The sequence below is a fragment of the Camellia sinensis genome, chromosome 2 (assembly GCF_055761805.1).
Source record: "Camellia sinensis isolate YWXY chromosome 2, ASM5576180v1, whole genome shotgun sequence".
NCBI classification, from domain to species: Eukaryota; Viridiplantae; Streptophyta; class Magnoliopsida; order Ericales; family Theaceae; genus Camellia; species Camellia sinensis.
Window position 1 is genome coordinate 19,023,382 of NC_138962.1, and position 72,089 is coordinate 19,095,470.

General features: G+C 31.9%; 2 long non-coding RNA genes and 2 pseudogenes across 5 annotated transcripts; 2 read left to right on the forward strand and 2 right to left on the reverse strand.

Annotated features, from left to right (window-relative positions):
* Positions 1 to 8,691: 8,691 nt before the first annotated feature.
* On the reverse strand, positions 8,692 to 11,228 carry LOC114322235 (plasma membrane ATPase 3-like; annotated as a pseudogene). Its single transcript, XR_014354601.1, has 5 exons — positions 11,127 to 11,228; positions 9,840 to 9,977; positions 9,555 to 9,689; positions 9,276 to 9,455; positions 8,692 to 8,962 (listed from the first exon to the last, which is right to left on the reverse strand). The product of XR_014354601.1 is annotated as a plasma membrane ATPase 3-like (transcript).
* Positions 11,229 to 41,261: 30,033 nt separating this feature from the next.
* On the reverse strand, positions 41,262 to 43,133 carry LOC114320356 (dirigent protein 23 pseudogene; annotated as a pseudogene).
* A 994-nt stretch (positions 43,134 to 44,127) lies between these two features.
* Positions 44,128 to 49,961, forward strand: LOC114320367 (uncharacterized). 2 transcript variants are annotated; one of them, XR_003649806.2, is made up of 4 exons: positions 44,128 to 44,387; positions 47,307 to 47,420; positions 48,983 to 49,066; positions 49,826 to 49,961. It is a non-coding gene; the product is annotated as an uncharacterized LOC114320367 (long non-coding RNA). The 2 variants fall into 2 exon arrangements; XR_014360636.1 differs by having other exon boundaries at positions 48,988 to 49,066.
* Positions 49,962 to 50,256: 295 nt separating this feature from the next.
* LOC145819895 (uncharacterized) lies at positions 50,257 to 51,681 on the forward strand. Of its 2 annotated transcripts, none has more exons than XR_014360638.1 (4): positions 50,257 to 50,340; positions 50,462 to 50,530; positions 50,832 to 51,044; positions 51,366 to 51,681. It is a non-coding gene; the product is annotated as an uncharacterized LOC145819895 (long non-coding RNA). The 2 variants fall into 2 exon arrangements; XR_014360637.1 differs by having other exon boundaries at positions 51,500 to 51,681.
* Positions 51,682 to 72,089: the final 20,408 nt, after the last annotated feature.

The window sequence follows — 72,089 nt, forward strand, 5'->3', positions numbered from 1 at the left end:
CGGAGAGAAAATGCAACAACATGATCTAATTACAGAGAGTATTGAAATTGGAAATATTCTACAAAGGATAGGTAGTTTTTGGCTTTGAACCTTCCCTTGTGAGACACTATAGGATTTACTAGCTAACCAGTGAACATGGTGTCTTGAACTGTTCAGCCGTTTGTGTAAACCAAGACAATATAACTCACACAATATATTCCCAGACACAATTTAGTTCTCACTATTGTGTTCATTTTGGCCTTGAACAACCTGGTCTTTCATGAGTGCTCTAAAGACTTGTAGCCCTTCGCAAATCTTATAGAACCGGCCTAGTTCACACTCACATAGGTGATTCTTATGAAGAGTATCATGCCATACTCCACTAGGTTTACCTAGTTATAAGAATCATTAAAATTTTACTTAACCTCAAATGCTGCAGACATCACTATTTCATCAAAGAAATAGGTAGGAGTTAGACTCCCCAGTGATCCTTCTAAGTCAATCACAACTCGGTTGTCCCTTTGAACCTAGATCTTGGGATCTCCAGTCAACTAGGTTGGGTTGCCATTGTGGTAACTCTTATTTAATAGGCTTAAGTCCCATTTCCCTCGATGAATTCTTAACTAACTCTCTTGCTAACCCTTTGGTTAGTGGATCAGCTATGTTGTCTTTAGACTTAACATATTCTATGGACATAATTCCATTAGAGAGTAGTTGTCTTACGGTATTATGTCGACGACGAATGTGTCGAGACTTACCGTTATACATATGACTCTGTGCTCTACCAATTGCTGATTGACTGTCACAATGTATGCATATAGTAGGCACCTGTTTTGGCCATATTGGAATATCTTCAAGGAAGTAGCGAAGCCATTCTGCCTATTCCCTTGCTTTGTCTAAAGCTATAAATTCTGATTCCATAGTAGACCTAGCAATGCAAGTCTGTTTGGAAGATTTTCAAGATACAGCCGCCCCACCAAGAGTAAAGACATACCCACTAGTGGACTTTGTGTCTCTTGTATCCGATATCCAATTTGCATCACAGTATCCTTCAAGTACTGCTGGATATCTAGTATAATTGAGCCTAATGTTACGAGTAAATCGGAGATATTTAAGAACCCTTATAATTACTTTTCAGTGTTCTACTCCCGAATTACTCGTATATCTACTTAATTTACTTACTGCATAAGCTATTTCTGGGCGAGTGCAGTTCATCAAGTACATTAAGCTTCCAATAATTTAGGCATACTCTAATTGAGAAATACTTTCCTGTACATTCTTAGAAAGATACAAATTAACATCTACAGGTGTTCTAGCAAGATGATCATCATCTTTGCTAAATTTGTCAAGTATTTTCTCAATGTAATGAGATTGTGACAAAGCATATCCTTCTGATGTTTTGGTAATTTTCATACCAAGAATTACATCAGAAATGCCCATGTCCTTCATGTCAAAATGTTTATTCAACATTTTCTTAGTAGTTTTAATCATGTCATTATTACTACCTATGATGAGCATATCATCTACATAAAGACATACAATGACATAACCTTTGTCAGTGTTTTTAATATAAACACATTTGTCACACTCATTAATTTTAAATCCATTTGACATCATTGCCTTGTCAAATTTCTCATGCCATTGCTTTGGGGCTTGTTTTAAACCATATAATGATTTAACCAATTTACACACTTTCTTTTCTTTTCCTGGAACAGAAAACCCTTCTGGTTGTTCCATGTAAATTTCTTCATTTAACTCACCATTTAAGAAAGCGGTTTTCACAACCATTTGATGAATTTCTAGATTGTATAGAGATGCAATGGCAATTAGCATTCTAATGGATGTTATTCTAGTAACTGGTGAGTATGTGTCAAAGTAATCAAGACCTTCTTTTTGTCTAAATCCTTTGACCACAAATCCTGCCTTGTATTTGTCAATTGATCCATCCGCTTTCAATTTTCTTTTGAAAATACACTTGTACCCAAGAGGTTTACAACCTGGTGGCAAATCCACCAATTCCCAAGTGTAATTTTGCAAGATAGATTCAACTTCACTGTTGACAGTTTCTTTCCATAAAGGAGCTTCAGGACTGCATATAGCCTCTTTAAAAGTTAAAAGCTCATTTTCTAACAAAAAAGTTAGGAAATCTAGACCAAAAGATTTTGAGGTTCTAGCACGTTTACTACGCCTAGGTTCCTCTTCCTCATTTTGATCTAACTCTTGTTCTTGATCATTTTCTTGATCCTGACTAGTAATAGCATCATGAGATCTTTTATTGTTACTAGTTTCCTGTCCAGTCTTATTTGGAAATACATGTTCAAAGAATGATGCATTCTTTGACTCAATAATAGTATTTATATGCATTTCGGTATGTTCTGATTTATGAATCAAAAATCGATATGCACTACTATTCTTAGCATAACCAATGAAAATGCAATCAATGGTCTTAGGATCTATCTTAGTCTTTTTAGGACTAGAAATAGCCACTTTAGCCAAACACCCCCACACTTTTAAGTATTTGTAGGATGGTACTCTATCATGCCACATTTCATAAGGTGTTTGATTCACTTTCTTTCGTGGTACTTTATTAAGTATATGATTAGCAAAAAGTATTGTTTCCCTCCACAAGTTCTGAGGTAATCCAGAACTTATTAACATGGCATTCATCATTTCTTTTAAAGTCTTATTTTTCCTTTCAGCAATTCCATTTTGCTGAGGTGAGTAACGAGCGGTGGTTTGATGAATTATTCCATATTCTTTACAAAATTCACCAAAAGGTGATTCATATTCACCACCTCTATCACTTCTAAGTTTCTTGATTTTCTTACCAAGTTGATTTTCAACTTCATTGTTATATTGAATGAAAGTTTCCAAAGCTTCATCCTTGGTTCGAATTAAATAAACATAACTATATCTAGTATAGTCATCTATAAAAGTGATAACATACTTTTTCCCACCTTTGGTTTGAATTGATTTAAAATCACAAATGTCACTATGAATTAATTCAAGTGGTTCCGTACTTCTTTTAATTGAATGAAAAGGAGTTTTAGATAATTTTGCCTCAACACAAATTTCACATTTATGATTTGAATCAATGTCAAATTTAGGTAAACATTCTATATTAATTAATCTACGTAAAGATCCATAATTAACATGTCCTAATCTACCATGCCATAAATTTGAAGACTCAAGCAAGTAAGAAGAAAATGTATTATTAATAACTGAGGGTACAATGGTCATTAAATTTAATTTGAAAAGGCCATCAGACATGTAACCTTTTCCTACATACATCCCGTTTTTGGTAAGTACAAACTTGTCACTTTCAAAAACTAGCCTAAACCCATTCTTACTCAACAAAGATCCAGAAACAAGATTCTTGCGAATGTCCCGTACATGCAGCACATTATTGAGAGTGAGTTCCTTTCCAGATGTCATCTTGAGTACAATCTTTCCTTATCCTTCAACTTTGGAAGTTGAGGAGTTGTCCATAAAAATTTGTTCACCATTGTCCACTGTAGAATAAGATGTGAACATCTTTTTGTCGGCACAGATATAGCGAGTAGCACCAGTGTCCATCCATCATTCTTTAGGATTTTCGACAAGATTTGCCTCGGAAACAACTGCAGAAAGATTGATATCATCTATACCATTGGAAATATTGTCCACTTCAGTCATGTGGGCTTGAGCAGGCTTCTTGCTTGTTCTTCTTTTGCTTTTGCCTTTGCTACGACAATCTTTGGCCCGATGTCCCTCTTTGTCATAAATGTAACATTTGCCATTAAACTTGTACTTCTTATTTCCCTCCCTTTAGAGCCTTGTGATGAACTTTCTCCAGAAGACTTTCGTTTCTTGGTTTTTGAAGCATGTTCCACCACATTTGCCTTAGACTCCATAGGATGCTTACCAGCCCGCTTTTCAGAATTGCGGTTGTCCTCCTCAATCCTCAAACGCACAATTAATTCGTCCATAGAAATTTCTTTGCGCTTGTGTTTGAGGTAGTTCTTGAATTCCTTCCAGCATTTTGGTAATTTTTCAATTAAGGCTGCAACTTGGAAGGATTCACTGAGAGACATGCCTTCTGTGTGAATATCATGCAGAATGAGTTGTAAATCTTGAGCTTGGCTGATCACAGTTTTTTAATCAACCATTACAAAATCCAAGAATCTGCCAACCACAAATTTCTTTTAGCCGGCATCTTCCGTTTTGTACCTTTTCTCCAATGATTCCCAAAGTTCCTTTGCTGTCTTGATTGGACTATAGACGTTGTATAATGTGTTGTCAAGTCTGTTCAAGATGTAGTTCCGGCAAAGGAAATCGGCATGTTTCCAAGCATCAACCACAGCAACCACTAGTCGGTCGGTTTCATCCTCATTCAGGATAGGAGCATCTTCACGGAGGAAACGAGCCAGGCTCAGAGTTGTAAGATAGAACAACATTTTCTGTTGCCATCTTTTAAAGTCAGTTCCTGAGAACTTCTTTGACTTTTCACCATGATTTACCGGTACTGTTACAACAGGAGAGGGGGTTAGCATCATTGCAGCCACTACAGTAGTACTTGTTTGGGCATTTGTTTTAGTAGCCATCAATTCTAAATTATAACACAAAATTATAATTAGAATTTATACTACACAGAAAATTAAACCAAATTCACAGAATTAAATTCTGTAAAAAATAAAAGAAACAAGAATGTAACTTTTATTTTCCAATTAATTTGGAAATAAAATAAAATTTTATTCAACCAAATTAATTCCACACAAGAAATTAAATTCTGTAAAATAAAAGAAATAAGAATATAACTTTTATTTTTCAATTAATTTGGAAATAAAATAAAATTTTATTCAACCAAATTAATTCCACACAGGAAATTAAATTCTGTAAAATAAAAGAAATAAGAATATAACTTTTATTTTTTTTCAATTAATTTGGAAATAAAATAAAATTTTATTCAGCCAAATTAATTCCACATAGAAAATTAATTTCTGTAGCACTTCAATAATTAAAATACTAAAACAGAATTTTAAGTAATGAAAACTTAGAAAATAATTTCTAAAACCCAAAATTAATTTCTGAAAAAATTTCACAAAAATATATTCTGAATTGTTAATGACACCAGTATCGTACTACTAGTTGTTGTCAAAGAAAAGAGACAGTATATTACTACTATCTTTCAAATAGCATATAATCACTATTTGTTTTTCCAACTAGAATATTATTTTGTAAATCCACAGAAAATAATTTTCTTAAAAGAAGAAAGAGAAAATGAAACAAACGAAAAATTCTGTAAACAAAATAATTCGGATCTGTCTTAAGATTGTTGGAACAATCTTCTGTCTAAATAAAATAAATTGAAATAAAGCCAAACAAATAAATAAATAACGTACCGTATTTATTTATCGAACTGAAAAAATTCAAAGACCAAGTCAAGTGTGTGACACTCTGTCCTTAAGATAGATTCGCCTCGCTACGGTGCTTACGATTGAGTTGCGTCTATCTCCCAGGATACAATGATCTTCAAAAACATGTAGTAGCACTCCACACAAATTTTTACGGCGAACCAAACCTTGTGTTCTATACTCTCTTAATATTATTCTAAAACTAATAAATGGAGAATAAATGCAGTAGAGCAAATGGACAACAAAGAGACCAAATTCAGACTGATTTTCGGATATCAAACAATGCTGGACAGTGCTGGTATATATAGAGCCGAACAGGTGTGTTTTGAATTGAATAGATATAAGTTTAAATTCAAATAGATTTGAAACTATTTCAACAGATGCAGCAGTTAAAAACCTATTCCGAAACTGCCAGGACAGTTTGGAATTCAAATCTATCCGAAATTAAACCTGTTCAGGTTCAACAGAAAAAACCTGTTTTGGACTGTTATAAAAGTTGTGGAATTTATCTGAAAGATATGAACAAAAAATTTTGAATTTCAAATTCAAAATTCGGAATTTAAATTCCTGCAAATTATTTTTTGAAAAAATTCAAATGAATTTTGTCCAAAAAATTAATACAAGAACCGACCCGACCCACAACCCACACCCGCGCTCGGCTGGACGGCGACAGCATGCGGGCGTGTGGTGGTTTGGGCTAAGGTTCACTTTGTCCATAACCCCCCCTTTCTACAAACTTGGGGTGCCCCTTGGGGCCCAACCCAAGTATTGTAGGCTAGAACTTATAAACTCAACAAAACTCTTTTCAAGTTTCAATGTGGGACAAGCCTCACAAGGAAATCCACATTCAAAACTTAAATGTTCAATTCCACGAACTCGAAAACGACGTCATGTTCCCATTCACTCATAAATGGTTTTGACGAACCGTCTTCACCATGTGACTTGCTACGCGGCAAGGAACACTTCACCTCTTCGGACCCGCCCCAAAAGACGTTCGCGGCCCACTCAATTTTGGGCTCAAAGTAGGCCCAAAATATGCCTATATTAACCATTTTTTCCAACACAAACAACCTGCATACTAGCTCCCATCCTCAACTTCTATCATATCAAGCTAATAACAACCTCACAAACGTACAAACTAAGAAAAGTATTCAAATCATATGGGTCACTAATTTCCAAAATATGACTTTAAATATACAACTCCACCTACTAATTTCTTTTTGGGGGGCGGGGACACACAACCTACATAAATAAACAAATAGAAATAAATCAAAGAATATATCATTGGTATTTTACATGGTTCAAAAACTTATATATCACAAGACCAAGTAAAATAAAAAGTAGCATCCTTTAAAGAAAACATGCATTATTCCAGAAAATTTGAATGGGAAACAAAAAAGAGTACAGAAGAAAAGAAGAGAAAAGCAAAGCAGATAGATGCATCAGATTGTTAAAAAAAAGAAACAAAACTACAACCAAAACTACATCCCAAGAATCAACCTTTGGCACACTGATTCTAAGAGCTAGAAGAAGGAAGACTACAAAACTGCAACCAAAACTACATCCCAAGAATCAACATTTGGCACACTGATTCTAAGAGCTAGAAGAAGGAAGACTCCCACTCCCAATCCAGCAATCCTATTCCAGAATAAAAGATATCACCAAAAAACAAAAAAACTCCATTAACGAATAGAAAATCAATAGCTTGAACAACATATATATGTATATACCTCAAAAGGCGATAGATTGAGTAAGGATCAAGGCAAAGAATAGTAGCAGATCCTGCAAATCGCACAGCACATTGTTATACGTCATACAAGCAATAGAGAGAGAATGAGAACTATGGCAATTCGAAAGCAAACAGAACATTTAGCAGGGAAAAAAAATACCTGAAAGAGATGGATTGTGTATTGTTATATAGCGAGAGAGACGAATTATTTTGAACCATCAAAAAGGCGATTTGACTTAAAATGAATGGAAAAACAGAGACAGTGAGAGATCGAAGAGAGAGAATGAGAAGAAGATTGAAGTGCGTAACTGATATTTCAAATGAATATTACATCAGATGTTGCTATAATATGATAGTGTATGGTGTATTGTACTCCATGATTTATATCAATATTATAGAATAGAAACTGAAGATCCAAAATAAAAACTGTCCACCATTTATCAAAACAAGGAAAGAAAAAAAAATGAAAGTAAAGACCTACCCATTAAAAGCAATCAGTAAAGACCTACCCATCAAAACAAAGGATTGATATTGCATGACCCAATTCTATGCTGACATTGACCCCAAGGTTGATAAGGAGCCAACCTCAACAAGTAAGACTAGATAAATAATATAAATATGGGCATGAATCACCAAGAAATGTAGAAAAAAATAATATATAAAAGGAAACAAACAACGAAACAATCATCATTACTCATGAGAAAATCATTAAGGCCAGTTAGACAACAATGTCAGCTTCATTAATGCACTATCAGCAAATACCTGAATTAACCCAAACACATTTGAACATTTCCACACTTGGGTGGAGTTTGGTGTTTTTGCTTTTTGGCTTATTTAGTAAAAAAAAAAAAAAAAAAAAAAAAAAAAAAAAAAAAAAAAAAAAAAAACAGCTTTTTAAGCCCAAGCCAAATGGGGACTCCTATTTTGTTGAGATCATGAAATGTGCCAACATATTGAAAATCCTTAATCTTTTGTGCATTTTAGATAGGTAAGTTTTGATGATAGTGCCCTCTTTTTTTGGTTTTACTTTTGATGATACTACCCTCTATTTATTGATTTTATTTTAAATTGAACTATCTGCTGCTCAATACCTCATAAGCTCCTGTCTCTCTATGAATTCTACTGAGTAATAGCTAATTCAAAAAGACATCTGTGTTGAGTATAGTAGTATAGAGAATGGCCAACAAATAATGACAATAATATAGTACCTGGTAAGCTACTGCACGAGATCATAACCCTTGCTCTGCAAACTTATCAATCACAGCATGAACTCTACGCTCTATTTCCGATTTATTGTGTGCGAGATTCAGTATCTAACAACCATATCCAATGCATAATTAGGCACAAAAAAAGATAAAAAGGAAAAAGAAAGAAGCAATATCAGATGCAAGATATAATAGAAACAGTTACTAATTAATATACATGTTCTGGTGCACCTTTGCTGCCTCAATGCATTTTACCTTCACTGTCAATATACGTCAGAGATGTTCGTTTATCAGTGAGGTTAAATGAAGGAAGTGAACCTCTTGAATGCTAGCTCGTGCCTTAGTTTTTAGTAGAAGTCAAAGAAGAAAAATAGAAACACACATATTAAATGGAGAATTGATAACAAAAGTCATTCAAAAGGAAAATCTCACTCAATATTATGGTGCATTTGTTTCAGCGATTCAGAATCAGAAGCATAAATTTTTTTTGCACCCCCATCCTATGTAGTAGAAAGTTTGTATACTAATTAACACACCTCTTTTGGATCAGCCAATGTCCCGACAATAGCAGCGTCAATTGCATCTTGGTTTTCTACTCGGGAGGCTCTAACAGCCATCAAAACCACAGCCTCTCCATCTACTCCTCTAGCAAAGACCTATGAGAATACATCCAGACAAAAGGTTGGAACATGAACTACATTACAAAATTTAGAAATTCAATCTGAAGCAAACAATCCCCCAAACAACCTCAATAACACTTTTGTCAACAGTCAGTCAGTGGATTTTGAATATACATATTATGAATATCTGGGAGCCATATGTTGATGTAAAAAGGAATGAATTAAGTGTACTTGAGGAACAAATTAGACATATTTCTCTTATCATCTCCTGAATACCTTAATTCTTTTATTTCATATTTTTCATGACTATGATCTTGAACAAAACAGATTTATATTTGAATGTCCATACCTTCTGAAAATGGCCCACTTGATTTGTGTTATCCACAAGGTGAGCAACCTTGCCAAAGAAGGTGTGGACACCGGTGGCAATGACCACTGCTTCAATCTCTCCCTGTTTGCAAGTGGATCCTGAATAAACCCCATCCCTAGGGCTTTTTGTCACAGGAAGGGACTCACTTGTCAGTGCAAACTGCAAAACCCAAATAGAAGTATTCCAGTTAGACAGCTTGACTATTAGACGATGAAATCAATCTACTTCAATCAACAGAATAATGATAGTCACAAGCACCTGGTTTATTTTCAACGGGTCACCCTCAAAGAGACGAACATCTGCAGGGATTGTGTCACCAAGTTTAATACTAACTACGTCACCTGGAATAAGAACAACTACATCTTACCCACTCCATTTTCCATCATGAAGAACCTATGATTTTTTGTTTTAGATTAATCAATTTAGGATAGAAGATACAAATTGTAAGTCATAATCCAGCCTTAAAAAAATTGGAAAAGCAAGTTACATATATGTGTGAAGGCATAATTTTTTTGAATTCATCTAAAGACCAAATTCTATTACCTTTGCTTTTGGAGCAAGGCAGCCCATGAGAGCCGCAACAGCATTACGAGCATTGTTCTCCTCAATAAAACTTATAGTAGAATTGATAAAAAACAGAGTAATGATCCCAACAAAATCCTGCCAATCAGGTGGATTTCTCTGCAGAAAATAGGGTAATATGAAGTTTCTATAAACAGTATCATCCACAGATAATTGAAACTAGTGGGAATAAGAAAAACACAGCTATGCTGTGGGTTCATGAGCATTTGCACAACATAAGAAATTAAACTATAAATACCATGTGGACACAGCTGTCAGATACATCATTGGCACCTATCTTGGAGTGTCAGCGCTTCTTCACTCATTTCATCCTGAATAATACTAGGTATCATGAAATGTTACATGAATTTTTTTTATCATTTGATTAGTGTGTGCTTTTATTGTGTGTGTAATCCAAAGATAGAGAATTTTCATGAAAATTGTCATGATATTTCTTTCATGATGCCTAGCGTTACTTAAGATTAAGGTTTTAAAAAGCGGCTGCAACCGTTACGTAACGCCGTTACGTAACGGTTGTGGTAGTTACCGCCACCCGTTACAGTCGCTTTTGCAGTGTGAGTGTGATTCACAGGTGTATCGGCCGTAGCGGCTGCTATAGCGGCCATAACGGTGTTGTAACGGCCGTAACGGCCTGTTACGCACCATTACGTAACGGTTCCAAATTGCTTCTTTCAAAAAAATGCAAAAAAAAAAAAAAAGAAAGAAAGTTGAAAATAAGGGAAGAGAGATAGAGAGAGAAGAGAGAAGAAGGAGGAACAAGAGATAAATAGAGAGAATAGGGAAGATGAAGAACATGTTACTGATTTGTTGAAGTTGTAAAACCTATGTTATTCTATTCCGCTGCTATCACTCAACCATTTTGTTTGTGTGTGTCTATCTATATATTGTTTGAAAATAATAATAATAAGTGTGCTTATTATCTATTTGGCTTGATTACTATATATATATATATATAGGCTTTTATTTATTCTCTTACTTTTGTCATTGTTTATCTTATATATAATAGTTAGTGATTGATTTTTTTATATAATATAAAATAATTAATTATTAAAATAAAATGTAAAAAACTCAGTTTATAGTGATTTAAAAATATGAAATATATTGGATCAAACTTTAAAATTTATAAAAATTGATCAATATTTATTTAAAAACCCAATAAATATGATCATGGGAAAAAATGTGCGTATTGGTAAGTTTTTTTTCAAATTGTGCAAAAAAAAAAAAAAAAAATTTCACAATTTCGATTACCGCAACTGTTACGCTACGACATTTACACCCCGCACCCGCAACCGCAATCGCGCCATCGCCACCGTTACAGTGACTGCAACCGCTTTTCAGAACCTTACTCATGATCCTAGCAAAACTTGACTTACCCAAAGGAAGTTTAAAAGTTTTCAAAGACAGAAATGTACATATGTTTGGTATTGTTTTCATTTTGTATGTTTCTGTTTGTCATTTAGTTTTCTAGTCTTTTCGAAAACCAAAAAAAATAAAAAATTGAAAAGTTCAAAATACCCACTGTTTTCATTTTTATGCAAAAACAATTTTTATAAATTAATTCAGAAAATTGTTTTCAGAAATTTCTCCAAAAAAAATTTCCCAACTAATTTCCAATTTTTTTTTCCTAGAAAACAATACAAAACCTGTCTAAACTTTTCTTGCGTCTTCTGGAAATCTTCATTTCCTTTTAGTCAATCTACTATCTTTCTAATATATATTTAAATATACAATAATAATCATATGTGTAATTATTACAGTATTAGTTGATTCTAATTGTCCTCACAAAAAAGTCAGTGGCTTGGCTTGGCTTGGCTTGGCATTCTCTCTCTATGTTTAAAAAGGACTAGACTAGACTAGACTATATACATGTATGTATCTATAGAGAGGTGTGTGGAGAGAGAGAGACAAAGGAAGGTAAATATAGAGAGACCTCTGATAGTGTACTGCAGTTTGTAGGGAGTGCCCAGCTCTTGGTCTGTTCAACTTCTTAATCAATGCCAATCCCAAAATTGAATCCATAAATCAATCAAAACAAGACAATCAATAGCTCAATCAATGCAAAGGTAATTCTGCAGAGCTAGGGCATGAACCCTTCAAATTCAAACTTTAAGAAGAAGTAAAATCAAATACAAATGTCAATCAAACCAAAAATAAAAATCAAATACAAAAGCAGATCAGATCAAAAATGAAAATCAGATTCGGATCTTAGATAGAGAGGGCATCGCTTGTGCGATAAGCTCCCGAAAGAGAAGTCATCTACAATAGCATCATCATCCATCTTCAACGCAATGTGAGAGGCGGGGATAGCCTTGGAATTTCAAAGAGCTCGGCGAGAAAGATTGAGAGCGAGAGCTAGGGCTTTTGTTTTCGACAATGAAGATCAGGACTCTCACGTCCTTTTAACTAAATGAATAAATACCTAGCAAATATGAAGTGTGGAAAATAAGAAACAATTATGAGTTAAAATGACAAGCATTTTGAGTTATAGAGATTGTTTGGGAATTGTCAATTTTTAATTTTTTATAAAAAAAAAAAATGTAAAATGGTTGTTGAGATTAAAGTGATTTGATAAAAAAAAATGATGTGTTCTAAATAAAATAATGTGCTAAAATAGCACATGTCAAACAACACCTGAAATGCCCTATCATTTTGAATAAATGCTAAATTTTTTAATTTACCTATAAGTCAGTTTGGTTTTGAAATCCAAAACTGTGGAGTTTTTTTTTTTTTTTTTTCTTCTTCTTCTTCTTCTTCTTCTTCTTCTTCTTATGTTTTAGTAAATGTTTTCATATTTAAATTAATTTTTTTTTTACTTTCTAAATTTACTTAATACACATCAATTTAAGAAGTAAAATATTTTTGATGAAATCTATTTTTTTAACTAAATACAAATATATATTTGTTCTTTTTCATATTTACTATTTTTTTTTTTTGCAAAAAAAAAGTATTTTTTTATTTTTCATTTTTAGTGAATTTTGTTAGATTTTTTTTAAAATATTTTACTTTTTAAGTATATTTAAAAAGTAAAAAAATAATTAAAATAAAAAATATCAATATAGATAAAAAAAATCGAAAAGAAAAAAATTTAAAAATAATTTTCTGAGTTTGAGGATACTCTATTTTGCAAAAGCGAGTTGTTATTATTTGGCGTTAAATGTTATTTGATATGGTGTTAAATTTAAATTTTATTAGTAGAAGTTTTCTTGACATGCTAACGTGTGCCGTATAAAGTTATGATATATTATGGCATAAAATGCATGTCGCTATAAGTATAAATATTTCAAGACAAATTTTTGCAAGTCGTAAAAATATAATTTTTTTACGGCATATTTTGAATGCCGTAAATATATGAATTAACGACTTATATGGTATGTATGCCGTTTTTGACAAAGTATTAACAGCTTACATAAAAGAAAATGTCATAAAATACATTAATTACGACATGCATTTAATGCATGCCGTAAACATAAAGCCGTAGAAGAATGTGATGAGCTCATAAATTACGACATGCTTTTTCTGCACTTTTTGTATACCGTGACGAGATACATTTTTTACAGCATACTTTTGCATCCTATAATGCATTTTTTTTTTTTTGGTACAAATTTTCACGACATTCATTAGCATGTCGTGTAAAGTTATGACATTTTACAACATGAAATGTATGTCGTCTTAAGTACAAATATTTTACGACATATTTTTGTAAGTCATAAAAACATATATTTTTTACGGCATACTTTTTGCATGCCATAAATATATGAATTAACGACTGACATGGTATGTATGTTGTTATTAACAAAACATTAACGACTTGTAAAAAAAAATATTGTAGAATGTACTAATTACGACATGCATTTAATAGATGTCGTAAACATAATGTCGTAAATAGTTAGTTTTGTTGTAGTGTGAGACATATCAATCCCAACTAAGTTGGCACCAATATAACCCACCCAATCCCTTGCTAGCACACCAATATGACCACACTTGTTGCGGTGATGCTCTGACGTGAACTTGGTGGAATTTGGCGTGAAACACTCAAGAAAATAAACAATTGTGACTAGTGGTTGAGGACTCTCCAATGATTAAGTTAGTAAGTTTGAAAGTTATAGAGTAAGGGAGTCTTAGAGTAAAATATTTCATGTAATTAGTTGCCTACATTTCTCTTTAATTTGCATTTTTGAATTATTTTCCAAATTTATTGTTTGGTCCAAACAATTTTCGTTAAATTATGGTATTGAAGAAGGATGATTCACGTAACCTATGTTTGATGGAGAGCTAATCAGTGTGTTTGGTTTCCTAAATCAGAATTCATTATTCAAAAATTTGATATATTTTATTTTCTATGTTTTTTTTTACTAAATTTTTTAATATTTTAAGCAAATTTTTTTTAAAAATTTTTTAGATACACCTAACATAAATATACTTAAAAAGTATAATATTTGTGAAAAAAATCTATAAAAAAATTCCTAAATACCAAAAAAAAAAAATACATTTTTCGTATTCTTGTGTTTTTATTGATTTTTTAAAATATTTTTTTTTTACAAATTTTTACTTTTTAGATACACCTAAAGTCCGAAATAATTTAATCTTAGGTGCAAAAATGACTAGACCATGACTTTTAATAGTGTAAAAGAATGCATTTAAATGTTTCTAATTTTTACTAATGGATTTGGAAAAAATTAATATGTCATCGATGTAAACAATAGAAAAATGACTAAATGGATTAAAAATATCATTCATTATATTTTGAAATTCATTAGGAGCATTTTTTAATCTAAAGAGCATTACATTCCATTCATAATGGCCAAAGAGTGTAGTAAAAGCAGATTTATATCGATTTGTAGCATGAATTTGAATTTGTCAAAAATCCCTTTTTAAATCAAATTTACTAAAAATAACAGCTTGACTGAAAATTTATTTAAAATTATTCAAACTGATACTTCTGATATTGGTTATGGTGGCATTCTTCTTCAGCAGCTCCCTCCTCAGTCTTCCAAACAAATTGTTCGTTATCACTCTGGTGTCTAGAATAAAGCACAATTAAATTATAGTACTATTAAAAAAGAAATTTTATCTACTGTTTTATGTATTAGTAAATTTCAAGATGATATTTTAAATCAAAATTTTTTACTTCGTATTGATTGCAAATCTGCTAAATATGTTTTAGAAAAAGATGTTTAAAATCTTGTTAGTAAGTAAATTTTTTCCCGCTGGCAATCTTACTGTATTAAATAAACCAAATCCTTTAGATCATACTTCCAGTCAATCTGAAACTGATACAACTGATACTGAAATTAATCAATTAGCCCAACAATTTCAATCCCTAAATTACATTGCTGAATTTTACAAAGACCTTAGGAAAACTTGTCAGCCCTTGTTTGTTAGGTTAAAGGATAATCCTCCTCCCTGGTCTTCTGTTCATACTTCCATTGTTAAACAGGTTAAACACTATGTCAAGTCTCTTCCTTGTCTTGGTATTCCTACTGAAAATTCATTTAAAATTATTCAAACTGATGCTTCTGATATTAGTTATGGTGGCATTCTTCTTTAGCAGCTCACTCCTACAGTCAATATTGGAAACCCCTCATTTAGGGGCTCCAAGCCCAAGTCAAAGAATAATTCAAAGGATAAAGCCTAGTCCACAATTGATAAATCCAAGTCCAAGGCTAAATCCAAGGTTCCTGCAGTACCTGCTCAGCCCAAGGATAAATCCAAGTCAGCTCAGTCAAAGCCCAAGGTTAAACCCGGTTCAACCAGTGATGATCTGTTAAAAATGGCCCGTCTCTTGAGGGATCAGGCCCAGGCCCAATTAAAAGATGAACCGTCTGATGATGAACCTCCTGTACCGGCCCAACAGTCCAGTTCAGAAGAAGATTCAGACAGTTCAAACTCTTCTGAAGGTTCAACTACTCAAAACCCATATGGACCCGAGTTTCAAGATGCTCAGGATCCATATGCTTAGTCAACTTGGTTAACATTGGATTCCATATAAGTACAAATTTGCTTCAATCAATACTCTTTTGAGAAAAGCTGCCAATTTGTATTTATATTGATTCCCAGATAACATGCCTCCACCGAAAGTGATGAATAGTAAAAGTTACTGTTCACTTTCACTGTTCACTCAATCAATTTGTTCAATAAAGGTTAAAAGCTGCTTCAACTTTTGTCAATCAGCCGAAAGCATTTGACAGCCTGCTTTTGTCCATGTGCTGCCATCTGCACTCCTGCTCAATTCATATGCTGAATAGTTAGATTAAATTTCTATAAATTGTAATGTTAGTTTCAGTTTTAATTAGAGGTTAAGAAAAAACAGAGACAAAAAGAAGTTCTCTGCTATTAAACACCCAGTCTAATAGTTATAATAATGTATTTGGAAGCAACCCAGTGTTTCTTCTTCTACTTCTGTTAAACAATTGTAAGTTATTTTGATTAAAAGTATTTCAATTATGTGTATTTTGTGTGCATAATATTCCAATCTTGATTATCTTTATTTCATTCTTCTTCCTCTGCACATCGCTTCCCCTTTTGGTATCAGAGCCAAGTTATGTTGCTCGCTATTGCTTACTGCTCAGAATTAAATCAATTAAAAGATTGTTCTATTTCTCACACTATTAATAGATTAACTCGTCATATAAAATATCTCGAAGAAGAAATTAATTACAAAAGAATCGATCAACAATTTACTAATCCAATTATTATTTCTCAAATTAATGAATTTAAATTAAAATTAGAATCAAATGTTTGTTCTACCTTACCTACTGCATTTTGGCATAGGAAAAAACATGTATTTACTTTACCATATATTAAAAATTTTAATGAAAGACAAATTCCTACTAAATCCCGACCTTTTCAAATGAATCATGACTTACTTGAAATGTATAAAAAAGAAATTAATGAATTATTAAAAAATAGAATTATTAGTCCTAGTAAGTCACCATGGTCTTGTCCTGCTTTTTATGTTAATAAAAATACTGAATTAGAACGAGGTGTCCCTCGCTTAGCTATTAATTATAAACCATTGAATAAAGTCTTAGAATGGATTCGATATCCGATTCCTAATAAAAAAAATCTAATTAAAAGACTTAGTCAAGCTGTTATTTTTAGTAAATTTGATTTAAAAAGTGGTTTTTGGCAAATTCAAATTCATTCTACAGATCGATATAAAACTGCTTTTACTACACCCTTTGGCCATTATGAATGGAATGTAATGCCCTTTGGATTAAAAAATGCTCCTAGTGAATTTCAAAATATAATGAATGATATTTTTAACCCATTTAGCCATTTTTCTATTGTTTACATCGATGACATATTAATTTTTTCCAAATCCATTAGTGAACATTGGAAACATTTAAATGCATTCTTAGAATTATTATCAATTTGGAGTTGATTTACTTTATCTTTTTATTTTTATTTTTCTTTACATTTATTAGAAAAATGACCTTTTTGACCACAATTATAACAGGTAATATCTTTATTAAATTTAGATTTCGGATGTGATTTTTTATAATATTTCTTTTTTGGTTTAGTATAGAATTTATCAGTGGATTTGGAAGGTGAAAAATTTTGTTTGTATTTATTAGAATATTTATGTTTATGTTTAAAGTATTTATGTGATTTTCTTCGAGAATGTGCTATAGGAGGTAAACCATATTGTTCACAAAAATTTCCAGAACAGATTAGTAGTGGTGGATTTAACATAATCAGAACAGGCTTGTTTAATAGGATTAGGAGGATATGGAGTGATTGCTTGGTTGGATGAAGCAAAAGGATCAGTAGCCAAAGCAGATGTGTAGCTGGATTTAGGAATGTTACCAAGAACTTGGTAACAGTTTATCATTTCAATAGGATGATATTGGGTTACCAGCTCCAAAGGAGGAGGAACAAAAGGTTGACTAGATGGGACCAAGGCTCTTAGAGGAGGCCTGGGACGAGACACCTGTTTAATAGAAACAAAGGTTAGCAATAAGGATTAACAACCACTAAGCAAATCTAAGTAAGCTTGATGGTAATCCAAACAGTTGCAGTAATCAGCAAGTAAATGGTGACGCGCTTGAATCTTGTGGTAGTTAATATACTGAGCACGTTTAGTAGTTGGTTTGGCTAATTTTAGTCGGGCAATGCAGTAGGTAAGTTATTTCATAAGAGCACGGTAGTGGGTTATCTATATTTCATTCTAACATGAAAGAGAAAACTCATAATATTGTTTTAATATATCGTGTTCATTATAAATGTATTAAAAAAATTTGAATGTTCAAGCTTTACATAAAAGTCCCAAAGATAAAACTCTGCTAATTCAAAGTAGTAACACTGATACTAATATCAACATTCCTCAAATGATTGAATGGAAAAATATTACTTTCCCTGATCAATGGGTTACTGTTAATCAAAATTATAAACATAATCAACAAGAATTTACTAGTCAAGATATCCAGGATATTCAACAATTTACGGATGGATCGGTTAGGATTAAATTTAATCGTAGTCAATCTTCTAGACACAGTACGTCTAGTGTACCCACTGAAATTGAATCTGAAGATGAGATATTTAACACCCTTTTATTTCGTAAATATAGTCAAATCCATCTTGGTCAAACTTCCCATAATAAAATGAAAGGCGTAGATAACTCTACTACATCTCAAATTAGTAAACCTGTTTATTCTACTCATACACATTTACCTGAAGAAGAAACTGAATCAAATAATTCCCCAACTCAAACTGATTTCGAAATTATACCTCCAATCAATCCTCAACTAATGACAATTAGTAAACCCTTTGCTCCTAACCTTGATAAGCTTCTTATTGACTTTCGATCTAAAGAAAATAAAACTAAAAGACATGCTTATCGTGCTAAATATGATTCTGCTCAACAATCCCGACTAACTCGCAAATGGTATGAATTTATGATTGAATATAGTATTGAAATTTCTTTCTTCGAATATTTTGAAAATTATTATCAAAAGGTGAATACAATCAAAAAACATAAATGGAAAACTTCTCCGAATGCTGCTGTTAGTTCTAGTCATCCTTCTTTAGTTAATATTATTATTGATCATCAAGGGTCCGAAGTCCCAGCCTCTCTTTTTAAGTTGCCTGGTACTGAACCTGAAATTAAAAAAGTTATTGAACAAAATAATTATACTAATCAATATCTCCAAACAATTGGTAAACAATTAGATAAAATAGAAACTAATCTAAACGATTATTCTGCCAATACTACATCTACTAAACAACCCCTAGATCAACCTTTGCTCAATTTACCCAGTAATCATTCTAAAAGAAATAGTTTAGTCACAAACGATCATTCTACTATTAAAGCCATTGAAAAACTAATGAATAAACTTACTATTACCAACTCAGCTTCTCCATCTGATGAAATAGGTCTCCCAGAGAGGGTATGTGTGAACACATGGTATGTGAAAACATGATAACTTTAGGCAATGTATTAAGATTCCTGTAAACCAGATTAATAATAGAAAAACGAGTAGATTATTTAGAAGTAACTCTTTAGTCAATTCTAGGTCTTCAATAACTTTGCCATCTATACCTAATCAAGGATTAATAATTAATGAAGAAGAAGTAGAAATACAGAATGATAAAATTGATTTAAGTTGGAATATACCAAAATTATCAATTAAAGAAATTTATAAAACTACTTTTGTACAAGATACTTTTAAAATTAATCTCCATGTTAAAACTTTAGAACAAGTTTATGCTTTAGAAAAGCCTCGTGAAACTTGTTGATTATTTGATGCTAATACAATTAAAAGACATTGAAAATCTGGTCACAATTTTATTCATTTAGGATTAATTCAAGTTGGAATAAAACCATTAACCCCTCAAGGAAAAAACACTTCTGTTTTATTATGTTTAAGAGATGCTCGTTTTATTAATTATAATGATAGCTTAATAGAAATGGTAGAAACTGGTCTCCACAACGGACTAATTCATTTTAATTGTTTTCCTGATTTTACTTTAAGTCTTAGAGATCCTCACATCTTAGATGCTTTAACATTAAATATTCAACTGCATGGGTCATTTACTAACATGAAAGAGAAAGCTCATAATATTGCTTTAATTTATCGTGTTCATTATAAATGTATTAAAACAAATCTGAATGTTCAAGCTTTACATAAAAGTCCCAAAGATAAAACTCTGCTAATTCAAAGTAGTAACAATGATACTAATATCAACATTTCTCAAATGATTGAATGGAAAGATATTACTCTCTCTGATCAATGGGTTACTGTTAATGAAAATTATAAACATAATGAACAAGAATCTACTAGTCAAGATATCCAGGATATTCAACAATTTACGGATGGATCAGTTAGGATTAAATTTAATCGTAGCCAATCTTCTAGACATAGTACATATAGTGTACTCACTGAAATTGAATCTGAAGATGAGATATTTAGCACCCCTTTATTTCATAAAAATAGTCAAATCCATCTTGGTCAAACTTCCCATAATAAAATGAAAGGCGTAGATAACTCTACTACATCTCAAATTAGTAAACCTGTTTATTCTACTCATACACATTTACCTGAAGAAGAAACTGAATCAAATAATTCCCCAACTCAAACTGATTTCGAAGTTATACCTCCAATCAATCCTCAACTAATGACAATTAGTAAACCCTTTACTCCTGACCTTGATAAACTTCTTATTGACTTTCGATCTAAAGAAAATAGAACTAAAAGACATGCTTATCGTGCTAAATATGATTCTGCTCAACAATCCCGAATAACTCGCAAATGGTATGATTTTATGATTGAATATAGTATTGAAATTTCTTTCTTCGAATATTTTGAAAATTATTATCAAAAAGTGAATACAATCACAAAACATAAATGGAAAACTTCTCCAAATACTACTGTTAGTTCTAGTCATCCTCCTTTAGTTAATATTATTATTGATCATCAAGGATCTGAAGTCCTAGCCTCTCTTTTTAAGTTGCCTGGTACTGAACCTGAAATTAAAAAAGTTATTGAACAAAATAATTATACTAATCAATATCTCCAAACAATTGGTAAGGAATTAGATAAAATAGAAACTAATCTAGACGATTATTTAGCCAATACTAAATCTACTAAACAACCCCTAGATCAACCTTTGCTCAATTTACCCAATAATCATTCTAAAAGAAATAGTTTAGTCACAAACGATCATTCTACTGTTAAAGCCATTGAAAACTAATGAATGAACTTACTATTACCAACTCAGCTTCTCCATCTGATAAAAAGGTCTTACTGTATTAAATCAACCAAATCCTTTAGATCATACTTCCAGTCAATCTGAAACTGATACAACTGATACTGAAATTAGTCAATTAGCCCAACAATTTCAATCCCTTAATAAAATCCATTATCCAAAAGTCAATCCCCAAACTACCAAAAATTGGTATTCTTGACCTAGTCCACCTGATCTCCAGTATGAAGAACCTATTCTTAATAATCAATTTTTTGTATCTGCTAAGAAACTTTACGAATGGAATATTGATGGTCTTAGTGAAGATCAAATACTTACCAAATTAAATCATTTATCTATGGTTGCCAATAGTTATCTTAGCAATTATCCTGATTACACTCAACCTGAAATTGTCTCTTTAATAACTTCTGGTTTTACTGGTATGCTCAAATCTTGGTGGGAAAAATATCTTAATGAAGATCAATGTGAATTTGTCCTTCATGCTAATCAAAAAAATGAAAATGGTCTACCTATATTTGATGAACATATTGGTTACCATATACCTGATGGTATTAATACATTAATCTATACCATAGTTCGACACTTCATAGGTACCCCTACTAATATATATTCTCGCATACATGATCAACTTAGTAATCTTAGTTGCCCTACATTAAGTGATTTTCAATGGTATAAAGATGTTTTTACTTCAAGAGTAATGTTAAGAGAAGACTGCACTAAATCTTTTTGGAAAGACAAATTTGTTAATGGATTACCTAGCCTTTTTGCTCATAAAAGTAGAGATGTTCTTAGTCAACCTATTGGTGTTATTGAATATGATAATCTAACTTATGGTGATATCATTAGTACTATTCAAAAAGAAGGGTTAAAAATGTGTATTGATCTTAAACTTAGTCAAAAAGCTACTAAAGATAAACAGAAACCTAAATATGAATTAGGAAATTTCTGTGAACAATATGGTTTACCTCCTATAGCACCTTCTCGAAGAAAATCACATAAATACTCTAAACATAAACATAAATATTCTAATAAATATAAACAAAATTCTTCACCTTCCAAATCCATTGATAAATTCTATACTAAACCAAAAAAGAAATATTATAAGAAATCACATCCGAAATCTAAATTTAATAAAGATATTACCTGTTATAATTGTGGTCAAAAAGGTCATTTTTCTAATAAATGTAAAGAAAAACAAAAATTAAAAGATAAAGTAAATCAACTCTAAATTGATAATAATTCTAAGAATCAATTATATGAAATCTTTCAATTAAATCAATCTGTTAGTAATTCCTCTTCTGAAAATCCTACCCTTTCATCTGATTCTGAATCTCCTTCATCTAGTGATCATTCTGATAATAATATTAAATTAGGCTGTAATGATGTTTGTTGTAAATCAGTTAAACAAATTACTGTTCTTACTAAACAAAATCAAGAAGAAGTTGCTCTTATTAATCTTATTAGTCAATTAGAAGATCCAGAATTAAAACAAAAATATACTGCTAAATTAAAATCTTTATTAATCAATAATGATCCAAAACCTAAGTTTGATAAACCTATTATTAGTTTATCCAAAACTTTAGATAGATTTAAAAATAAATAAAAAGAAATCACTTTACAGGATCTACAACATGAAATCAATCAAATTAAACAAACTATTAAGGAATTACAGAATAAAGATAAAACTTTAGAAGATGAAATTATTACATTAAAACTTAATAAAAGTTTAGATAATTTTCAGGAAAATAATAATGAATCTCCTCATGAATCTGAACATGATTCTGATCCTACTAATCCTGAGAATCTCCTATTTGATAATCGATCTCAGCATTCTGAAACTAAACGATTAAATCTTATCAATAAAATTCATATTAAAAAATGGTATTCAAAAGTTAAGCTCGTTGTTAACAATTCTGAAGTAAATGTTATTGCTTTAATTGATACTGGTGCTAATCTTAATTGTATTCAAGAAGGATTATTCCCTACTAAATATTATGAAAAATGTCATGAAAAGTTAACTTCTGCTAATGGTAGTAAAATGCATATTAAATATAAATTACCTAAAGTCCATGTCTGTCAAGATAATGTTTGTTTTAAAACATCATTTGTTTTAGTTAAAAATATTACTGATAAAGTTATTTTAGGCACACCATTTATATTTTTATTATATCCATTTACTACTTCTAGTGAAGGAATAACTACCAATGTTTTAGGACAACCTGTTACTTTTAAGTTTATCTCTCCACCAGAAATGTTAGAATTAAATCAAATTAAAAGATTGTTCTATTTCTCACACTATTAATAGATTAACTCGTCATATAAAATATCTCAAAGAAGAAATTAATTACAAAAGAATCAATCAACAATTAACTGATCCAATTATTATTTCTCAAATTAATGAATTTAAATTAAAATTAGAATCAAATGTTTGTTCTACCTTACCTACTGCATTTTGGCATAGGAAAAAACATGTAGTTACTTTACCATATATTAAAAATTTTAATGAAAGACAAATTCCTACTAAATCCTGACCTATTCAAATGAATCATGACCTACTTGAAATGAGTAAAAAAGAAATTAATGAATTATTAAAAAAATAAAATTATTAGTCAAAATAGATTACAATTGTTTAACAGAAGTAGAAGAAGAAACACTAGGTTGCTTCCAAATGCATTATTATAACTATTTGACTGGGTGTTTAATAATAGAGAACTTCTTTTTGTCTCTGTTTTTTCTTAACCTCCAAATACAACTGAAACTAACATTACAATTTATAGAAATTTAATCTAACTATGCAGCATGTGAATTGAGTAGGAGAGCAGCTGGCAGCACATGGACAAAAGCAGGCTGTCAGATGCTTTCGGCTGATTGACAAAAGTTGAAGCAGCTTTTAACCTTTATTGAACAAATTGATTGAGTGAACAGTGAAAGTGAACAGTAACTTTTACTATTTATGACTTTCGATGGAGGCATGTTATCCGGGAATCAATATAAATACAAATTGGTAGCTTTTCTCAAAAGAGTATTGATTAAAGCAAATTTGGACTTATATGGAATCCAATGTTAACCAAGTTGACTAGGCATATGGATCATGAACATCTTGAAACTCGGGTCCATATGGGTTTTGAATAGTTAAACCTTTAGAAGAGTTTGAACTATCTGAATCTTCTTCTGAACTAGACTGTTGGGTCGGTACAGAAGGTTCATCATCAGACGGTTCATCTTTTAATTGGGTCTGGGCCTGATCCATCAGGAGATGGGCCATTTTTAACAGATCATCACTGGTTGAACCGGGTTTAACCTTGGGCTTTGACTGAGCTGACTTGGATTTATCCTTGGGCTGAGCAGGTACTGCAGGAACCTTGGATTTAGCCTTAGACTTGGATTTGTCAATTATGGACTGGGCTTTATCCTTTGAATTATTCTTTGACTTGGGCTTGGAGCCACTAGATGAGGGGCTTCCAAGATTGACTGTAGGAAGTTGGCTTTCTTGAGTTAATGAAGCAGTTGGGTTCTGCTAAGCTTTAACCATGGCAGGTGTAGGAGCATGAACATTAATCGGGAACTCAGATTGAACAATTTCAACAATGCGGGAGATCTTGTAATTATCCCACCATTTAACAATGTGTATCCTTTGAACAACATTATCAGAAATGCCATTGTGCCATTTAAATATCCAAGGGACTTTGTATTTGGATATAAAAATGAGAAATTTGGGGAATTTCTTCTGTTGAGTTGAGATTGAGAAAACAGATGAAAAATAGTTAACATGTTCCAGTACAATGGTTGGGAAGATATATGAAATGGCGTCGTAATGAGTCCACCGTCTCAAAAACCATGAAGGAAATTCAAATTTAAACTTTTTATCAAATTGGATGAACCAGGAGTGACTAAATGTATCCGTTTGGTAGAGGAATATTTTGAACCAGGCATCAATATAGTCATAATAACTATATTGAAGGGAGTGATTAGGTAAATCTCGAAGCTGATAAGGAGAACCCCATTCAGCTAAGGAAATAATGTTATGAATGTAGAGTGAATAGTAAACAACTTTACTAGTGTAAGTACGATCATAAATAGGTTTAATCACAATGGACTGGTGGTTGAATAGGATGTCTTTATAGAAGGTAATTGTTTTTGCTGGATGCATGGGAACAAAATGTCATCTATGAGGAAAATAAGATTTAGCGAAATCATTAATCAATAGACTCTTAGAGTGACTAAGTTCTTTGAAGAACAAATTAGTAGTGGTGGATTTAACATAATCAGAATGGGCTTGTTTAATAGGATTAGGAGGATATGGAGTGACTGCATGGCTGGATGAAGCAAAAGGATCAGTAGCCAAAGCAGATGTGTAGCTGGGTTTAGGAATGTTACCAAAAACTTGGTAACGGTTTATCATTTCAATAGGATGATATTGGGTTACCAGCTCCAAAGGAGGAGGAACAAAAGGTTGACTAGATGGGACCAAGGCTCTTGGAGGAGGCCTAGGACGAGACACCTGTTTAATAGAAACAAAGGTTAGCAATAAGGATTAACAACCACTAAGCAAATCTAAGTAAGCTTGATGGTAATCCAAACAGTTGTAGTAATCAGCAAGTAAATGGTGACGCGCTTGAATCTGGTGGTAGTTAATCTACTAAGCACGTTTAGTAGTTGGTTTGGCTAATTTTAGTCGGGCAATGCGGTAGGCAAGTTGTTTAATAAGAGCACGGTAGTGGGTTATCTGGGTTTTATGGTAAGAGGTAAAAGGAGTGGCCATCCCTAGCCCTCCTGTAAAAATTCCCGGGTAAGAAAATTAATCTCCATGTTAAAACTTTAGAACAAGTTTATGCTTTAGAAAAGCCTCGTGAAACTTGTCGATTATTTGATGCTAATACAATTAAAAGACATTTAAAATCTAGTCACAATTTTATTCATTTAGGATTAATTCAAGTTGGAATAAAACCATTAACCCCTCAAGGAAAAAACACTTCTATTTTATTATGTTTAAGAGATGCTCGCTTTATTAATTATAATGATAGTTTAATGGAAATGGTAGAAACTGGTCTCCACAACGGACCAATTCATTTTAATTGTTTTCCTGATTTTACTTTAAGTCTTAGAGATCCTCATATCTTAGATGCTTTAACATTAAATATTCAACTGCATGGGTCATTTACTAACATGAAAGAGAAAGCTCATAATATTGCTTTAATTTATCGTGTTCATTTTAAATGTATTAAAACAAATTTGAATGTTCAAGCTTTACATAAAAGTCCCAAAGATAAAACTCTGCTAATTCAAATTAGTAACAATTGTAAGGCCCCGGTGTCCCACATCGGGAATGGAAGGGGAGTTCCTGGGCTATAAAAGTAAAAACTTGGACCCTTATATAGTATCGAAGTCTTTTCCCAAGTGGTGAAATCCCTATTAGAACTCCCCAGTTAAGTGTGCTTTGGCTGGAGTAGTTCTAAGATGGGTGACCCACTGGGAAGAACAAATCCGTGCGGGCGTGGCCTAAGCGAACAATATCGATGACGTGTAAAGGGTCGGGGCGTTACAAATGGTATCAGAGCCGACTCTCTGGAGTACCGAGTGGGGGCCCCTGGCGTCTCTCGGTGTATGTGGGCGGGCTTGCGAGCTGGCAGGCTACTGCATGGGGACGTGCAGCTTTATGGGGGGTGGATTGTAAGGCCCCGGTGTCCCACATCGGGAATGGAGGGAGAGTTCCTGGGCTATAAAAGTAAAAGCTTGGACCCTTATATAGCATCGAGGCCTTTTCCCAAGTGGTGAAATTCCTATTAGAACTCCCCAGTTAAGCGTGCTTTGGCTGGAGTAGTTCTAGGATGGGTGACCCACTGGGAATAACAAATCCGTGCGGCGCGTGGCCTAAAGCGGACAATATCGATGACGTGTAAAGGGTTGGGGCGTTACAACAATGATACTAATCTCAACATTCCTCAAATGATTGAATGGAAAAATATTGCTCTCCCTGATCAATGGGTTACTGTTAATCAAAATTATAAACATAATCAACAAGAATCTACTAGTCAAGATATCCAGGATATTCAACAATTTACGGATGGATCGGTTAGGATTAAATTTAATCGTAGTCAATCTTCTAGACATATTACATATAGTGTACCCACTGAAATTGAATCTGAAGATGAGATATTTAACATCCTTTTATTTCGTAAAAATAGTCAAATCCATCTTGGTCAAACTTCCCATAATAAAATGAAAGGCGTAGATAACTCTACTACATCTCAAATTAGTAAACCTGTTTATTCTACTCATACACATTTACCTAAAGAAGAAACTGAATCAAATAATTCCCCAACTCAAACTGATTTCGAAGTTATACCTCCAATCAATCCTCAACTAATGACAATTAGTAAACCCTTTACTCCTGACCTTGATAAACTTCTTATTGACTTTCGATCTAAAGAAAATAGAACTAAAAGACATGCTTATCGTGCTGAATATGATTCTGCTCAACAATCCCAGATAACACGTATATGGTATGATTTTATGATTGAATACAGTATTGAAATTTTCCATTTATGTTTTGTGATTATATTCACTTTTTGATAATAATTTTCAAAATATTCGAACACACATAATTGAAATACTTTTAATCAAAATAACTAACAATTGTTTATCAGAAGTAGAAGAAGAAACACTGGGTTGCTTCCAAATACATTATTATAACTATTTGACTGGGTGTTTAATAGCGGAGAACTTCTTTTTGTCTCTGTTTTTTCTTAACCTTTAATTACAACTGAAACTAACATTACAATTTATAGAAATTTAATCTAAGCTATCAAACATAAATGAAAAATTTTTACTTTTTAGATACACCTAAGTAAGGTGTATCTAAAAAGTAAAAAACATGCTTAAAATTTTAAAAATATTCAGTAAAATAAAAAAACACAAAAAAAAAAGCTCAATTTTTAGAAAATTAAATTCAAAAAATTGAAACCAAACACACTAAATAATGTCCTGCCAAATCACTAAAAATTAAAAGAGGATGATTATTTCGGCTGCAAACATTTTAAATTGGAGATCGCTCTTTAGGTACACATTTTATTTTAATAATTCGAATTATTTATTTTGTTAGATATTTCATATATTTCATGCACAAAAAATAAATACATTGATCTAATAATAATAATTTATTCAATTTATCGCGTTTATTACGAAAAAAAATAAATCTATCTAGTCATCATAATCTATTCAATTTATCATATTTATCACAAAAAAATAAATTATTTATTTTTAAAATATAATTATCATCTTTTTTTTTTCTTTTTTCTTTTTTAAATGCAAATTTAGCGTGACTTTTACCATGATCAATCAATATTCACATCTCAAATGGACCACCAAGATTCCATGACGACGTGAATCATCCCAAAGGGACAGTGAGGACGGCCTGGAAAATAGAAACTGATGAGCCAGTCAACCACATCCTTCTTCACTGCTTTAGATCTTGGAAAATAGAAATACGTTATTCACCATGAAAATTTATTTTGAATTTTATCCTTAAAAATAAGTTGTATAATTTAGATTTAAAATTACGAAAATATGGGCCATATCTTAAATAATTGTCATTTATAAATAATTTGTAAAAAAAATATAATAATAATTTATCTGAGTGTATTAGATGATGGACATTTTGTTGATTATGTCATCCAGGAGGAGAGGAAATATGGTAATAATTTATATATATGTATATATATATATATATATAATTACAACATAATTTTCTACTATAGAAAAAAAAATGTTAAATAACATGCTTTTTATTTTTTATTTAGCCGATCCTATTTTATAAGACTTAAGACTTGACTTAAGCCTGGTTTGGGATGATGAAAAAAGTCAAAAAGTAAAAAAATTATTTAAAAAATTAAAAAATTATCACTATTCACTAAAAAAAATATTAAAAAAAATTAATTTTACACAAAATTAATTTTCAAACAACTCTGACGTCCCACAAGCGCAACTCACTTTTTTGAAAAATTGCACTGATTTAGGTGCACAAATAACACTATGTTGTTTGGCCTATGGGGCCCATCACGGGTCCCGTTTTAATAATCTGAACTGTTTAATATATAGAACCCGTCGAGTACTATATATTTGTAAACAATCACGTTGATCGGATATCAGTAACTATATGATCAAATAAGTTAAAATTCATAAAATGGATGGTGTTATAGTTAACGGTTGAAAACAAACTAATCCGATTAGATAGCTATCAATATCCGATCAACGTGATTTTTGACAAACATATAGCACTCGACGAGTTCTACACATTGAACGACTTTGATTATCAAAACGGGACCCGTGGTAAACCCCCACGGGCCGAACAGCACCTACAATTACTGCTTGAAAAGTAGGGAAGCATCCCCCCATACTCCACGCACACGCTGTCCCTTAATTAATCCCAACAGCATATTTCATCTCAATTTTCTCCTATACAATAATTTATATAATTTTTTAATATACATTTTTTTCGTAAAAAGTCAAAAAATTATCTCAAACAACTTTTTTTTTCCCTCAACTTTTTAGTTCAAAAAATAAAAAAAATACACTTATTTAAGAGATCCCAAATAATCTCTTAATTTGATTTGATTTGATTTATTTTTTATTTTATATCCCAACAAAGGCTAGACCAGAATGAATTTCCAAGGAAACATAACATATAGAAGACACATAAGGGTTCAGAGAACCGCATGTGTGGGAACATCCCTCGCTCTCTCTCTCTCTCTCTGTGAAAAAGACATTAAAATTATTTGCAAGAAGCACATTTCAAAATAAAAAAAACGAAACCCTTCAAAGACAACCTTATTAATAATGAATAGCTATAACATGGTAGTGTACAACACCATAACCTGAGGTAGCATTGATGGAATAAGTCTTGGCAGTGGCAATTCCTCGCGCAAGTCGAAACAAACCCGAACCACCGACGATGGACATCTCACGGTACTCCTCAAGTATTGGGTTGCGGCCGAGAAGAGCCAGAGTGCTTCCATTGTACTTTCCATCCGTGAAGGCCAAGTTCACCAATGTAAGAAGACTCATTTCCTCCATTGAAGATGCACCGTAGATTCCCTGAGCTCGGCCCAACTGCTTGGAACTGAGCTCAGGCCCTACTGTCAATGGATTATCGACCATGTTGATTCCCCCGAAGAGAGTGGGTGAGGTATTGGTGGTGTTGGCTCCAGCCACCTGAATGGAAGTTGGGTTCTTCCCACCTCGCATGTCCTGGAAGTAGAATTCAAGCTTTGTTACCTTTTGTTTTGAATTGGTTAGGTTGTCGAACCACTTTTCGACCGATATTGGATCTTCGGCTATGCCGTGAACCGCGGTTATGGATATCACCATTGAACAAAGAATCAGAATTGCGCAAAGTTGCTTCCCCATCTCTCTATTGTGTGACAAATAGAGGTATAACGAAGATGAACCTTATTTATATATATATATAGAGAGAGAGAGAGGAATAGTTGAAATGATATGAGTTGGTGGCGTCGATCAATTAATGTGCAAAATAATTATGGAAAAATCGTAATTCAGTGTTTGTTTTTAAAATAAATTTCAAATTAGTGGTAAAGTTTATCAATTTTAATAATTGAAATGACAAATTTTTTATAACTTTATAATTTTTTATTTTTTTGTAACTTTTTCAATAATTATTAAGAAACAGTGAAGTCCCAGTTACAAACCCGCTTGAGCTTTCAGGTACTCTAACGCTGTGTTTGGTTGGAAAATTTGAGAAGGGATTTGGAAAGGAAAATGAAAAGTTAGGTGAAATGTGAATAAAATATACTTACATTTTACCTAGTTTCACACATCTTTTCCCTTTAATCATTTCTACTTAATATTAAGACATTTACATTTTTATATGTCACTCAAAAAATAAAATAAATTTTTAAAAAATATTGTGCAAAAGTTTAAAAAAGATAAAATCTAGTTTTATAGTTTTATATTTTAACGGTTTACTCAAGAAAAAATATCAAACAAAAATCTAGACGTTTTCTCAAAAGAAATATTTAACCAACTACACCATAGTATTACTTAAATTTTATTATTCTCAAATTTTTTATTACAAAATTAAATTAAGGTTCACTTGAGATTAAATTACTTTTTCTATATATATATTTTATATATAGATAAATACTTTTTAGTAAATATGATTAATAAGCATTTCTTTTTTCTCTTTTTTTTTTTTAGATTTCAATTTTTAAAATAACGTTAACAAACAATTACTTTCTGCCCGCTAATAAAAACCGTTTTGTTTGGGGTCTTGTATTCAATGCTGGACTTAGGATTTACTCTTTTTTTTTTTAGAATAATGCTTGGGACCCCTTTTGGGGGTCATCCCTCACCCCCCTTTGTCACGTGACAGGGGGTGATTGGTGGAGCAGGAAAAAAAAAGAAAAAAAGAAAAGAAAAGATAACCAATAAGAGAGAGGGGTCAAAGGGGATGGGAGGAAAATGGGATGAATCATTACTCTTTTTTTTATTCACTAAAGAAATGTTTATTAATATAAAAACAGTATATGTAGTACAACAAAAGATATCAATAGGAGATGACTAGTATTTGACACGGTATCATTGTTTTGAGAACGTACCTTTATTTTATTTCACTCTTATGAACATAAAATTCTAAACTGGTGGATAGCCCAATATTAAAAAATGAAAAGAAGAGGATCAAAACCAAAGACCGACAGTTAGAGATGGCAATCGGAACCCGGCCCAACAGGGAACCGATCCCCCGACCCCGAATTGAGTGGTGATTCTCCGAAAAATACTCCCGACGGGCCGGGAGTGGTATTAAAAATTAAATTCCCGATGATATACGGGCCGGGGACGGGGATACATGTTTCAGCCCCGGCCCCGCCCCGATCCCCGCCCAGATCCCCGCCCCGATTTCCCCGATATAAAATTATTGTTTTGCCCTTATATATATATAACATATATAGGGTATATATATATAACATATATAGGGTTTGGTTGAACCAAACCGCAGCCACTTCTCCTCCCTTTTATCTTCCTCTCTCTCATCTCTCTCTCTCTTCTACTCTCACTCTCGTACCTCTCCGCGACGCCGATAGCCTACTCCGTCGTCCTCTTCCGTCGTTCGTCCTCCTCCGACGCCGATCGCCTACTCCGTCGTCCTCTTCCGTCGTTCGTCCTCCTCCAACGCCGATCGTCCTCCTCCGTCGTTCTCCTCCGCCGATCGTCCTCCTCCCCCGATCGTCCTCCACCGACACAGATCTTGTTTTGAAACAGATTTTGTGTTGAGGGTTTGTATGAAATACCATTAACCAAACCAAACCTCAGCTTCATGCCCTAGGGTTTGGTTTTGTGTAGAGGGTTTGGAAATACCATTAACATATGTGTATTGGGTTTGTATGTGTATGTATGTATACAATTTTTTTTTTTTAATTTTTTTTGAACGAATACAGATCTGTTTGTGTATGTAATTTTTTTTTTTTTTGAACGAATACAGATCTCTATAACAGATCTGTAAGTGAATTTTTTTATTTTTTTTGAACGAATTTTTTTGTGTGTGGAGGGTTTGTACGAAATACCATAACAAAACAAATTTGTTATATTTTTTTTTTTATCTGTTATTGATTTTTTGATCTGGTGGTGGTGATGTTGTTTTTTGATCTGTTCATGAGGATCGGGGAATTTCGGGGTCGGGGAAACCCGATCGCCGTTGGGGACGGGGATGGGGACTGTGATTGGTTCCCCGTCGGGGATCGGGGCCGGGGACGGGGAAGTTTTGGCCATCGGGGATCGGGGACGGGGAGGGTGATCCCCGGCCCCGCCCCGCCCCGTTGCCATTCCTGCCGACAGAGAAAGAAGACCGGGAAATTATATAGAGCTCGAATTTGAATTCTAGTGATGAGACAAAGTAAAAAAAAAAAGAACAATGATTCAGATCACTAATTTTGGTACTCTAATGGAGCACTAATGACATGGCAATGAACAAAATAAAATAAAATAAAAATAAACCAAGATCAAAACATCACATCACTGTGGTTGGAGCTCACTGTCAACTCATTAAAGCTATCTTTAGAGCTCAAAAATTAGAATTTTAAAACATTTTTCAAAAAAAAAAAAAAGACAAATTAGCACAAAACATCACGGAATAAGCTCCACTTATTCAAGCTCCTCTTAAGTTCACCCATTAGAACTCTCAATCTTTTTTCAAGAAGAGCTCTGTTCCTCAAATATTGAATTTGCGTGTTGGTACTAATCTATGAAGTTATAAACCTTAGTTAATTTATGTATAAAGTGTACATATAACAGCTAAGGATGACATTTTTAACAAAGAGAAGACAAAAAAAGAGGCAATGTACACTCTTTGGAGTGGGTATAATTATTGTAGCATTGGTAATGCAAGTGGTAGTAATTATTGTTGAATTGTTGATTATTAATTTCTATAAAAGCTTAATTGGTTAGGAAATGAGTTTAGGTTTCATTAACATTAACATGTTTTGTCTGTTTGTATCTTATGTATTAAAGTGGGTCTAATAAAAAATATTTAATACTTTTAAACTTCTTTATCATGTGCCCTTAAGACTAAGGGCACATGTTAACCAGACTGGTGAATTTAATAATGTTGAAATTAACATTTTGTAATTATTAATTTAACATAATATCAAAGTAGACAATAAATTATGCATTTAAATCTCACCATCCATTGATAACTAAAATAATTACACATTTAATTCACTGGTTGGCAAAAGTAGACAATAAATTATGCATTTAAATCTCATTTATTGATAACTAAAATAATTACACATTATTAATTCACTTGTTGGCAAAGTTTTGTCACACGTAAAGAACGTGGTAAGGACAAAATACAAATAATAAAATAATAGTTGATTTCTATCATGTTAAGACCTCAACATGAGACAACTTGAGCAGCCTATAGGCCCCAACATGAGTCTCATTTTGATGATTTAAATCGTTCATTTTGTAAGACTCTCAATATATAATATCTATAAAAAAAATTAATTCGATTCAATAATCGTAATTTTTTTATTTTATTGCATTTGTTTTCAAAAAAATAAATGACAAATATATTTTTGAAATAGACCATCCATATTTTTTTAGACAAATGCTATAAAATGAAAAAGTTATGATTATCGGATTGATTTAAATTTTTTCATGGATATTATACATTAGGAAATTTACAAAATAAATAGTTCAGATTATCAGAACGAAACTTGTCGTGAGTTCTATAAACTCCTCAAGTTCTCTTGTTGAGATCTCATAAGATGCGAGAAATTTAACTTATAAAATAATATATAACCACTTAAACTTTTGAATAAGTTAATGAAAAAAATTATACTTTAATAACTATATTTATATATTTTATTTGTTTTGGTGCCATAATGACATTGAGTTATTTTTTTTGAAAAAACTATACCTTGCTATTATTGTTGCTTGTACAAGGAAGCAGCACAGCTCATACACAACCATTCCCAACTAGTTAATCATAGAGTTTTTTTTTTTTTTTTTTCGGAGGAAATTCAGAAACAAAGAGTAGCTATTACATCAAAGGAAATTCAATCATAGAGTATTTGAAAAAGAAGAGAAGGGCATATAATATCTTCCCACATGCTTTGTGCTTCATATTAAAAAATGTAGTGTCATTACGTGCCCTGGATCTATGCAAAATTAACGTCTCATTTGGGAATTTTTATTTTTAGTTAAAAAGTCAAAAAATTATTAAATTAGTCAAAAAGTCAACAATCCATACTAAAAAATCAAAGATTCTCTTTACTCTCTACTTTTTGCACATCTTTTCGTAAAAAGTCAAAAAGTTATCCCAAACAACCAAAAAGCTACTAAATTAGCCTGTTCCCAAACGAGGCCTAATTATCGTAGGGGGGTTTTTAAAATTTTAATATATTTTTGTCCTATTAAGATATTTAGACAGTTTAGATCTGTTCAAATTATAAAACAATGGCTATGATGTATTTTTCAAAAAATATCCGACATGTACATTTTTTTCTTTCTCGCTTCTCTCTCTTACTTTTTTTTTCTCACCCTTCCTTTTTTTTTTTTTCTCACCCTTTCTTCCACGATCCCATGATCCCACATTCTTTTTTTTTTTTCTTTTTTTCCATTTTTATTTTTTTCTCTATTTGTTTATTTTTTTTATTTTCTTCTTTTTGTTTACTTATTTTTATTCACATCGTACTTTCAGACATACACTAGTATTCGACGAGCGAAGAGTGATTTACATATTTTATAGGATCTAATACAATATATACGTGTTTTAGGAATTGAAAGTTTTTTTTAGGTAAATTTTGTTAATAATCCATATAGTTTACACAATGTGTCAATTTAGTCTCTGTTATTTTTATTTGTTCGATTTTGCCTCTTAATTTAACAGATTGTGTCATATTGGTCAATAAATAACAACTGTTAATTTTGGTGGATGAAAACTCAAACAATGTGTCAATTTGATCCTTTAGTTTACACGATGTGTCAATTTAATTTCTGTCAAAATTGAGCAAATTAAAATAATAGGGACCAAATTGACACATCGTGTAAATTATAAGGACCAAATTAACACATCGTTTGAGCACGTGACGACTTCCATCCACCAAACTTAATTATTGTTATTTATTAGACCAATATGACACAATCTATTAAATTAAGGTACAAAATCGGGCAAATCAAAATAATATGAACCAAATTGACACATCGTGTAAACTATATGAACCATTTACATAATTTATCCAAGTTTTTCAATTTTATTTTTAAGAATGAAAATTTTGTTACAAAAAAATATTAAGAGATCAATTCCTATTATCATTATCACAATAGTTGTCACTAAAAAAAAAAAAAGAAACTTCAGTGATAAAATTTTAAGAATGTCATCAACAAATATATTTTGAGAACAAAACAATTTCATACCAAAACACAACAATTTACAAAATAATATTACTTCTATGTATCTGTTTATTTGTCCAGGTACCCATTTGTTTGTCATTTGTCCACAATTGCTGTTGAAAAGATGGTTTAATATAGGCATATTTTTTTAACTCATTTTTGAGTAGGTTCCGAACGTATTTTGGAGCGGGTCCGAAAAGGTGAAGTGTTCCTTGTCACGTGGTAAGTCACACGGTGAAGACGGAACGTCAAAACCATTTATGAGTGAATGGGAAGTTGACGTCGTTTTCGAGTCTAACATTATTTTTTTTAGATAAAATTCATTTAAATTTTTTCAATAAAAAAAATATTGTGAGAATTTAATTTGATTCTAAATTTATTTTTTGGTTTCCTTAAGTGGTTTCCTAAAAATGATTAAACTATTCAAATAGTTATATATATATATATATATATATATATATTTAAATAATTTAATATATATATATATATAAATATATATATTTCAATAGTTTAAATTAAATTAAAGTTCCTTCATGTTGACTTAGTCCACTACGGTTGTAAGTTTGAATTATTGGTGTTGGTTGTGCAAACGGTCCGGATTTGTTTGTATTTTAACAGGTTGCAATTTTGTTTTGCACTTGTTCACTCCAAGGAAGCACCTTTTCGGGTCTAATTTTTTGCCTATAAATATAGATACTTTTCCAGCAGTTGAGAGGATCCCAAAAATCAGTCTGAAATATTATTTGTTGTCCAGTTTGTTATCTTTGGTGCATTAGTGCATTAATCTTTATTTTTTAGGAATAAATTTCAGAGAGTTAGAACATAGGTTTGGTTCGCCGAACAAATTGTTTGGAGTACTACTACAATTTGTGAAGATCATTGTATCTTGGGAGATAGACGCCGCTCAACCGTAAGTACCGTAGCGGGGCGAATCTATCTTAAGGACAGAGTGTCACACACTCGATTTGGTCTTGAATTATTTATTCGGTTCAACGAAATAAATTCTGTAAGATTTATTTATTTTTGTTTGTTTGTTTATTTCTATTTATTTTATTTACACAGAAGATTGTTCCAACAATTGCACACACCAGCTTCCCCATCACGTTTGTGTGACAAATGAAGACAAATTGAAGAGTCTCTATTTATATATTTTTATATGTCCTCACATTTAGTCAACTGGCTTTTGATGCCAATTTCTTGAGGAAAAAACAAACAATCTAGTTAATCATAAGAAAATGAAATAGAAGAGAAGCCATAAAATATATTCCCACTTCCTAACAGCTTCACATTGAAAATTTCAGTGTCACTACCAGCCTCAGATTTATTCAAAATTAATTCGATTGTCAAAGCCTGATTTTTGTTGGTTTGAATAAATTATTTCGAGCAAGTGGATGGGACTTCATCAAGAAAGTCAAATGTCTTCGCTATAAGGTTGTTTTGATCTTATAGATTTGTTTATATTGAATTTGGTTGAGAGATTTTGAGAGAGATTTGAAAAAAGAAAAGGAAAAGGTATATGAAACTAAGGGTTGGTTTGGGGTGTCCTAAAAAAGTGTACTTTTTGTCTTTTTACAAAAAGATGTGCAGAAAAGTAGAGAGGTGATGTGATGAAAAAAAGATAAAAAGATGGATTATATAGTTCATGCCAAACCAACCCTAAGTGAAATGTAGGTATGTTTTATTCACATTTCACTACCTTTTCCATTTTTCTTTTTAAATTTCTTCTCACATCTCTCAACCAAACACAGTATTAGGGATTTAGAAAAAAATGAGAAATTGAAAAGTAATTTGTGAATGAAACAAAATGTGATTTTTTTGTTTTTTTGAAATCCTTTTCCTTTTCATCTTCTTTCTAAATCTCAGATCTAAACGCAACCCAATTAGTTTCACGTCTTCACATGTCTTTACATTTAGTCAACTGGCTTTGAAGCCAATTTCTTGAGAGTAAAAAAAAATCATAATTATCTGTTTTCTTTCATTCTCTTTAATGCTTCCTATTATTATTATTTGTAGGTGGAGGTGGTGGAAGACTTGCACCAACAATATGAATATTGTATTATCAAATTATTTGTTTAAGGGTGCTACTAGGTTAATGTATGCGTTACTTGTAGTCTTTGGTGTTGCAGTTTAAAGAAAAAAAATTGCCTAAAGTAACAATGTCATATTAATAAAAAGGGAAAATTAGTCTAAGATTCCTCTCTTATATTTAGTAATAGAAGAGATCTACAATATTATTTTATAATGTCTAAGGTCCCTCAACTCTCACACGCATATGTCACAGACGAAATCGTTGAAGGGAATGGGAGTTATGAAGACGAAGAGCGAGAGTACCAGGAGGACTCAATTGGTGGCTCTCTTCATGGCCTCCGGCACTAAAGGCGACATCTATCCTATCTCTCTCTCTCTCTCTCTCTCTCTATATATATATATATATATATATATATTTACGTGTGTATGTTTATGATGTATCCAAGCAAAGCAATCCAACAAACGCTTTTAGCCATTCAAGAAATTTGACCGATATAAAGAAGCTTAAATAGTTTGAATTGTGATTATTGGGTAATTATATGAATGGTAATACTATTGTGTTTCCTGATACATATTATATGTGAAATGGACATTATGGACATTATGAACAACTTACTTCAAAAATAGATTTCTTCTTGGTAGGGTTTGAGGGAAGTAATAGGACCCTGTTTTTGATTGGTTTTTTTTATGGGAATTTAACTCAACTTTTCGTAAGGAAAAAAAAGAAAGAAAAACCTTGGAAGAAAATGTTCAACACAGATGTGAATTTATGGAAAACTCTTTGCTGGTATGTAAGTTTGGTGAAGATGTCAAGGTCAACACAGTTTTCAGCAAAAAAGGTATTTGATGAAATGCCAAGGAGAGAACTTTTGTTATTCAACGAAGAAGGTGTTCGAATTTTTGTTATACTCAATTTTCTCTAGTTTAAAATTGTAAACAAACACAATTTCTCTGGTTTGATTAAAATTTCCCTTGTTTGGTTAAAACAATTTCTCTGGTTTAAAATCATTGTGCTAAAATTTCTCTGATTTAAAATTGTGAACAAACACAAAGAAATTTGTGAACAAAGTCAAAGGAATTCTCCGTGAATAGAGCTAGAAAATTTCAATTCTATGTGAGCAAAGCTAGAAAAATTTGTGAACAAAGTTCGGACCATGAATTCGTTTAGTAACTTGCTACTGTGGATCTTGGGCAGGCTTCATCTGAAGGGTTCAACTCATTTCTTTTGATGTTTAGAGATGTGCGAGATCAAGGCAGCCAAGTTTATCCGGATCAAGCCAGGTAAGAAAATCATACAACACAAAATGCTTACTAAGGATTGGAATGTTAGTTGGTCCTCGTATTTTTTGAATGTCTAATTCTAATGTCATTGTAAAGGGTTTTGTAGAAATATTAGTTTATACATAAATGGTTGCATAAATTGGATATGAAGTAATGGTCAACAACAATAATAGTATTGTTAATAAACAAAAGTTGAAATAAGAAAAGGAAAAGGAAAAAAATTTCTTTAGTTTGAATTCAGAGAAATTTCAATTTTCTCTAGTTTGAACCCAGAAAAATTTGGTGTTAGAGATGTGTAAAAATTATCTGTGATGTGTCCAAAGAAATTTGGTGTGGGTGATGTGTAAAATTTTCTCTGTAATGTGTCCAGAGCTGTGATATGTCCAGAGAAATTTGGTGTCGGTGATGTGTAAAATTTTCTCTGTGATGTGACCAGAGAAATTTGAAATTTTCCCTGTGATGTGTCCATAGAAGTTTGAAATTTTCTCTATGATTTGTCCAGAGAAATTCTCTAAATTGAATTTTCTCTGGATCGATGTTGAGAGACCTTAGACATTATGAAAATATTGATTGTTTTTTATGCTACAAAATCTTAATACCATGGACTTTAAAAAAAATCCCCTAATAAAAATGCATTTGAACTGCATTTTAAAGAAAAAAAAAAATAGAACCTTTAGTTTGAAGAGTAATGTTATACAAACAGAATTTGTCAGTAATTCTAAACAAAATGAAATGACCTTTTATAAATTTTCATTTCAAGTCAAAACACTCTATTTAAACATTTTAAGAATCAAAATGACAATTAAAATATTAGAAATTACATAATGTCTTCTTCAACAACCAATGATGTAATTAACATTTTTTTTTTCGATTACTTGCATCTCTAATCATTCATTAAATTTAAATTTAATGAAAATTCTGATAAAAATAAGATGCAATCCATTTATCAAACTTGTATCAAATCAAGTATTTACCAAAATTTATCCCTTGCTATTGTTGTTGCTTGTACACTCAATCGGATCATAAGTAATTGAAAAAGAAGAGAAGATCAAATAATATCTTCTGCTTCATATTAAAAAATTTAGAAAGCCTAATTTTTGCTAGTTCACATAAATTATATTGAACAAGTGGATCGGCAAGGCTAGTGATTGCTCTACTTTTTGGTTTGGATTTTTGGTGCCTTTTGGTTAGAAAATTTAGAGAGAGATTTGGAAATAGAAAGGAAAAAAAAATGTGAAATTATGTGGAATATAAGTATATTATTTTATTCACATGATTTTTCCTTGCTCCTTGGCATTTTGTTGGCTTCCCACACAAATTCAACAACTTCTCTAACAGCGGCAACGCCAAATGCCTTGAAGCACTTTTTGATAAATCCAAATTTTCATATTTGATTTTATTTCTGGATGAGATTAGATTGAATCAAATTTTCAGTTTTGAAAATTCGCACAACACACTCCTCAATTAACGAGTCTCCCCGGTTTGATTTTAGTTTGTTGTGTTTTTCATTACTTTTCTATTGGAATTTCACCTTCATTTAGGTTTCTGTAGTTGGTTGCGACTGGTGGTGTTTTAAAGCGGTTTTAAATATATATTTTTAATTCCATGGCGGTATTTATCCAATGGAGAATCTTGTTTTGAGTTTGTGTAAATGGAAGTCAGTGATGTTTGCAGTGTTGGTAGTGATGAACTGAAAGAGAAAAGAACAACACAAACAGAGAGAAGGCCGTGTTCGGGAGGGAAAAAATTATTCTGGCTCACTTGGAATGTATTTTTTTTTTTTGTTTAACCTTAAATAATGGAATCACATTATTCAAAAGAGTAATATTATACATTACCTTTCTTATCACATATTCTGGATTACTAAAATTAATGTATTCAGAATAAAGATGGGATGAGAGTCATTTCTCCCCCTTATTTGCACATTTATAAATGTAAAATTTGGATGCCATTGTAACAACATTGTTAAAATTTTGGAGTAACAACAGTAACATTGTACCCAACAATGGCATCACCGGTTGTAAATTAACCGAGTACGTTTTCGCAATGGCATTTCCACGTGCAAACCGGAAAACCCCGGTACCTCCAACTACGGCGATTTCACGTACTGGGACCAAGGCAGAGTCTAGGCCATCTTGGCTGATAGAGCTGCTATTGTATATCCCATCTAGGAAGCCAAAGTTCATGGCGAAGATGAAAGCAAGCTTGGTCTGGCTGGACGAGCCGTACAGTCAGGGCCGACCCTGAGATTTAGGGGGCCCAAGGCGACTTTCGAAAAAGAGGCCTTTCTTACATTGAAAAAAAAAAAAAAAAAAAATTGATGGATAAATGGATAAAAATTTATTTGCACATATAGCCTCCGTTTGGGAAGTGGGTTGGCTTTTTGGCTTTTTGACTTTTTGGTTTTTTTGGCTATTTTAGCCTAGGCTTAAAAGCTTGGTTTGGGAAGGACTTTTTGACTTTTTGGCTTTTTTGAGTTTTTTTGTGAGAGAAGAACGTAATGATTATGGGTTGGATGTGATGTTTTGTTTGTTATGGCTAAAATAGCCTATTTTGTTTTTTGTGGCTAAAATAGCCAAAAAAGCCTGCAAACCCACTTGCCAAACACAGGCTATAGTCATTTAAATTTATTTGTTTCTTGCTATCAAAAAATTTATCAAGCGCTTCCGATTGAGATTGAATAAAATTTTCTAATTTTTGTTTCTTTTTTCTTTTTTCACATCCAAAAATATACTTCCTAATCACAAATCCACACAAATTCACAATCACTGATCTCTGCAAATAATATACTTTCAGAATTAAAGCACAACAAAAATTATAGACTTTCACTGAAGCACATAAATTAGGTAATTTTTTAATTTAAAGAACAAATTATATAGGGCAAGAAATTAAGAGGAAAATTAGGGGAAAAATTAGGGCAACAAATTAGGGAAAAATTTGGGGCAAAAACTTCCTCCATTTAAATGTGATATATATAGAGAGAGACTCACGGTTTTGATGTCCAAAATCGTTAATGCTCGGCGTCCATCAAATATGGAGGAGAGGAGAAGATTGAAAACTCACGGTTTCATCTTCATCAGTCCAATGCAAGACTAACGGTTTTCGTCAAATATGAAAGAGACAGAAATGTGTTTCATTCTTCTTAGAATCTCAGGTGCTGTGTATGTGTTTCATTCTTCTCAGGTGCTGTGTACGTGTTTCGTCAAATATGCAAACAAGACCCATGTGAATTCATTCTGTGGGTATATCATGATGTTCATTGGGCCTCAAATCTGATATATCATGATATGAATTCATTCTGTGGGAATATCATGATCTGTTTTATGTTTTTGGGCCCATGTTCATTGGGCCTCAAATTTGATATGTTTTTTTTGGCCCTATGTTCAATTGGGCTTATAATATTTGAATTTTTTTTTTTTTATATCTAAAACAAAAAATCAAAATTTGGAGCCCTATTTTCAGTCCAAATTTGGGGCCCAAGGCGCAGGCCTCTTTGGCCTGCCCTCAGGGTCGGGCCTGCGTACAGTCCCTGGGCTTGGCCCACAAGCTTCGACAAGGGGTCCGGCCCCTCCATTAATGGGTCGTCGACCATAGCCACAAGACCGAAAAGGGTCGATGAATGTTGGTGGTGACAGCTTGAGCCACCCTAACTACGCTTGGGTTCTTCCCACTCAAGGTGTCGTGGAAATAGAATTGGAGGGTGGTGACAACCTCATTTTGATTGTCACCTCTGGTGGCCCAGTTCACTTGGTTAGGCCCATCTTGGCTTTGAACCAATGCCATTCTTAGCACCAGAGAGATGAGCATCACAACAATAACAAGATCTACTCTAGCCATTTCTTCTTTTTCTCTCTCTCTCTCTCTCTCTCTCTCAATTTATGATTGATGGGGTGCGTTTTGAAGCAAGAAGTGAAGGGGAAATTTATAGGATCACATGTCAAAAGATTGTAGATTTTTTTAAGTTTTCAATTTTTTTTTTTCAATCCTGCTACGCACTATTACAAAAATAGTTAAATATCATACTTTGATAAAAAAAAAAATCTTATTTTTATTGAAAATGTGATAAAAAAAATTAGATTGATATTTTAATCCCACTTAGTGTCGTTTTGGCAACACACAAAAAAAGCTACGTTTTGTGTGCAGCTCAAAAACGCCAAACCATCCCAAAACGCTGAAAATCCCATTTGGAAAGACCCAAAAAAGCAACACCTAAATTTACCAAACTATCCTCTGAAACATTTTAATTAATTAATTCAAAAATCAAAAAGTAAGAATATTTTGGTCATTTTAGAGTGATGTGACACTTTTAAAAAATATTAAACCAAAAATAAAAAAAGTCAGCTTTTACCAATTTCTCAAATCAATTCTAAAAAAGTCAAAAAGCTTGGTAAAAAGTCAAAAGTTAACTTTTTACCAACTTCTCAAAACACCCCCTAAAATTTATTTTTTAATCACACATTCTAATGAAGTGTGATTATATATATATTTTTTATGTCATTTTTCAATTAAGTGTGATTATATATATATTTTTTAATCACACATTTTAATGAAAATGTAATTATATATACACTACTATTTTTTAATCACACATTCTAATTAAAATGTGATTATATATACAATACTATTTTTTAATCACATTTTTTAAATAAGTGTAATTATATATATATATATATATTAATCACATATTCTAATTAAAATATAATTATATATATATTATTATTTTTTAATCACACTTTTTAAATAAGTATAATTATATATATATATATATTTGATCACGCTTCCAAATAAGTGTGATTGTATAAAATATTTCAATTTGATTTTTATATAAAATATATAATTTCTAAATTCGCGCGCACCCGAATGACAGAGGACGACTCTTTCATTCCCAACAGATTGAATTTCACAAGCACACAGGTCTTTCTGAAACGAAGCCCTATTTCGTTTTCTTCAACCCTTTGATTGTCAAAAGGAACATAGTTAGGCACAGAGAAGAGAAGGGTTCGAAGGAGCAAAATTGCAGGAGAATGGAAGGGTCTGAACTGTCTCATCGCAGAGAGATGGAGAGCTGAAGGAAGGAGCAAAGCGAAGAAGGTACTACTTTCTCTCTCTATCTCAACCCTCTGTCTCTCTCTCTCTCTCACACACACACACACACACACACATATATATATATATGTATATCTACCTTCTTGCAATCGTAATTAGTTTATGATTTTGAACTTTGTTTTTGTTGTACATTACGATTAGATTTGGAATTGTGTAGATTTCATAGAAATTTTGCTACCTTTGAGCAGATTCTCTCTCTCTCTCTCTCTTCTTCTTCTTCTTCTTTTTCAGCTTCTTCTTATTTTTTCTGTTGACAAATTCGCAGGCATGGGTGCTTCTCTCTCTTTGCCCTATAAATTGCAATTTCTGTGCCCTAGTTGATTTTTTTTTCATTGCCAAATGCCTTCTTTTTTTTCTTGTTAGAAGAAGATTCCCAATTTTGGGCTCTATTTTGTGAAATGTATGTCTATTTCTTGAGAGACATATATGAAAATTGGAATGAGAGACTAATTAGTTGCATGTCTTAATTTCATTGATTTGGGTTTTGGATTTTTTGCACTGTTAGCTGTGTTTTTATAATGTGGATTCTTTATGTTTGATGTTTTGCATGTTTGAGAATATTTGTTGATGGAATTTATCTTGATATGTACTTGGGTTTTTTAATTAGTGTTTTGAATATGGATCAACCTTGTAAATCTTGATTTGGGCATATTTCTAATTTAATTTGGAGTTGGTAATCAAATTTTGGTTTGGCATGCAGTTGCCCTTGTGTATGTTTTTGGATTTTTGTTTATAGATCAGCAACCTTGATTATGAAATTTATGTTCATGTGGATCAGAGTTGTGGTTATGATTTTAATTATAGTTCAATTTACAGTTAATATCTTCAGATGTGGCTACGTTTCAGATTCAGAAGCCCTTTTTTTTTTACTTTTCTTTCTTTTTCCCTTTTTTCTCTAGATTTTTTTTTTTTTTTTATAATGATTCCCAAACACAAATTAATTTTTATAATCGTGATAATCCCTTGTTTATTCGAAATCAATGTTGTCAATATTCCTAAAATGTTTGTCAAACCCATAGGTTTAATGACAGATCTAGTAATTTTATGAGCACATTTTTTTTTACTACTTTGCAAATAAGGGATGAAGCCAGGACTTGAACAGTTTCTAAATCTTGCACTTATTTAGTGGAAGCTAAATTTATGTCAAATTTTACTAATTCATAGTGTGATTATGTTTGTTAACCGGCCACATGAGTGTCAACTGTAAATAACTGGCAATGAGAGACTAATTAGGAAAGAAAAGTATGAAAATTGAAATCTCCAAAGCAGAAACAAATAAAGCGGCATCTTGAACATATGACAGGGTATCTGGTCTGAAATTGTAAAATGGTGGGGTGTAAAGTTGGTTATTCCAGGTTCTTTCATTGTTTTAATGAATTGGTGGTTTGGGTCAAAATTGAGATTGTTACATGTTTTTTTCCCATGGAAATTGTCAAACTCTTGCTTGACAGGAAAATGTGATGTTGTGTTTATGACTTCTGATTGAAAATTATGTAGATTTAATATTTCTCTTTTCGAGACAAGTATCTTTTGAATTATATTTTGGCACAATTGTACAATGAACTCCATCTGAGCATTAAAAGGGAAAGATAGAACTCTAGCTTTTAGAGGAAAAGAGAGAGAAAAATTTTAGGGAGAATAATAAATAGGCTGCCCTGAAGCAAGGCAGAGTAGAGGATCTGAAATATGGCGAATATGTTGTGTATGTGGATCTGGTCTAATTTTTTTTTTAAACTTTTTTTTTTTTTTTTTAAGGTCATTAGAAACAATGGGCTACATATCTTGATCTTCTCTAGTCGGATTACATTGAGGGGTGAGTATAATTTTGTTAGTATCTTCATCTTTTTCGGTGTTCTGAATGTAAAATATATATATATATATATCTTGATGTGCTGTAAGGGCCTCCAGTTGCGGGAGCTTTACTATTCTTTTAATTCTTTGTTCTCAATGAATTGAATGTAAAGTATGTTATTCTACCTAGCTTTGCTAATCTTGAAGTGCACCTTCATTGCGATTTCTTGTATTAAATATCTAAATGTCTCATGGGTGAAAACCAAGTAAAGAGCATTGTTGAGAGATAAAACAGATGATAACTACAGCTTGCTCTGTAAGTATGTTTTTCATAATTTAATTTTCAAATCACTAAAAGCACTTAACATAATATATTTGTTGAAACAAATTACTGCTACTGTGTTGCTCCTGAGTTGGCTGTTGCTTGTGTTGAGTCTTCTCCTTGGGTTTGACCTTGCGGTTTGCTGCCTTGCTTCACCTTGATTGTTGAAAGTTGAACTGGTTTGGTCCCAATCATCTGTGGGTGATGGTTTGGTCCCAAGATTTTCATTTGTTATTAAAAATAATTAAAATGAGGCCTGTTCCTAATACAGATTTGCATCTATGCATCCAACCAATTCAACTTGCTTTGTTTTGTACCTAAGAAACAAAATCTAGGACAAAAAAACACAACCATAAATGATTAATATTATATATATAAGATTAAAATCTGATGATAGTTGCAGATGTTGCTGCTGTTGCTTGTGTTGAGTCTTCTCCTTGGGTTTGACCTTGTGATTTGCTGCCTTGCTTTACCTTGATTGTTGAAAGTTGAACTAGTTTGGTCCCAATCATCTGTGGGACCCTTCTATATCAGCACACACCTGCTGGGCTTATAATGTAATCCAAGGAGCCTAGGAGACTGCTTTAACCTTGTTTTTTTGGTGGCTGTCCTAGCCTGATTGCACACAATGTTCAGTCTAGGTTCTAAGCCCTGTAAAGTGTAGATTTATTCCTGTAGTGTAGCTACTTGTAGGAATCACTGAACTTCTTCTTTGTTGAGAAAAAACAGTTTTTTCATTTTAATTCTATGATAGTGTCTTTATATGGAGAAGCTTTGTGTTCCTATTGTAGGCCATGTGGGAGGATAACAAAACTAGATCAAAGTGCGTTATCGTCAATCGATGCCACTTCCCTGATGACTTGCCAGAGGTAGTTGGCCGACTGTGTTCCCCTGAAAGCAATGAGGTAATTGTTATGTCCATTATTTAATTTAATTTAATTTAATTTTGTTGTCTGCGTGCATGTGAACAAGCTTAAATTTAGAAAGTATTAGCTCCCATCCTGATTGGTGCTGTGAATGTCAATGAGTTAGGGTGATAATGTAAAAAAGTGACAATGGGTTTTTTGTAATGTTGTCATTCCAATTACTGGTTTCTAGACCTAGGTCTTGGCCAAATTGGTTACACATTTAGGTTCTATTGAAATAGTAACTTTACTCAAAATGTTATCCTACAATTTATTGCTCATTGATGATGCCATGAACAAGTATTTTCAATCCTTTCTGATTTGGGGTTTAAGCAAAAAAATCCATGTTTAACAATAGTGTAGGGCTTGTATGAACTCCTTGTTGGTCCATTATAGGTTTATGAGTCTAATCATGGTAGGGCTAGTAAATCCTAGTCTTGGTTGTCTGGCTGATAGATACTATATGTCAAAATTTATTGCTTTTGGGATATTTATTATATCTGGTAAGATTCTTACATAATTAATTTGTCATTGGCTATATCGTTTGTGATGCTATCCTTGGATTTTCCATGATACATGTCTAACTTTGCGTAGTGAAGAAATTGGTGCAGCTGCTAAGGCATGGCCAGTTGGAATTTTTGGGCTAGTATGACCTCAAATTTCTTAAGTGCCATTATGATTTTTGTAGGTTCATTCTCTAAAGAATTTCTTTCTTGTCCTTCTTTAATGGAGTGGAGGATTTGTGGATCTGTGTCTGCTTTAGTGGTACCAATTTTCTGATCACAAGATCCAGTGATCTATAATATTTAGTGTTATATGTAGTGTCGTCACTATTCTTCCAGTTTCATCCATTCATTTTTTAATGTTACAACATGTTATTGTGTGTAATAACTGTTTAATCTAAATAACCCGTGTACCTTCAAACATTAAAGGCATGTTTGGTAACATTTCTGTTTATAGTTTTTTGTTTATTTTTACAAAAACTTTAAAAATTGTAACCTTACAATCTTTACATATTAAGCGGTTTATTTTCTTACAAGAAAGTTATTTCTTTGACAGTTTGACTTTTATTTGACCTACTTTAAAAGTTTTTAAGTATTTTTCTCTCTTTTATTATTATTATAAAAAAAAATTAAAAAAAAATATTTTAAAGGTGTTGGTTACTATGCAATTAAATGCTACTGCGAAATCTAAGATACCTTCTCTGGCCTTGTTTTGGTCACTAAAATCATATCTACCATGTACCGTGTTGCGTCCGTACTTATCTTTTTTTACTTGACCATTGAAATCTCCACCTATTATTCTCTCTCCTCCAGTTATTTTTGCATTAACTCATCAGTTGATCCCAAAATTGTCTTTTAATATGTTCTCCAATCCTATTTGGCGTGCATAGGCGCAAACCACATTAATTATACTTGCTTCAATTAGTATTATTTTGTCCCCTATTGTCGTAATTCTTACTACCTTATCTTTAAAATGTTTAGTTCCAATTATTTCTCTTCTTCTTTTTTCTTCAAATTTTAGTTCTTGATATAATACTAAATGGCTTCTCTTCTTGCCAGTGTAGGGTTCTATCTTGTTGATGACTCCCTTATTTTCAAGGTTTATTTTGCAACTTTAGCTCTAGCCTCAAGAATTTGTCACAGGTATCACAATCGGGGCTTGGTTTGTAGTGTTTTACAGCCCTAGTCGAAGAATTACTAATCAATTATTGACCTAAGTTGCAATATATTATTTGCTAAAAGCAACTAATAGATGACATATGAAATTGGTTCTATTTGACCTACCCCCCCAAAAAAAAAAGCAAGCAAGAAGAAGAAGATTAGTAATGCAGTATAGATTGATTGATGTATAATCAATTATTCACCCTGTATAAGCACAAGCTTCTTAAGAACCGACCAGGATACTTTAATGCAGTACAGATTGATGTAGTTCAAATGGTTTTACACATCCATATTTCTTTTTGAAGGTCTTTTCTCATGGGTGTTTTCAATATTTGGTTTTTAGGCTGTTCTGGCTTAGGCTTGGTTTGGCATAATAAAAAAAAGTCAAAAAGTCACTATCCTATTTAAGTCATATCATCTTATTTAAATCACATCACCTCTCTATTACATCACTTCAAACTCAACCCATACCCAACCCATATTTCATAAAAAGTCAAAAAGTGCACTTATTTAGGACACCCCAAACAACCCTGAAAATTGGGAGGCTCCTGTAACTATTTATTTATTTTCTTTATCTATGCATCTTGTCTTTTTGTTTCATAGTTACATTACCATCCAGAATCTGCAGAACGCCTTCTTTCAAAGTAGTTCAAGCGTAATATCTTTGATTCCCAGAAGTTCCAAAAACTCCCCCTTTAGTATTTCCAACTACTTATATGCTATCAAATCTAATATTTTCAGGCCCTCTTCCATCCAAGCACTCAAATTTTCTCTGCCCTTTGATTTGGAGGAAAACCCAGAAAGATGAGATGAGAGAGTTCAGCCATTTCATATCAATATTGGGGTTGGGAAGAGGGGAGGCAGAGGGATGAGGGTATAACAATTGATTGACGCAGTCATTTGCTATTTTCTATGGATTCTTTGCAAAATTTTGTTAGTGGTTCTGCTTCCTATAGGACTGGCCATATTTAGCTGTATGCCAACAACATTAGCCCTGTTTGGTAGAGCTGTGGGAAAGTGTTTATAGCTTGTGCCTAAACAGCTTATAGCTTATAACTTTCAGCTTAAGCTGATTTCCAGCTTATTCTTAAAGCATCTCCTGCCCCACTCAAAGAATAAGCTGATTTCTAACTTCCACAAAGCTATAAGCTTAACCAAACACATCAAAATAGCTTAAATTAAGCTGAAAACTGAAATAAGCTGTAAATAATTTCTGCCAAACAGGCACATTATCAAGTGGAGTGGCGTTGACTCGGGTATGTTAATTCGTATTAATGTTCCCTTGATTTAAGTTTTTGCTCCATTTTGATTTAGCAGCAGACCGGGACAGAAAAATGGTTGCAAGTTTGACAACATGATTTAATTGCTGAAATGCAGCTTGCTAGGGGGAATTTTGCTCTTGCGCTTGCAATGACTGTAATAGCTAATCTGCTGGGAATCTTGATTGTAAGTTGCCAGAGCTATTCATTAAAACATCAGATTATGTTTACATACTGGTTCAGCTTAGTTTCATTGCTGTAAGTTTTGTTGCCTTATTACATTTGGTATTTACACCAAACTTAGATCTTTTTGAACTGTAATTCAAGTATTTCTGCAAGTTTCCACGGTACTATCTTTGATGTTTCTTATTACTTTTTTTGATTTGGATTCGATGTTTGTTTTTTCTCTGCATCTTGACTTTGGGCATCCAAATGGTAGTGGAACTTGCTACTTATCTTACCTGCTTCTTGATCTACATATCACATAGGGGATCTTGATGACTGTCCAAGTTCATGCCACTCCTACATTTCAATTAGCTCTCTTAGTAGATAGTGTTGCTTGAAGAGCAATGGAGAATCAATGAGGAACTGAATGCAAGAGTACAAAACTTGGAGTCTAATAGTGTGGAGGTTAATGCCAAGATTGATTTGATGTTACAACAGATTAGTCAGGGAGGTTTTACTCCTGATTTATCATCATAGTAAGTACCTTCTGCATATATAACCAGTTCATAAATTAAGCTCTCTCAATAACCTTAATCTTCATTGTCAATTCAAAATAAATATACATACTCTGTTTAGAGTGATTTGGTGAGAAATGAAGAAGGGGGTGTTTGGTTTATAATTTTGGATTTGTTGATTCTATATATATTTGGTTTTATGACTTTAAAATATCCGGCCATATATTGAAGATTTTCATTTTGGATTTATTGATTCTATGTATATGTCATATTTATATATGGTAATACAAACATTTTATACTAGTAACAATCAAAGTCGTTATTCCTTTTCTATTGATGCAGGGGATGAAGAGTCAATGTGATGAGAAAATTTCTGATTTTGTCTTTTATAAGACAAGAACAGTCTCTACAAAAATAGTAAGTTTATTCATATGCTTCTAGCGGTTTTTGAATTAATTTGCGTTTTTATTTTTCAGGTCAAAAATTTCCTGGAGAGATGCAAAATATGGTCAAAGAATTCAAGAACTTAGTTTTTTGAAGTTTTTTTTTTCATTTTTTAATATATGTAATCATAGTTAAAATTTTTTTATTAATTCCTTTGTATGTACTTTGAACATTTAACTTTCATTTATGAAATATATGACGTTATTCCATTTAATATATGGTTGTGATTCAAAATATATATAGTATATAGTGTGTATTATATTCTTCAAATGCCCGTACAAAAATAATATTGATTATTCTTCAAATATGTTGAATTCTTTTTTTTTTATCACATGTTTTATTAGTTATTAATTACTCTTAAAAGATGTGATCTAAATGTTATTAATTACACTTAAAATATGTGATCTAAATGTTTTTAATCACACTTAAAAAATGTGATCTAAATGTAATTAATCACACTTAAAAAATGTGATCTAAATGTTAGTAATCACACTTAAAAGATGTGATCTTAATATTTTTAATCACACTTAAAAGATGTAATGAAATCATTTTTTAATGACATTTAAAAAGTGTGATTAAAAATGACTCTTTTTAATCACACTCCCAAATATCACACTTTAATAAAACTTAAAATGTGTGATTAAAAAACATACATCACACAAAAAAAGTATGATCTTTATCTTTATAGGTAGTAGTGACGTAGCTCGAATTTTCTGTGACTCGAGTGACTCAAATCCCAAAACGACATCGTTTTGGGATTTTTCATTTTTTTCCCCCTTTTCTTCATCATTTCCATAACTCACAAAAGAAGAAGAAAGAAGAAAAAAGAAAAGAAGAGGAGATCATCAACAACCAACACATCATCATCATCACACAGAGACTTCATAGAGAGAGAGAGAGATATAGAGAATGAAAGAGAGAGAGATACACAGAGTGAGAGATAGATACATAGAGAGAGAGATACAGATATGTGTACACACAGATCTATGTATACACACAAAGGATGGTGGGTGCCGGTGATGGTCTCCCCTCCCTCTTCTCTTCTTCTTTTCTCTTCCTCCTTCCTTCTCTCTCTTCTCTCTCTCTCTCTTCCTTCCTACCTCTGTTTCTATTTCAGATATAAAAGAGGGAAAAAAAAAACCAAAATAATGTCGTTTTGGATTCGGGCCACTCGAGCCATGGAGAATTCGATGCATTTTTCTTTTTTTTTTTAGAGGCAGTATGCTAGGAGCAGGAGGTTAGTAAATTTTTCATGAGTCTAACTACTAATACCAAGCCCTTGTATGAAATTTGTCTAGTTGATTTTTTTATTATTTTATAATTTAAAAGAAATTATGTTTAAATTATTTTTGAATTTTATGAATTTATTACTATAAATTTAATTTTTTTAGTAAACGATAGATAGCAAACGTGTGGGCCGATACATTTGTGGGGAGTTATTGGGTTCACTTTTGGGCTTAGTTTTGATAATTTGAATTATTCATATTTTAGGATTTGTCGAATATATTATATTTGTAAAAAATTAAATTGATCGGATATTGAAAATCACGTGTTCAGAACATCGAACTAAAAATTGTTTATTAAAAAATTAATAAATAGTTTTATTTTTTAATAAAACGATATTTAGTTCAATGATCCGAACACGTGGGCTCCAATATTCGATCAACTTGATTTTTTACAAGTATAATATACTTTACAAATCCTAAAATATGAATAGTTCACATCATTAGAATTAGACCCAAAAGTGAGCCCAATGGTCCACCAAGTAGGGAACCAAGTAGAGATCCTCCAAGAAGACGATCTAGACTTGCATGTTAAGGAGGTGTTTGGCAATAATTTTTTTTGAATTTTGGATTAAAATATAATTAAAAGATAAATAAATTAAAATAATTGATAAGGCAAAATATCATATTAAATTTATAATCATTTCATTTTTTTCTCACAAATATCACATTTAATTATAAAAAAATCTAACATTCTTCTCAATTAACACAACTATGTTAATCTATTAAAATAGTCAAAAATTAAAATTACCTACTAAAATAATCAACTTTTCAAACACCCCAGAGTACTTCATCATATTAAAGATTTTAGTTTAAGTACTTCCAATAAATCTATATGCACAAATAGTTGCTGGGGACCCCAGTGGGGGTGACCCCAAGCACCCCCACCTCCATGTGGGGCTTTTTGATAGCAAGATAAATAAAAAAAAAAAAAAAAAAAAAAAATTCAGCCAATGAAAAAACAGTGGGGGTGGTGGGGGTCACCCCCACTGGGGCCTCAGTCATTTTCCCATGTTATATAAGTATAAGGTTATTTATAAGATCGTGTTTGAATTTTAAATTTATGTTAAGATGTATAAAAAAATAAAATTTAAAAAATAATTTGTAAATTAAATAAAAAGTTAATTTTTTCACAAATTTCTTTCATTTTATTTTTCATCACACAAATTTAAGATTCAAACTCAATCTAAATATCACATGTTTTTGCGTTTAGTCAACAGACCGCTAAGCTAATTTTTTAACCCCCAAAAAATAAGGATAAATTATAAATACACTCTCTAAGATTTGTTTGAAATATAAAATTACTATATGTGGTTTTAGATATTATATCTCGTTCCTTAAATTTCTAATCACATAAAAAATTACCCTTTTTATTAAAAAATTATTAAGTCAATTAACAATTTTAATGATATCAAAAATATATTTTAATTAACAATTCAGATAATGTTATTGTTATATAGAGGAGTAGTTAGGAATTTTATTTTTTTCTGTTAATTCTATTAAATAAAAAATTCTGATAATGAGATATTTGTAATTTTCAAAATTACAATGACAATTTATATTTTAAGTAAATTCAGAAGGTATTTTTGTAATTTATCCAAAAAAAGAAAATAAAAATACATTTTTTTGTTTCTTTCTTCTTCTTCTTCTTCTTATTATTAAATGGTGGGGTGATAGGAAAATGAACTTTTTTTTTTTTTTTGATTCATTAAATAGATATGCAGATATGCTATTCCAATATACCCACCAAGGAGTATTGTCTCTTAGCACCTAAACCTATGCCGTTGTCGGGGCCGAAGCTTAGGCCCCCATGTGCTCTAGGCACTAAAGAGTATGTTTAATCCCAACAAGAGACTATAGAGACTTAAACTCAAGTCTTGAGCGAAGGATTCGAATGTCTTATTTACTGAACTAACCCCTTATTGTTGATGGGAACATGAGCTCTACTTGAAAGCAATCCTGACTATAATTTTTGTTGGTTACATAAATTATATTGAACAAGTGGATGGGGCTTCATTAAAGAAACTCAAATGACTTTGGCAATGTGCCATCCTACTATAAGGCGATTTAGAAAATTGTGTTTATATTTTGAATTTTGAATAACATACAAATATATTTTTTTAGTCTTACTTAAAATATAGATAACTTTCTATAATTTTAAAAATTATTTGAATTATTAATTAAAAAATATTTATGACATTATTAAAATTGTTAATTGACTTGATAACTTATTAATTAAAATAAATGTTTGCTATCCGAGTATAAATTTAAAGGGACGAGATGTAATTTTTAAAATCACGAAAGATAATTTGTATCTTAAATAAATAGGGAAAATTAGTCTAAGGTCCCTCTTACATTTTTAGTAATGGAAGAGATCCAGAATATTATTTTTTGATATCTAAGGTCTCTAAAATCACACCCTCGTGAAATCTATCCCTTCCTCCGCAACATCCGACATTTGAAACCCCAAATCCTCCACTATCTTCACCTCATCATTCCTCCTATGATCAAAATAGTTCTGCTGCACCAACCTCTCCACCAATTCAATCCACTCAGGCCATGGATGTACCAATTCCACCTCCTTACTCAACAACCCCCCGCCTTCCTCCTCCTTTACCTCCATCTCCGCCGAGCTAGGCTCAATTGGCCTCAATTCAGTGCCACAAAATCCTAGATTGTGGTTTCTATGTTCGTGGATTTTGTTCTTCTTGGACTCGCGCCAAGCGCGTATTCGCTGAAGAGTGTCGTCTTTCTGAGAGCGTTCTCTCTCGATGGCATCGATTTGGTCAAAGACGAAGCTCATACAAGCTGAGAGAGAGGTGGGTTCGGAGTCAAAGGGGTTTGGGGGAAAGAAGAGAGAAGAGAAGGGTTTGGGTGTGAAGAGAAGATGAGAGAGAAAGAGAGGTCTAGTGGTTTTGAAGAGGTTAGGGTTTTGAGAGGAGAGACGTCGAAGGAGAAGAGAGAGAAGAGTGGATCCAGAGATTGAAGTCAAGAATGTGTCTTCTTCAAATCCGAATATTGAAATTTTGAAATGTCATTGAGGACTTAGCCTAACAAGTTTTTTGGTTCTGAAGCTTATGGTATTGGTATCTATTTGTCTCTATTTTTGGTGTTTGAGTAATTCAATTTTCTTCGGTTGCTCAGTTTTCTCTAGATTGAAATTTTCTCTGGTTGTTCAACTTTCTTTAGATTGAAATTTTCTCTGGTTGTTCAATTTTCTCTGAAATTTTTATCTGGTTGTTCAATTTTCTCTGGATTGAAATGTTCAATCCATGTTTATGCTCGCCAAGTGTTTGATTATTTCTCTTCAATCACTCTGTCCTTATCCCCACCAAATTTTTCCGGTTTAAACCAGAGAAATTCTCTGGTGTGGATTGAATTTTTGATTGAATTTCTCTGGTTTGGATTAGTGAAATTCTCTGGTTTGGAAATCTATAGTTTATTTGTGTATATTTCTTGTTTTCAATGCTTATCAACCATGATGTACAATGGTTTGGTTTTGAGTAAATTTTAAGCTTATCATAAGATTACAGATGTTTGGGGTTTGAAGGATTCTGACTTGTTTGCAATATATATTAAAAGAGTTTGAATCCAATGAAATTTCAAATTTTTTCTGCCCTGTATAATTTTCTTTGTGTTTTTCAATTTTTTTTTTTTTTTGAATTTCTCTGGTTTAAACTCAGAGAAATTTTAATTTTCTCTGGGTAATTTTTTCTCCTATGCTTAATATTCTTTGTGTTGTTCAATTTTCTCTAGTTTAAATGTTCCTCCGATGAAGATTCCTCCGTCGACAAATATCACTACCCTCGGAGGACTAATATCAAGAAGCAGAGCACTATCCAGAGAAATTTGGAATTTTCTCTGTGATATGTCCAGAGAAATTCTCTAGATCGAATTTTCTCTAGATCAATGTTGAGGGACCTTAGACATTATGAAAATATTGAGTGTTCTTTATGCTATAAAATCTTAATACCAGGGACCTTAAAAAAATCTCCAAATAAATATCATGAGATATATTTGTAATTTACTCTTAAATTTTTATAAAAAATTGTAAAAGAGAAAGAAAATTAAGAAGAGACTTGTGAATTGAAAATTGACCTAAACTGTTAGCATTACCAGCAGTAATATTGAAGAAATAGATACTTTAAGGTAGGAGTGTAAAAATGGCCTGCGGCCTGTGGACGGCCCAAAATCCGCCCGTGGCCCGGGGTGAGCCCAACCCGTTTGTACCCGGGCCTGAGCCCAACCCGAGCCCCTGGGTCTGGGTCTTCATTTTGAAGTCTGGCTTGGCCCATCTGGTCCAGTCCATCGGCCCGCTTAAGGCCCACTAAAGGCCCGGTCTGAAACTCGGCCCACCCGAGGCCCAGTGTCTTTTTTAGTGAAAAATAATAAAATTTGGTAAAAAAAATTTAAAAAAGCAAAAAAAAAAAGAGTCAAGCTCGAGGCCTGGCCTACTAGCCCGCCCAAGGCTCGAATAGCCTTGGCTCTAGGCCTATTTTTTTGGCCCGTGGGTCGGTTTGGATTGGCCCGAATTTTGGCGGGAGCCCGTGAACCCGAACATGGGCCAGGCCAGGCCGTGCCAGATTTACACCCCTACTTCAAAGTAACGTCTCCATTGGTTCATTGGAATTAGACGAAAGCGAAGTGCTTGGGTGTATAAGGTGTATATCTTATATACTTGTGTAAATTTTCATAAATATACATGATTACCTCACAAAATCATGTAAATTTTCACAAATATACATTAATTCACTATAAGAAATTACACTTTTGGCGATCAAATTTTTAGTTGCCAAAGGTTATTTTTTATTTGCCGAAAGTCAATGGCAACTAAAGTTATTCGTCGTCCCGTTGGTCGCCAAAGCCTAGTCGGCAACATTCAATGGCGACTAAATTTACGTTGGTCGTTAATTATCTTATCTTTGGCTACTAAAAAAAAATAAGATTGTATTTGAATTTTAAATTTTTATAAGAATTTATAAATAAAAAAATAAAAAAACTGAAAAGAGACTTGTGAATTGAAAATTAACCTCATTTTTGAACTTATATTGAAGAATAGTAATGTTATTTAAGATTAAAATTTACACTCATTTTTTAAAAATTAATGGTGTGATAATGTATTAAAATATTTTACACAAACTCCTCACGTATATCTTTTTTAATTATCCACTAATCATCTCATCTATATATGATTAGGTTTAAGAAGTTAACTTATATATCATTTTTCATATAGATCTTCAACTTAACATCTCCACGTGGCAGTCAGAAAACATCATGCCAAACTAACGATAGTCATCTCATGGTACTCATTGAGGCCTCGTTGGCAACACGTTTTTTTTTTTTTTTTTTTTTGGATAAAATAGTTAATAAAGATAAAAAATATTTAAATAGTTAATAAAATAAAATATTATATTTTTAACACATTAATTAATTATTATTATTATTATTACAATTATCTATTTAACTATAAAAAAAAATCATAAATTATCCTAAATGAAATATTTTTCATCTCATAAAATAATTAAATTTCCAAACAAAGTTGAATGTTGGGTTGTGGATTGTACTCCCTATCTGTGAAGATGGGCCCACATAAAATCCCATTTTCTTCCGCATGGCCGATCCATAAAGGCCGTTCGCACAGTCCATGGTTTTGGAGGAGAGTTCAGGCCGAGCAGTTAACGGAGTAGTTTGGCGGCGTAAATTATAGGGGTGATTATAACTTATTTTAATTTAAAAATTTATGTTAGATTATTTGGTGTAATTTTTGTTTGTAGTCTTTTAGGTAGAAATAACTTGAATAAGCTGAAAAAAGTTGATTACTTATAAACTAGGAAAAAAATACTTTCAATTTTTACTTTATGATTATCAATTTTTAACTTACAATAAGCTATCCCAAACAACCCAATGGATCCTCCATCATGTTAAGCACTATGCCGAAGAAAGTGCGTGATCATTGGGATTCTATTTATACTTAAAAAATTATTAACTACTTTTAATTTTTTAATATATTCTGTTCAATTATTTAAATTTTTTTTGTTACTCTTAGTATACATTATAATTTTTCTAAATTATCTTTCAAATTACACTCAAATAAGAACAAAATCACCATATTCGAACTTATACAATGCTGAACAATATTGTTTGATTTGGATTTTCAGATCAAAACAATAATGACGTTAAACAAATTACATATTCGTTTTTCGGTAAAAACAAAACACAAAAATTAAGAATTGTAATTTAATATTTATGTGCATACTTACCACTTCTTTGATCTGTTGTTTCAAAAAACGGTTTTGCATTATTATTCTCATCTAGGCCGACTCGGACGTTTTGGAGATCCAAGGCGAATTTAGGACACAAGACCTTTTATACATATTTAAAAAAATAATAATTATGTGTGTAATTTTTTCTTTTTTGGTATTTGATTGTGTTTGTAAAAGATTACTTCCAGTATATATATCAATTAAAAATTACTTAAATATACATTAAAGTTTACAATAAGAAAAATGACTAAAATAATCTAAATTGAAATATCAAATAAAAAGTATACAACCTGTAACAAAAATCACTTATTTTTTTGGCATTTTTAACTGTAAGATTACTAATCTAGTTCATATAATCCAACTTATAAACTAAATCATTTTTAATGGACAATTTTTTTTTTAATCTTTCATTTGACATGATTGAGCAAAAGTAAGATTTAATCAACTTTAATTTGAAAAGAATAATTGTAAGTAGTATAGTCAAACATATTTTATACATAATTCATACATTTGAAAAATAACCATTCAATAATTTCAAATAATTTACCACATCAATAAGTTTTTGATTTCATATGATAAAAATCTATTAGTTTTAAATAATATGTCATATCAATCATCTATTAATTTTAAATCATAACGGAATTTTGTTTAGATCCTTTAAATTTCAATGAGATTTTTTTATAGGCTAATATAATAATTAACAAAATTTAATGACCTGTTTTTTAGTCAATTTTTTGGGGCTCAAAGTGACAGCTTCGCCAACTTATGCCCAATGCTGGCCTTGTACTCATCTATTGTTTGATTTGGTTTAAATTTTTTTCTATTCGCAAAGATAAGAAACAATGATGTTGATAATAATGGTGAGTTTTGATGGAGTGATTTGGAGTTTTGTAGTGAGGAAAAAAAAGAAGAATATATATATGTGATTAGGATGTACTACAAAAAAATATTTTATTTTAAAATTCAACACATATTATTCTTATTAATAAATTAATATTAAAATATAATAAAAATTAAAATTTTAATTAAACATACTTAATAATTTTTTCAGTAAACAAAATCCCTCATCTGTCATATTAGCTTGGGCAGGAGGCCTTTTTGCATTTAGCAGAAGTGAAACTTTGTCACCTTTTGCTTTGAAAAAAAAAAAATTGGAAAAAAATATGTGGGTTTCATATCATTACTTTCCATGCATGCTTCTGTGGAGTGATCCAGCTAGCATGGGGAGCATGGTCATTATTCCACATGACATGACTGACCAATCCCCTTTATTCATTCTAAGTTCCCTATTATTTGTTAGAAATTATTCACTCTTTAAATTTCTCTATTATTTGTCAGAAATTATTCACTCTTTAAATTTTATTAATGTACATTCTTAGAATACATGTTAAGTTATTTTAAAATATTGTATATTATCACGACAATATATAAAAGTTTTGGAGATTAAATTTTTTAGTCTTTAAAAATAAAAAAATTTATTACAAAAGATATTTAATGATCAATTTTCATCGTCGTGAGAATATTCATTAAAAGATCGTTTCGAAAAGTTTAAAAAAAAGTTTTTAGTGACAAAATTTTAAAAATGTCACTAAGAAATGCATTTTTAGGGACAATAATTTAGTTTCAAAAAAGCTTATTTTTTAAGATAAAATTTGGTCTCAAAAAGATAATAATTCCCAATTTTCGTTGTTAAAAATATATTAATGACACTTTTCGCAACAAAAATATTTAATCCCTAAAAATAATTGTCCCTATATTTTGATCTCTAAAACTTTAATATATATATTTTTTTAGCGTATCATAAAAATGAGTGCAATTGAAAATGTTCAATATCTTTTAGGTTTTCTTAACATACACTAGAGTTGACGTTAATAAGACCCTTCAATCTTTTTGTAGTAAAGTTAGATGTTGCACTAAATTAACCCTTCAATCTTTTTATAGTAAAGTCAGAAGTTGATCTAAATTAATAGATATCGATCTAAATCATATGATGCGCCATTTTTGTATTGGAGTTCTAAAAGATAATGTGTTAAGTGTCAACCAGTAAATAGAATAAAGTATGGCTAGAAAAGTATTGAATAATTTCTTTGTATTTGTTGAAAAAACAAAAGGCAAAAAACAAAAAAAAAAAAAATTACTTGAGATGCTTGAATTTATATATAATAATGTGGACTATTCTATGTTAGTTATTAATTAGTTTAGAAATCAGTCATCCCCTGCCACATTAATTTATAAGTCATGGTTTAAAAAAACTCAACATTTCTAATAAAATTGCACAATAAATGTTAGGACCGCCAAAATTTGTAGAGAAATACTTCGTTGTGCAATATACGCTGTATGTAATTTTATACAAAATTATGTAAGTTTTCACGAATTTACATAAGTAATTATACAAAAATGCATAAAAATTTGCATAAGTTCATGAAAATTTATGTAATTATGCTAATTTATGTTGAACTTACTCATTTTTGTGAGACTATTTATGTTAGTTCATAAAAACTTATGTAATTTTGTGTAAGGTAGTATATAGTATGCAATGCACACCAAAGATTTTTCCTTTTACCATTCATACTTTTCACCACAAAAATTATAAATTTTTTTAGGTTGATGCTATCTAGGCTTAAAAATTAGATTTACTTTTCAAATCCAGTGATATGATAATCTATTAAAATATCTAAGGCAGTAATATATCATCTAATTATCAACTAATTATCTCATTTACATTATTAAGTTTAGAAAGTAAACTTATGTATCAATTTATTTATTTTTTAACATATGTACCTCTTTCTAAGGATGCAATGGAACTCATTCAAGCTGTCATGGCCTTGCACTTGTGTTCTATTGCAGTTTTAGATTCTGTCACGTTCTATGAAACAGAAACACTAATGAGATGGAACACCATTCATTGACAACCACACTTACAATTGCTGTAAAAGCTTCCTATGTTGGTCATTTGTGCTTTTGTGTCTAGTTTAAAAAAACTTATGATATGAAAAAAGGGAAAATTAAAAAAGAAAAAGAAAAAGAAAGAAAGAGAGACTCACCATGTGTTATACGAAAGAGAGGTTAATTATTTGATTTGTCTTTAATACTGTGTTTGGTTGGGGGATTTGGGGAGAGATTTAGAAATGGAAAGGGAAAAGTTAGGTGAAAAATGGATAAAATATACCTACATTTCACCTAATTTCACATACATTTTCCCTTTCCCTTTCAAAATTCCTCCCCAAATCCCCCAACCAAATACAATACAATGTAGTTGCATGGAGTCATGCTTTTCCTTACATAACATATTCATTCACAGAACCAAACACATATGTCACAACAACAACAATCAAAACTCAAAGCTTGATGACGACCACACACAAATACAATAAAAATCCACACAATTCCAACAAACGACACACAACATGCCTAACAAGACGAGGGGAAAAAATAACTAAAACAGCGAAGCATAACATGAAAACAGAAAGGAAACAAACTAGGCAGAGAATATGAAGACTCTCTACCATTACTACTACAACTTAAAGCTTAATAATGTTGAACTATAACAGTGTACTCGACAGTGGCATTACCCAAGGCAGCATTGAAAAAATAGGTGTTTAACAGAGCAACACCACGGGCCAGCCTGAAAACACCAGTCCCTCCGATCACCGGCAATTCGCGTTTCGTCTGAGTTATAGGGTTGGAGCCCAAAACAGTGAGAGTGCTTCCATTGTAGGTTCCATCGGTGAAAACTATATCAATGGCCATAAACAGGCGCATGTCCTCTTTTGAGGACGAACCGTACAGTCCCTGGGCTCGACCCACCACCTTGGAAGCTTGTGAAGGACCGACTGTTAGTGGATCGTCCACCATGTAGGTTAGGCCGAAGAAAGTGGGGGATGTGAGGCTGGTGTTGGATTGAGCCACCATGGTTGTGGTTATGCCCCTCAAGTCTTGGAAGTAGAAGTGAAGTTTGGTCACTTTTTGGTCTGCTTTTGTGGTGAGGTCGTGGAACCATTGCTCCACTTCTTTGGGATCCTCGGCAATGCTACAAAACACTGGCATAGCAATTGCCATTGAGCAAAGTACTACGATTGTGCCTAGCTTCCTCATCATTCTGAATCTATGTGTGTGTCTGGTAATTTAGTTGGATAAAATGAGGGTAGACTATGCGGACCTTTTATAGACGGGCTAAAAAGGCGGTGGTGGATGATGTACAACACGAATGCCGGACAACAAGATTAATGATATAAAAAAAATAAAAAAAATAAAAAGTACAAGAAAATGTATAAAGTAATATTTTTCGTTTTGAGTCTTTAAAATTTTCTCAAAACACATTTTTATTTATAAAAAAAAGTTACTATGATGTAAATCTGGTGAATTACTTTGTACAAACTTTTAGGAGAATAACTTCAAAAATATTACAAATACAAACTTATCTATTCATAAATTATTTAGAATTATCATATTGTGATTTAGATTTATTCTATACATAAATGTCATACTACATAAATTTAATCTCAACCGCTTGCCTTCATGTGGGATAAATTCAGTATAGTTAAAGTGGAGTTTATAGAATTATTCAAATAATCTTTCCTTGAAAAAATTATTCCAAAATTCATCTAAAATTTGTATGCATATATAGTTTAGATTTTAACTTAACGTGTAATGTGGGTTATACCTGAATCAAATCCAATTCATACATTTTAAACTGGAAAATGCCTCCAATATTTAAAAAAACAAAAAAAAAGAAAAAATGAAAAAGAAAATGCTAGTACATATAATCTTATTTTTATTTGATTTTCACATCCTTCAAGACAAGGGAATAGGTCAATTGTGTTTTTATTGATGTGTGCTCCATTATATTGTGCCTTTTGTCTCGTTTGGAATATGTTATTTTAGTAATTTTTTATTTTTTATAAAAAGATATGCAGAAAAATAAAGATAGTGATTTGACAAATTATAGCAACTTTTTAATTTTTTTGACTAAAATATATAATTAACAAACGATGCCTTAAAGTGAGAAAATGAAATTACGTATGGGATTAAGTTTTTCTCATATTCACATCTCAACATGAGAGAATTTGAGAGAGCCGTGGAGCCAACCACAGATTTTGATTCGATGATCTAAACCGTTCACTTTTTAAGACTCATTGAGAAAAATATTAATGCAAAAAATCAAGATAATTAGATATCTGTAACTATATGTTTAAATCAAATTTGTATTACAAAAAATTAATGATTATTATTCAAATTATATTTGCCGTCCATTTTTTAAAAACAACTATGATTCAAACATATAGTTACCGATGTTCAATCATCTTAGTTTTTATATAAATATTCTACTCAATGAGTAAAAAAAAAAGTGAATGGTTCGAATCACTGAAATCTGTTCTTAAATGGGCCTACCAAGTTGCTTCTTTAGTTATCATATTGGGCACTTTTATTTTAATCCAAAAGTTAGATTTAATTTTTAAATTTAATGATAGGACAATCAACTAAAATATTTAAGGTGACTTAACTAATCATCCATCTTTCACATCACTGACTTTTTTTTTTCCTGAGATAACGTTAGTATGTTAGGATAGTTAGATTATAAGTGAATGGCCACTGTTGTTGCTCTATCAACTCGAATCCTTGACCTCTCACTAACTACACCCTAAGATGTAGCTACTAAATTATTGAGCCGCACCCCAATATCTCACATCACTCGATTTAAAAAGTGAATTTATTTATTATTTTTTTGAAAATTTTTTTCCTCTAACACAAAACGTAAGAATTCTTACGATCCAAAATAATGTGGTTAAACTTGATAAACAAAGGGAATTCTACCTTTAGGAAAAAAAAAAACCTGATAAACAAAGGGAATTATACCTTTAGGAAAAAAATTTCCATGAAAAAATAAACTCCAAAATTTTCATATAAAAAAAAATAAAAAATAAAAAGATAAAGGAAAAGAATAAAATTTCACTAAACTAACCAACCCATCAATGTTATGGCTTTCCAATATATTCAAAAAAAAAAAAGAAAAAATCAAATATTTATATTGAAAGTTGCAGATCTATTAATGTTAATTAGGCACAACATAATGACCTGCAGACACAAAAAAAAAAAAACAAACAAACAAACATGGTCCCCATTGACACTAAGGGTATGTTTATTTGGACAGACCGGATAAGGGAAAATTGTAATCCATCAGACTGTTAGTTCTGGGATACATTGTCCTTGGACTATTTGGTTGTATCCTATGTTTGTTTAGTCATGGGATTAGAGGTCTGGATTGGACTATTCTATTGAATCTCATGTTTGTTTGGGATATTATGGAGAATGATAAATGTTCAAAAGACTATTTTACCCTTTTGAATTATTTACTAAATAATAAGAATATTAAATCTGAATTATAAATTCTATTTAATTTGTTTACTAGAACTTTTAAAATATTAATAAATATTACATAAATTTATTTTAATTTGTAATTGAGATTTTTAAATTTTATTTATACTTTATTAAGTATAATTAATACCATGAATGCACTAAATATGAAATTTTTTTGACTTCATGCCTAATTCTAGTAGATCAGGACAAGGTAGCAATTGTGATAATAACATGACAAAGATACTTAAAAAACTGTTATGTTTCATAAATTTGAAAACACAATTTTTTCAAGCGTGCAACTAAACATCTAGCTAGACTAGCATATCCAACAATGCCCCGAAGTTCTTTTTATACAAAATGATAACCTCTTTTTTTGCAAAGGTAGACAAATATACCGCGTCACATTGAACATCAAAAATTGTCAGTAGTTGATGTTAAAGCTTTGGCAATATATTCAATTATTTGGCAATATAAACACCATAAAGGCAATATATACAATTTCAATTATTCAATTATTTAATTAGGTGGCAATATAAACACCATAAAGGCTGTGTTTCTCAACATGCATCCCAAAAGGAAATAAAGTTTAATTGAGAGGGGGAAAAATAGAAAAATAAAAAGAGCTAATAAGGACACTTCACAATTTCTATTATGATCCGAAGTTTAAAGCAAAGATACTATACAAAGCCAACCACAGAAACAATATATAAAAAGCATCCCAATTATAGTTAACAAAACACGGGTGCTTGTACACAAAAGAAGCAATAATTAAGTCTATCAACAAATTTATAATAGACTTAACAAAAAGCATTCCCTACCATGCATATCAAATCATGGCCCAAAAGAAAATACTCCAATGAAATGCAACAAGTTTATTATGGAGCATGCCTACTTAGCAACCTCATCACCCACCTTAGCCTATCATCTTGTGTCAAACTGAAGAACATGTCAAAATTTTGGACATCGTGGGATATGATTTCACAAGCATCTAACCTTTCATCTACAGTAATTGGCAACTTCATAAGTTCATCATTTAGTGATGCCCGTTTAGATGCAAGATCATGTGAATACCCCATTCCTTTTCCAATGAATTCTAGCTTATCATTGGTTGTTCCCAAGACATCCACCAACTTGTCAGCAAACATGGTCAGCCCTTCAACTACTTAATCATTGGCTCTAGGTCTTTTCTTGTCTTTCTTTTTGGTAGAACTATCAAAAGGTCGTTGAGTTGCTGAGTTTGAATAGTCCATTGCTTCACTAGTCTGACTATTTAATCCCATTTGTTCCAGGAAAGTGTCATTATCTGCAAGACCATGTAACAACACATCTTCCTCAACATTCATAGCCTCAACTGCATCAGCAGGGCCTTCAGCAAACTCTCATGTAGCTCGATCTTTGCCAAATATTTGAATCCATTCATCGAAATGTCGGAAAGTTTTGTTCCTCAGGTGTTTTGCATCGTTGTCCATCTACAATGACCAACTAATCCCAATTAATATCTTCAACATAAGGTTAAACTACATATATGAAATAGTACGTAAATAACTAAGAGGAGATAACTTTACCTGAACATATGTCTTCCATATACTATTACTCTCTACGCCAATTCTTTTTTCATTATCTTTCCATCCAAACCCACTAGTAGCAAGCATACCAGACACAGAATTGTATTGCTTTTTCCATATATTAATCTTTGATTCGATATGGAGAGAGCCACGTAAATCTATCCTGGGTAACAACTCCGCCATTTTATTCTCTAATTTCATAAGATAGCCTACCTTGAAAGAATTGTCAACTTTCATTCCATCATTCACAATGAACAACAAGGCTGAAATTAGACAGTTCTCTTCACATGGGCTCCATATTCGCCTTTGTTTTAATGAATCAACATTGTCATTCTTATTCTTACGAGAACTGGATACCTCATTATCCATGCCTACAGTAATAATTGAACATTTCATATGCATTATCATAAAATATAAATAACTCACAAACATATATATCATAATACCAACCATTGCAAATATAATTCAACATCCACAATGTGAATTATTCATAAACGTACGTAGCAATGATACATCACAAATTTAAATGGTTTAACTACAAAGCAAAGTAGAAACACAAGGCTATCTTTATCCAGCCCCTCCATTAGCCAACCAATTATTGTACAATTGCATAGCAAATGTATCCTGCCACTCAGTCCACTCGTTAAATGTCTCAACAGTCTCAATAAAATCATCTTCCATTGGGGGTTGATTTTCTAAGGCATCCTCTAAGTCTGAATCATCCTCTAGAGGGTCAACTACCATCTCTTGTCGAATGAAGTTGTGTAACAAGCAACATGCAGTGATAATTCGATTTTGGGTTCTAATGGGATAGTATGATGCACTGCGAAGTATAGCCCATCTCATTTTTAACATTCCAAAACACCTTTCTATGATATTCCTGGCTGATGCATGTTTCTTGTTGAAATATTCTTGGTAATTATTTGGTGTTGCTCCTTCTCTCCAAACAGACAAATGGTATTGCTGACCACGGTAAGGTGCTAAGAATCCTTTCACATTCGTATACCCCATATCCACTAGGTAATAGTAACCTGTGCGTGGAATGTTATGCATTAGATTAAATTTTTATTCATGAATTTAAGAAAAATTAAGTACTTTTGTATTAACATTTGGGATCCTTAAGCCATTGTATCGGTTGATTGCATCTCTCAAAACCCTAGAGTCGGCCGCTGACCCTTCCCACCCCGGCAACACATATATGAAATTCATGTCTTGGGAGCAAACTCCCAAAACATTAGTAGCAATCTCTCATTTTCTTGTCCTATACCTTGCTTGATGAACCACAGGTACACGAACTTTAATATAGGTGCCATCGAGTGCTCCAAGACAATTCTAAACAAATCAATTCAATAGACATTATAATAGTTATGATTTTTATTTTTGGTAAAAAGGATTTAATAAAAGAAATAATAAAAAGTAATGCAGTGTTACCAAATTTTTACAAATCCATTACCTGGAAGCAATTCCACCTTGGATCGGTGCTTGCTTCAGTTATAGGATTTGGTGTGACGAGTAAATTGGCTTGTAGATGCAACACAGCCTTTAAGATATCATTGAAATATCGACTAGCAATCTCTCCAGACCTATAGAAATTGAACTTAACATTTAGTATTTTCAAGTGTTGTGCCAAGATGAAGAGGAAAAAGGCCACACTCTCTTCTAAAGTGACATATTTTGAATGCCCTAACCCACTTATTGTATGAACCATATTGCACAAGGTCATAAAAGCACGCCGATCCATACGGAGTTGTTCAACACATGTTATGTCACTTTCTCTCACTAAACGATTAATATAGTCCATTTGTTTTTGCAATCGATTGGGTCCTCTAATAAGGTTATGGCGATACTTAGATAAATACCTTTTCAAGACAACCTCAATGACAACAAAAGTTACAGCGCATAAGGCATGTAGTTCTTGCATTACAACTTGCAACAATACGTATAATTCAAGCTCATCGTTATTCTCATCATCAAAATCGTTGATATTCTGATCCATCTCTACATACGAGAAAATATTTAAAATTACAAATAAATTAAGTAAAGGAGAAAACATAACGGCAAATCATAAACAATTTACTAAATAATTAATTACACTCAACAGATGTTTACAATCCACACTAAAAAAAAAAAAAAAAGAACAATAGAACAATTAATTACACTCAACACATGTTTACAATCCACAAAAAAAAAAAAAAAAAATAAATAAATAAATAAAATTGCACAATAGAACAATTAATTACACTCAACAAATGTTTACAATACACCCAAAAAAAAAATTATGAACAATAGAACAATTAATTACACGCAACAGATGTTTACAATCCAAAAAACTTAAAAAATATGAACCATAGAACAATTAATTACACTCAACAGATATTTACAATCCAGAAAAAAAAATGTTTTCAATTTCTATCATTTTTGGACAAGTGTGTATGGGTCCAAAAAACAACTACTTGCTTGTTTTGTTGCATGTCTTACCATTGTCTTTTTCTTTTCTTTTTCTTATTTGAACAAAAAAAATGGGAAAAAGGTGAAAATGAAAAATTAGAATGTGAAAATGAAACTTGTTTTTCAACATCCAAATCCGTGGACTAGTCTGTGTAGGTTCAAAAAAAAAAAACTACTTGTTTCTTTTGCTGCATGTTTTACCATTGTGTTTTTGAGATTCTATCAAGCTTCATCTTAACTTTCCTTATTCTTTTCTCTACTTTTGTCATATTCTAACAAATCTGTATCTGTGTAGATTTTAACGAATGTTTTGAAATATAACTATACAAAAAAAGGCACTAACACTTATAAAATGTCAAGAGTACTAATGAATCCTTGTTTAAGGATGTTGTTCCAAATGTGGCAAAAAACAAAGCATGGATTTTTTTTTTGTATAAACAAAAAACAAAGCAAAAAAAAGATGAAAGGTTACAGATCTGAACTGAATGGATTTTTCTTTGTATACTTGCCATCTACCATAGATCTAAGGTAAAGATACATAAATCAATAAAATAGAGCACTCAACCAACAGAGCATGGATTTTTCTTTGTATACTTGCCATCTACCATAGATCCAATGTAAAGATACATAAATCAATAAAACAGAGCACTCAACCAACAGAGCATGGATTTTTCTTTGTATACTTGCCATCTACCATAGATCCAATGTAAAGATACATAAATCAATAAAACAGAGCACTCAACCAACATTGCCCACAGAACATCGCACTGAATATATTAAAAAAAAGAAAAATTGAAAAAATAAATAATGAGAATGAGTTTCAAAATCACAGATGTAGAACTTGATAAAAATGAATGAAAATAAAAGATGTAGAATGAACTTGAGTTTCAAAATCAAACAAGTAAACTGAAAAAATCTGGGAAAAAAAAAAGAACCAAAATAAAAAATAAATAGCAAAGAAAGAGATAAAGGTTACAGATCTGAACTGAATGAAGTTGAAATGCAGATCGGAGAATAAATAGAAGATCGGGAAATAAATAGAATGAAGCTGCTGAAAATAAATAGAATGAAGCTCGGAAAATAAATAGAAAACAATAAATAGAATGAGTTTCAAACCTGAATGAAGATCAGATGCAAAGGTTCAACAGATCGGAGATTAAAGATGAAATGAAGCTGCTAAGATGAAATGAAGCTGCTGCAATGAAATGAAGTTGCTATGAAAGCAAAATGGGCAAAAGATAAAAGAAAGAGATAGGGTCAAAGATGTAATTCAATGGCTAATCCCATGGGATACATTGTCCCATGAATTCTGTCCCAACTCCCCCTCCCTGAATACAATAAGCCAACAAATATAGGACTAATAGTCTGGGGGGATTATTAGTCCAGAGCAAAAAATTAATACCAAACAATGGACTATTAGTCCATCTGGACTAATAGTCCAATCTCATGGTGTTATCCTTCAAAAAAAATAGGCCCTAAGTTTTTAAGGTTTAAACGAAGGTGGCTACCTAACCTTAGAAGCCTGTTCGAGCCCATAAGCCATTTCAATGAGTTTAGGCTCAAAACCTCTCTATCCTCCGAAACAAATCCCATAAGGAGTCCCACCTTCATCGTAGCCTGCCGGAACATTTATTCCAGGTTATCCTCCAATTGCGAGCACCGGAGAACCATCTGACAATAACATCACCAATGCATCCAATTTGTATTTTCTCACCAACCTCTCAAACCCATATTTGGATGCTCATGTTAAATTCAACAATGCTTTCTTCTCTAATTCTCTTATTCCATTTGTTTTTTCAAATTCCAAGAAGTCGTCTTGACCATACTAACCAATTTTTTCTTGCAGAGCTATGAAATTTGTTCAAAATAAAATTGTTTTAATCTATATTGAATTTAACCCAACCAGATTCGATTTGTTTAATAAATGAGTGGATTTGAATTGAGCTATGTGGATAAATAACACATTTTGATTTGACCATGCCCGCCTGTTTTCCACATCTACTTCTAATTAAGATCACCAACTATTTATTTTATAAGATGAACAACACCTCTTATATTGTGTTTGGTTAGGAGATTTGACAAGAGATTTGGATAAAGAAATGAAAAAGGAATTTGAAATGTGAATAAAATATACCTACAAGTAATGTGCGAAGTTCCTCAGTGGTTCATTTACAATAAGAAGATCTACAGGTTGATGTTTGCCAAACTTGGCCGTTGCATCAGCACAAATGTTAGTTTCCTTTTGAATGTGCTAGATGGAGCAGTCACACCCTCTCATGATAATACGTGCATCTTCCACAATGCCCCGAAAAGGACATCTTTCTCTCAGATTATCGCTCAACAGTTTCACCCCTTGCACCGCATCTGTTTCTATTATCACTTGATTGAAACCTCGTTTGAGTATGATGGTCAGCCCCTTGTAGACTGCCCAAAGTTCCGTTTCAAGACTGGTGCATATCTCAAGCCTTCTGTAGTAGCCACTAATCCATGCTCCTATTTTGTCCCGGAATAATCCACCAAAACCACCACCTCCTCCATGTCTGCGAGTGCTGCCATCCGTGTTAAGTTTGATTTTTCCTGCATTTGGAGAAGACCACACAGTGAGACTCTTAGTTTGAAGTGGTGTAGTGACATCTAAACTAAAAGCTTGAAAGATGTCTTTGGCATAATTTGATATAAGTTTGACACTCTCATGAATATTTGTAG